Below are 72,089 nucleotides of genomic sequence, written 5' to 3'. Positions count from 1 at the left end.
TAGTACCCTAGGAAATAAGGTCAATACTTAGTTTTGGAATTTTTTTAAACTCGAATTGACTTAGTTTTTTAAGGTAGCAAAATTTTTAAATGATCATTTGCAAGAGTTTGAAATATTACAATAAGTTGGGAGTGTGTACACATATATGTATGTAGATTCTAATGTGCAAAGTTAATTCATAAGCTGCAAGTAGACATAATCTTGGTTAACTTACTTCTAGAAGTTTGTGTCCATGTTTCTTCTGCATCAAAATGAGCATCTCCTCCAATACCTTGACCTGGCTGAAAGGCATGAGCAAGGATTCCATTGGGTCCATCAAATGGAGAGTTATCACCATGATCTGAAATAAAACAATTAGTTAAGTCCTTTTCACATCTTAGGTTAGCCAGGGATGCAAAACTGAGCATGAGTTCTTTGAGCCTACCTCTCTGGGCAAAAGCAATATTGATGTCTGCTTCTCCCTGTGATACCCTGGTGAAGGTCAGAGGTGATGCAGCGCTCCAGACTTTAAAGGCTTTCTCAAACGCGGTTTCCACTTCAGCCTCTGACAACTGTGGGGTGTAGTTTATAATCCTTCAAAATGAGAAGGAGCAAAAAGGGTCAGTTACTGCTGGGAACAGCCTTCCATTGGCAGACAAGTCACTCTTTATGTGAGACTTGAATATGTAAGGTGCCACCACTGGAAAGAGGATGAGGAGGGAGTGCGAGCCTCTGGGTTAAAAGCAGACACAGGTACGGACAGAGTATGCCATATCCTTATGTCTCCGTGTCCTCACCTGCAAAATGAGGATGATAACATCATCTTTCTCTCATAGGTTTGTTGCAGGGATTAAATACACATAAAGCATTTAATTTTCTACTTGACCAATAGTGTTTCACAAATACTGAGTATTCTTGTTATTTCTATCGAGATGTATGAAAGGTCAGGCCAGATTCTCTCCAGCAATGATTAAGACTTTTTTTTTTTTTTTGGTCCTAAAGTCAGTACCTAGAGAGACAGCCTCCCATTGCCATAGCCTTCTTTAGATTGGTGGAGAAGGAAGACAAAAAAATGTCAGGCTTTGGATTAAAACAAAAACAAAAAACAACCATGGGATCACTACCCTTTCGTTCTCATACTTTTTCCCAGTTCATGCTTGACTCATTCACGGTTCATTCTCTGCAGAGGCAGGGCCATTTACCCATTTGTGCCTGGCATATCATAGGAGCTGGGTGAGTAAATTCTGAAGCTCTAGAAGTATCACCTGTAAGTCAGGTCAGTGTGTTTCCAGGGCCTTCCAGGGGTCAACATATAGTCACCACTATCGGGCACTCCACAGCGAGGCTTTTCCATCATCTCCAGAGTTTCTGCATTTGGCTTCCCCGTCACATTCAACCCAAAAAATCGCTGCATTTCCTTGAGCTTTTCTACAATCATGCTAGGGCTGTTCTTCCTTGGAGACCGATATTGGATGCTTGGTAGCTGGTAGAACTTTTCTAGGTAATTCTGGATAAAATAAGCATAAGGGTCTTTGCTGTGAAATTACCATCAGTTCTCTGGGCATTTTGCAACCGTTTCTAAATTAATACAGAGCTCAAACTCAGATTCTGACAGCCACAGATTAACTTATATTCATGGGTTGACTTTGAGGGAACAGTGCTTATTAGAAAGAATGCCCCCTCTGTGTAGTACACAGTTAACAGCCATGCACAAAAATGAATGTTCACAGAGGACCAGGACCAAGTCACACACATGCAAAAAGCTACTATAGTCAGGAAACTGCCTTCTTACCTCTATTAAAAAAAAAAAATCAGGACTAGATTTTTGGCTTCTGTTGAGGCATTAGTTGCATCAGTGCAGATTTTCCATTTTAATCCTTTTATTTTTTAACTACTGGAGAGTTTTAATGAAGAAGCGGAGGCATAGAGAAGTGAGGCACAATGTAGGTCCCAACTCACCATGTTGCCTCTCTAATGAGAACTGATCATTTCAAAAGAAGTCCAAATATGTTTGGGGGTAAAGGGAGCATCATTGATATTAATGTTTTAGTCACCAAGTTATTTCCTTTGGAAGGGGCCCAAAACCATTTTTTAAAATTTATTTATTCATTTATTTATTTTCGCATTACAATTCTTAATACACCCCAAAATCATTTGAAAGTACAGTTTCTGACGGGTGTTAACAAGCCAGTCCTGAGACTCTGTCTCATTTCATGTGGTCTGTGAATCTGACATTTTGAAGGTGACACAGGACAGAGCACATACTATGAGATTGAATAGGTTTGAACAAATCTTAGCTCTGCCATAGATTAACTGTGATGCTTGGATACATTACTTATTTGATTTAAGATTCACTTTTGTTTCTGAAATAAGAATAATAATTTCCCCCCGCCCCCACAAGGCTGTTATGAACTCAGCAGGTGCCTTGTAAAGAGTAAGCACTCAGTGGATTTTAGATATTAACTCTGGGGTCACAGATATCATTGTAAGAAATACACCCCAACCCCCCAAAAGACAATAAGAATAACGATGTTCTATAACTGTAATGCTAAGAAAATTGTGTGTGAGAAACACATACACAACATTCCCTTGTATTTATTAAACATTTGGCCTGACTTTCGTACTGCAAAGCAATGTGGAAAAAGCTATTGGTTTTTGCTTTTAAAATGCTTCCAAGAGTTTATAAGCGTTTCACAGTTGTTGCTGGGAAATCTGATTGCACCATGTGCTACTTCTAGTCCATTATAACCCCCATCTTCATGTTTTCTTGTATGTCTGACATTTTTGGATGTAAAAAAAAAATGTCCATATCAGAAGCACCAGATGTGTAGTACCTGGATTACAGATACAGTGGAAGAGAAAAAATCTTAGATAAGAAAGAAAACCATTACTTTTAAATGAATTTTCAGCTGGAGGAGGCTGCAGTATTTTCTCAAGTTTTGAAGAGCCCAGTTTGTTTTCATGGCTAGATTTTAGAGTGCTGGACCTTGCCAGCTTGGAACGCTTCAAATCACTAGAAGGAAGAGAGATGGAACCTCAAGCAAATCACTCAGACCATTTCTTTCAGGCAGTTTAGACTGAAGAGAGAGAGAAAAAAACCTGCACAATTTCCTAATAATTAGTAAATCAACCACCCACTTAATTAATAAGTAATTTACCTGAACAATTTTTGCATTTTTCTCTTCTGAGTGTTCAGAAAGTACAGGAAAGGCCTTGGTGAGCTGCATATGGAGTAAGAACAGAAATGGAAATGTCTTCAGACGAAGCATGGCCTTTTCTTCAATTCTACCTCTCCTGGCCTTCCTTTCTGCTCCTCTGGGTAGGGCCTAATGGGTACACTGAAGTTTTCAGCATCCTGTGATGCTCCCTGATCTCTTTTGGTCCCTTATAAAGCCATGTCTTTAACAATTGCTGCATCAGGAATATGAAGCAACACAGGTTTATTACACTCTGACAATTTTTGCAATGTTAAAATGTGATTTGGTACCTCAAAATGGCTGAAGCTTTCAACAGAAAAAAGACAGTATAATTTGCAGCTCTGCTTTGGGGGTTTTAGTTACTCTTGCAAAATTGTCTGGTCAAGAAGAAGGAACAAGGGACTAACTCTGAAGTTATTCGTTTACATTTTTTGCCTATGTAAGATGCTGGGGCTGTATTAGTTCATGCAGGGGAATATTATTAGATTAGTGGTAGGCATATTGGGACCAAGAAGCACAACACAATCTCTGTTTTTATCCACGCTAGCTCTCTGTGGGGAGACTGAGTGCCTGAATGCATTGTCACCAAGTAGGCTTTGTATAGAGGTCCCAGAGCAGCATTTAGAGGATGTGGCTTTGGCATCAATGTATTAGAAAATCCCCAAACTGTGAGCTGGATTTCCCATAGAAATGACAGAGGGGAAAAATACTGATGATGATGATGATGATGATGATGATGATGATAATGATGATGAAACTTGATAAATATTTACAACATCCCAGACATACACACTGTATACACATTACTTCAGTCCATGCTCACTCAGCCTGGGGAAAGACACACTGTTATTATCTCCATCCTACAGATGAAATCAAGTCCAAGAGAGTCTTAGATGACTCACTGTTTCTTGTGCCTGGGACCCAGAGTTCTCTTAGGCTCTCTCCCCAAAAGATGAACTGTCAGTCATTTATACCTCCATGTGAACTTAGGGAAGACTGTTTCCTATAAGATGAGTTTCAGAGTCAATTAATAAGATGGGGGAGGTTTAGTTTTAAATAGAAAACATGCAAGGCCACAGAGGAAATTTCTGTCTCTTTTAGTACTTGGTCACTGTTATGGTTTGGATCTAAAAATGTTCCCCACAAAATCTCAGGTGTTAGGCAATGAGCAATGTTCATAGGTGAAATAATGATTATAAGAGCTGTAACCTCATCAGTGGATTAATCCATTTGATGGATTAATAATTTGAGTGAACTACCGGATGACCATCATAGGAGGTGGGGCATAGCTGGAGGAAGTAGGTCACTGGGGACCTTGAAGTGCATCTTGTCCCTGGTGCGTGTGCTCTCTCTCTCCTCTCTGCCTGAGCTGCTTTCCTCCATCACACCCTTCTATCATGATGTTCTGTCTCATCTCAGGCCCAGAGCAGTGTAGTTGGCTAACCATGGACTGAATGTGAGCCAAAATAAGCTTCTCCTCCTCTAAGTTTTTCTTGTAAGGTTATTTTAGTCACAGTGACAAAAAGTTGACTGACACAGCTCCCTCCCACCCCCGTCCTGAAGGCAGCAGACTATTCTTATCATCTGAGGTACCCTTGAACAGCAGAATAGCAAACTGCATTTTTATAGCTCAGTTTTGCTTCTTAGGCCTGGAAAGATGAAACGTTTGCATAATCATGGTCTATTTTCTCTTTAGTTATAAAAATAAAGAATGGATTCAATTGGCTGGAGTGGGCATGTGCTTGAATCTCAAAGGGTGAGTGGGAATTTGCCCGTGGGTTATATGGCCCAGTAGGAGGGAGCGTAGATGTGCCTCACATAAACAAAATATCTTCTGTCTCATGCCTTTTTGAGCTCTGTGAACAAGATAGATGTATAGACACTCTGATCAAGTTAACAGGATAACTGTTGGGGCCACTTGTGATGAAGAATAAACAGCATTGGAGTTGAAATTAAAGTAACAGTGTTCTAACTGTAGTCTGGCCACTTCTTATACAACTATTTGGCAAATCTTCTAAATCCTTTTGAGACTTATCTTCCACATCTATAAAACTGGTACATTAACATCCCCCTCATAGGGCATCAGGAGAATTAGAGGTATTCATCTCTGGAAAAGCTCTATGTGAGCTCTCCAGTGGGGTGTCCCCTTTGTATCATGAATGTGGTTGAGTTATAGCTGTGTTAGTACATGTGTTCATTCTGTGAATGGGTTTACAATGTTGAAAGTTCCTCTTTTCTAAAAAGAAGAGTATTTCAAAGTTAAGCCACCATGTGGTGAAGTAACTTCCTTGAGTTTCCTTTACTGCCTGTACTCAGTTTAGCTAGGGAACTTAAGTATGTGGCTTATTCTTAAGTATGTGGCTTATTCTTTTTGCACTGAGTATAAATATCACGAACCGTCATGTATTGAACACCCTGTCAAGCTGGGAGTCTCTCCTGTCAAGTGAGGGAAACATGTATTAAGTGTCTACACTCTATAGGAATCTGCCTTAGATGTTTAACATCTCACTATCTCCCTTCAGCTTCATAACTGCCCAGGGAAGTAGGGAATCTTATCTCCATTGAAAGAAAGAAAGAAAGAAAGAAAGAAAGAAAGAAAGAAAGAAAGAAAGAAACTGAACTTCAGAGATATGGTTCCAACCTACATTTCCATTTACCATTCCTAGTAATCCCCTTTATTCTCCCAAAGGAAATTTCAAAATAAGGTTCTCAGCCTTGGCTCTCTATCAGAATCTGTATTAAAAACACAAATAAGGGGCTGGGGTTGTGGCTCAGAGGTAGAACGCTCATCTAGCATGTGCGAAGTGCTGGGTTCGATCCACAAAACCACATAAAAATAAATAAAATAAAGGTATTGTCTGACTACAACTTAAAAAACACACACACACACAAGTAGTCTTCTTCTAGGGACCAAATATTGAGTCTACCCACCCAAAATTCATATACTGGAGTCCTAACACTTAAGGTGATGGTATTAGGAGATGGGGCTTTGGGATCTAATTAGGTCACAAGAGTGGAACCCTGAGGAGTGGGATCAGTGCTCTTGGAAAAGGGACCCCAGAGAGCTTTCTTGCCCCTTCCATCATGTGAAGACATGTTGAGAAGTCTGATCTAGGACGTCCAGCCTCCAGAACTGTGAGAGGAGAATAAATTCCTGTGGTGTATAAGTCCATGGTATTTTGTTAGAGCAGCCAGCCCTACGACAACTCTACTCCAGCTACTGAGTCAGAGTCTCTGAGTGGGGCCTGGCATAGCTAGTTTTAGAAAGTAACCCACTTGACTCAGAATGAACTGAGAGCCTCGATTGTAAGGGAAGATAGTAAATGAAAAGAGAATTTAAAAAAATCTAGCCTTGGTGGTTTAGAAGAAGGAACACTCATCTCCTATTGGAGAGATCAGTACAGCCTTCATGAAGGAAAGAGTCCTTGAGGTGAACTTTGAAAGGCAGATTGAATTCTGTTATTAAAATTTAGGTGAATGGTAGTGAGACTGGAAGAAACAAATGGCAGAGGCAGTGAGATAAGAAACCTTGAGTCAAAGGTGGGGAATAATAAGACTCTGGGTGAATCCACGTAGAATATATTAGGAAAAGTACTGGAATGATACAGCCAGGGGGTGGGGAGGCAGGAATTAAGGGTCAAAAGGTCGGCAATGAGAAATCTTCATTAGTTTCTGGGCCAAGTCACACTCTGAGTTGATAAAGCTAACCTGTCCACAGTATCAGGGACTACTGGGGTCGGAAAGGCTGTAAGAGTGAACAGTGAGAGGGTAAGAGACGAGGTGAAAAGTCATAAAGACTTGGCCTCAAGCTGTGAGATGGACAGTGAAGAAATGAGGTTGAGGAGGACAGGAAGAAACCTAGGTCATCGTGCTTCACATCTCCAAGAGGCAGCCAATCATCCCAGAGATGCACGGGGAATCTACACTGGGAAACAGAGAGGAGTTCTCTTGAGATGACAAGTGGAGCTTGAAGGAAGTGGAGAAGACTTGCAGAAGCCCTGGCAGAGAGATCAACAGGCAGATGAGGCTGACGACAGGCCAGCCGGGCAGCTGCGAGTCCCCTGTGATATCCTGCATTAGAGGGTAGGTACTGCGAGCTGTGAGGATCTAGTCCATTCAGGGAAGATTCTGCCCAAAACCTCTGTATTTCTTCCCTCACTTCTCCTCACCTTCCAGTTGGAGGGTGTTGAGGATAAGACAGAAGGAGCAAAGCCACCCATTGATGGTTAATAATGTTCACTAACCAGTTAGAAACCCATAACAACCAATCGTGGAACGATAGGCGTTTCCATTCTAGGCTGCACTGTGTTTCTGGGATAGGAATTTGCTGAGTGGATTTGCCAAAACTCTCTTCTCAATAAGGCCAGTTCTGTGGCTGGCGTATTGTATTTTTTATTTTTCTTGAGTCAGTGTTTTTTTAAAATCTTCTCCACTTTCATTCGTCTAATCTCATGTCCAGCTATACCAAAACAGCATATTACCTCCACTTTAGATAAATTCACTTGTTTTTCTTAATTTTGCTTATCCTACCCTCCTGATAAGCATTCTGTGCTTTAATGTACAGTATTTCACTGCCTAGTAATCACAGATTTTATGACTTTTTTTTTGCAAAAAAGTGGGGGTTTTACTAATATATGAAGCTTTTTGAAAGAAACTGTGCTGGTATTACTTAAAAATCATTTATTACTAAACTGTCCTGGGTGCAAGGTTAGGTAGGATGCACAGAATACTCGAGAATATACTTTAAAATTGAATGGTTCAAATCGAAGCACATCCTTTCTTCATGACAGTTGGGCAAACATTTTTTCAGTATGGAAGATAAAAACACAGCTGTTACTGATTTTCACATTGTAGTCAAAATATTTCACTTTAGAAAATTTACTACTGTGTTGTGGAGTAAAATTTAACCTTCCCGTTGGAAGGTTCTGGGTTGCTATCACTGGTTCCGTGATCTGACCTGCCTTCCTCAGGGCTGCTCATAGAATATGAGTTCACTCTTAGTTCTGCAGCACTCTAAAAAAAAATCACACAAGTGGGCTTTCAGAAACACACAGACAATGTGCATGCACTGAGCGTTCTAGGCTCAGCTCACAGCACAGGAGGCAAATGCACATCCATGTGCCACTGGTGAGCACGTTGCTTCTTGGTTTACCTTTCAGGCAGCTTGAGGAACAAAATTATCACACACGATAATTACACAATGGAAGATTATAAACCAATTTTTTTGGACTGAAAAGTTGTGATGATTATGTGGTAGTGTCCATTATGCTGTGAAATATGGTATCCAAGAATCTCTCTCCACACCTAGACACCAGAATCTATTTTCCTTGTATATTCTCTCCACTTTCTTTTTTCCCTCACTGGCTCATTCCCTTCTGTCCATAGGCTTTTTTTTTCTATTAAAATGAAACAAAACTAACCAAGAGCCGTCTCTACCCTGCTAACCATTTGAGTGATTGTCTTTGCTCTTTTTCTCATGGTCACACTTTTTGGAAGTCTAACCTGGTGGCTCCGCTTCCTCACACCACACACCTATTCCTTATCCCCTTCTGGCCAGCTGCCACTCTGCAGGAAACTGTTGGCATCTGTGAGGACTCACCTAAGTCCAGCATTGCACCTGTAGGCCCCTGCTAGATACTGTTCTTTCTTGACTTGATTGAAAGTTCTCAACTTAGTTTTGTTTTTTAAACAAAAAAATATCCTAAAGATACCACATAAGCCCTTTGGTGACAGCAGTTTATCCCATGGCGGAAGGGCGAAGAGAAGTGACTGAGAGCAAGAGATCTATCGGTCTCAAGCCCTTATATAATCAACATTAATTCATTCATGAAAGTGGAGTCCTCATGACCTAAACTCCTTCCATTAATCCTCACCTACCAACACTATTGCATTAGGTTTTGAGTTTTCAACACATACTTTTTGGGGAGACATATTCAAATCATACACTAAAGATGTCACTTCTTTAGATTTCAAGTGGGCATAGGTTTCTATTTTGTTTAGATGTCCTCTTGATTCAGCTGAGATTTTAATTGTCTCATAGCTGGTCTTGTTTGAGATTCAAAAGAGCTCCAGTACTGATCCCTTTGGAGATACTTAAGCATGTAAGTCCTAATGCCTACTTCCGCCTCTCTTTATCCTTTTCTTTTAACCTTCTTATGGCTCCTTTCCCTTCAGTAAAATCTTTCTTAAGTCATGTTTTTGGTCTTCTGCTGTAGGATGTAAATACTATGATCATTCTTCTAGGCATTGGCTCAGTATCCTCAAGTAAAACCCCGGAGAAGACTAATTTGCCTTGGGTCAATAGTAGGTCTGAAAGTCAAGCTCAGACCTTCAATCTTACTCAGGATGTCAAGTGGGAAATCTTGGTGAAGACTCTTTCTTCATTAGATGCTGCCAGTAATAGGAAAGATTAAATTGGAGATTTTCAAAATAAGCTAATCATTGTTACTCCTATCTTGGCATACATTCAAAGTTTAACCACAGTAAAATTTAATGTAGATCTGTGCAAATAGACTTTGTCCATTTATGAAGTTTGAGAATTATGATGCAAGTTATTTTTAATGCCTATAAAATAACTTGGATAACTTTGAATTGACATATTATGCATCCTTAATTCAGATTGTTTTCACATAGTAATCTGAGAGTCCCTGAGAAAGAAAGCGGAAACATTAACTCAGTCACCACTCTGCTGTTTGCTGACATGCTGTTTAATTCTATTTTCCAACTTGTTCACACTCTATTGGGATAGCTGAATAGTTTTAAAAAATGATACTTAACTGTTCATAAGAAGGCAATGACTTTAGCATATTACTTTGTGATAATCTATACATCTAAATGTATTTACATATGTGTTTTCATGGTGGTAAATTCCTTAACTAGTAATGAACATAATGACAACTTTATCATTGCAACCCAACCTGATGTGCTCTCCATAATTTGTAAAGCACCGTTGGTACAAGGCGTTTTAAGAAAAGTCAGTTAAGGTTTGGGGAGGTTGAATCCTGCCTTTGTCTACCACTGAACCTACCATTTATAAAACCATTTTTGGTTTTGGTCATGAGTTATCACATAGAGTTTTTCATTTTTCATCATAGAGTTGTGCATTTTTATCTGATCATAAGGACCCAATGAAAAATATAATTTCCAGAAACTGAAAGAACATTAGTAAGGGAGAAAAATAACAATTTGTTTCTTAGAATATGGGCATTAATAGAAATATAGTGTTGTTTTATTCAGCTTCTTTGCCTCTGTGATCAAAAGACCTGACAAGAACAATTTTAGAGGAGGAAAAGTTTTTTAGGGCTCATGGTCTCAGAAGTCTCAGTTTATAGATGGCTGGCTCCATTGCTCTCGGCCCAAGGTGAGGCAGGACATCATGGCAGTGTGTGGTAGAGGAGAGCAGGTCAGCACATGACATTCAGGAAGGAGGGTGGGGAGGGAACACATTCAGTTCACCAGGGACAAAATATAAGCCAAATGGCATGCCCCCAATGACCCACCTCCTCCATCCATGCCCTACCGGCCTACAGTTAATCCCTATCAATGGATCAATGCACTGATTAGGTTAAGCCTCTCATAACTCAACCATTTCACCTTGGAATGTCTTGCATCATTTCACATGTGAATTTTGGGGAGGCATCTTATATCTAAACCTTAACAAGTATTTCTCCCTCTGTTCTGGGTTCCAAATGTTAGGAAGAACATGGACAAATGTGATTCACTCAGAGGAAGAATTAAAAGTGACACCACCTCTAAAAAATAAAATGAAGACCACTGAGAGATCTTGGTATGGGGAAGAAAAGAATTGAAGGTTTTGGAGCAACTCCCTTCAAATGTATGAAAAGCTGTCATAAAAAGAAAACGCAGTTGTGTTGATCCACCAGAAAAAGAAAATGCACCAGTAAATGAAAAAGACTAGTTATCAGATGCTTTTTTTCCAGCGAATGATAAGGCAGTACTCTGTGCAGTCAGAGTTGACCAAAGACACAATGGGGCCTCCTAAGTCCTCATTAAGCAATATGTAAGTACAGCAAGGTGACCAGCTGATGGAGGTACTGTAGAGTAAGGTTGGGCATCAGGCAGGTGGTTGGAATGGTTGGATTTTAATGACCTTTTCTCCCTTTGGACTGAATTTGCTGTCACTCACAGTGTGAGGATCAGGAAAACGGGGTTCTTTTGCTCTCTGTGAAGCTTGGTTTTATCATCCTTAAAAGGATATCCACATCAAATGGAGTCCTTTTGAGGGCTATCAGACATACACCTATTCAATAAGAGCTTCTGGCACAGCAGGACACAGTACTATCAACAATATTAATTTCTAATACCTCTTCTTGAAGATCCTTTCAGAGAATGGTTTGGGAATCCAGAGACAAAGAGTGGATGGAGACACCAGTTTTTATGGCAGAAACTGAAGAGAAAAGAAAGCATAGAGTAGTTGTAGAAAGAATGGAAGAATCATTGCAAAAAACCTTGCGGTCTAAACTTAAAAAAAAAAATTTAGAAATATATATTATAAAAGCCTTTGAAGCATAAAGTTAGAACTGTTTTTAATCTTTTGAACTTGAAACCTGATTGGAGGTGGTACTCTGTGTTCTGAGTCTCCAAACAGAACAGTAGCATCTAAACGCAAAAGGCAGTTTCCCCGACTTAGGTGTTGTCTACTCTAACGTCAACGACTCCATTATTCTCCACTCCCCTGTTCATAGCAGAGCCTCAGAGTTGGCTCTGAGATTTTCTCCTTTTACCCAGAGAAGAACGTCACTTTTGGGAAGTCGATTGATGTTTTTTCGGTTTGGGGTTAGGGTTAGGGAGTTCTGCATGTCTTCACAGGACCTTTTGATTTTTCATTCTGCAGTTTTTCTGGTCATGGGGTGACCCCTGCTGGTCACCAGGAGATATTACTACTTTTTTCCTTGGGTCTTCCTCCCATTCCTTTCCTCTCCATTTACAGACTTATTTTGAAAGTTATTACAAAGAACACAGATGAAGAGAAGTATAGGGTGAGGCACAGGGGAAGGGGAGTAGTGTTTCCCTACCTTTTGTGAGAACACCACATTCTGGGATCGTTCAGGTGCCCAGCTACATGAAAGTTCTCTGTTTTTTTGTTTTCATGGAGTCTTCCTAGCGGACGCATGGTTGCTAATAGGGTAGGAGCAGAACCCCAGCAAGTCTATTCAGATTATATTTTGGCCTCTGTGTGCAGCATGCCTTCCTCCAGGGCCCCAGGCAGCAACCCTCTGGAATGAGCACCATCTTACGACCTACTGTCAGGCCAGGGTGCAGCAGAGAATTCTTTGTGGCCCATTCCAAGACAGAAAGGTGGAGGAAATATTTCCATGGCCCACCCCGGGGAAAAGAAATTCTCATTTCCATGGTCTGCCTTGGGGAGGGAGTTATGAGCCAAGAACTGTGGACAAAACCTTCAAAATATATTTTATGTTACCATAGTTTCAAATATGTCTCTCTGAACAGAGAAAATGACCTTCCCCCAACCCTTGTCCCCAGAAACAACTATTCTCCCCTCCAGGACTCAATTTAGTATTCCCTATTGTATTTCTAGGCTACTTGGAAAGTCTATAGTAATATCCTGCAAAAATGGTGTGCAAATATTGAGAGAGAAATTTTACTCCAAGATTCTAATAAATTTTCTGTAGGCAGTCATTTAGCAAATAGTGGACAAACCTTTGAATAATCCTTGTCATTTCTGAGTGGGAAGCATTCCTTGTTAGAGAGCACAGGGCAATACATTAACAAAGCCACATCTAGTGTCTGCTTTCTACACTGAAAGAGCTACAGTATGCACCAACCATGGAGACATCAGAGTGTCTCCTACCTGGTGGGAATGTTGATGTTCTATAGTCTTTTTTTTTGCCAGCTCTTGTTCCTCTTTTCTGAATTTGAAGAATCTCAAGGAAAGATGATTTACCTGTTTTTGTCATGAGACTCCCCACAATCAGCAGTGGCCAGCATGAGGGCCATGATTATTCAATTTCACTAGAATGATGTGGATGGAGAAGAGCGAGGGAAATTCCCCGAAAGGGGAAGGAAGATGCTGTTCCGTGATGAAGGGAGGCTGTGGCCTGGACAAACAAAGGTAGTTGACTATGCCAGCCACATCCCTCCACCCCTCAGCGCAAGGTGAGCCTATGTAGATATATTTGGAGGGATTGCAGGATGATCCTCCACTTCCAGCTCACAAAGGGAAAATATCATTTCATCATCCTCTTGGTTGCAGCCTGGATTACTACCATCCCAATAATTACTTCAACAACAGAGGATTTATCTTAATCTCTTGAAACCAGATTGTGAATTAGTTCAAACTCATTAATGCAACAATCAAAGCAGAGGTGCTTCTTGATAAATGGAGGGACTTAGTGAGGGTAGAAGTACTCTCAGAAGGGAAGGAAGAACCCCAGGAAGTATTTTTGTCTCTTTTTAAAACTCAGTGCATTCAAGGCCAGGCAGGGGATGACCACAGATGAGGCACTGAATGGCTGTGGCTGGGCTGTATCCATTCACAGAAGGAGGGAGAAGCCTCAACACTCTCTGGGAATAGCTTTAAAGGCAATTCTCCTTTCACTGGTGATCAATGACCCCAGGATTCTCAGGGTCAGTCTTTACCTCCAAAGCTCATTGACAACAGTTAAGAAGTACATCTTGCCAGTATTTTCTTCACTCTTGCAGGGAAGTCAAAGGAGCTGTAGATGCCCCATTCATAGGACAACTGAGTTTCCCCCACCACCCAGGACTTATTGCCTACAACCCAATATCAACTATGAGGACATTCACCAGGGACTCTGTAGACATTAGGCAAGAGTTCGTCCAGATGTTCACCTCACAGGAAGTGAATGGAGAGTTTTATTTCAAAGTGAGGTGCACCCAAGGCAGCCATTCCTCCCTACTGTAATTGGATCACTTCAGCTGCACTGGAGCACAGGTGGGCACCCTGCAGGACAGCATGGGCAGGAAAGTATGCACACTGCCTATAAATCATGTCCTCTGGCTGGAATACACCTCTGAACTCTCAGCTAGACTGGCTCCAGACAAAGGATTCTGAATTTGTTCATTTAACCACCTCGGAATATATATTTATTTAAACATCATGAAACCAGGGTATATCTGCACAAATATACATATTGCTATCTCACAAAAAGGCACTTTAAAAACTTCACATATACACAAATACTCTTTATTTTCAGGATGGACATGTTGTATAAATCTGACGCTCTTAGCTTACCTAATGAATTTAAATTATTCATGTTATTTCTGTGATAGGGTCGTGATCCTTTATATTTTATGCATACAAAAATCAAACACTGAATATTTCAAGAGGCTGAATGCTTGATGTAATGTACACAATGCCAGGATTTGTTATTGGAATTGGAATGTGATTTGACATGACAAAATCCAAGAATTTTGTACTTTGATCTGCTGTCATTCATCTCTCCAGGTAGTGATGGGGAGGCAGGAGGGAGAGAACATTTCTACCAGGACTCTTAAGTCGTGACAGTCTTTCCTTCGTATTGATTAGTGATGATTAATTCTAATAAATTTTCAGGAAAAAGAGTACTTGTTGCTTTAGCAACTCAGTTGGGGTTTTTTTTCTTTATAGATTTTGTGAGGGCCAGAAGGATGCTCTTTGCCATCCTTTCTCTTAGGTGTGGGTCTTGTTTTCCTGGAAGTGGGGGGAAGATTTTCCATGTCGATTCTAGGAACAGTGTACATCATGGAATGTCTGTTTGTTTGCTTGGCTGTCTCTCCTCTATACATTTAGCTTCATGAAGGTGTTTCAATGACCTATTACTACTAATGTATTCTTGCAAAACTTAGTGTTTCAAAATAATAAAGATTATCTGCCATGATTTTATGGCCACTGGGACCTCAGCTGGACAGTTTGGCTGGTCTTTGGCATCTCTCCTGTCACTGGGGCTGGACAGACAAAATGTTCCAGCTTTGTCACAGATCTGGTGTCTTGGTGGAGAAGATGGGAAGGCTGGGCTCCCCAGGGATACCGGGACTTCATTTTCTCTCTCATTCTCCCTCTCTCCCTCCAGCAAGCCCCAGAGCTTTCTCCACTTCAGTGGGGAGCCAGATTTTTCTTTTAACAATTTGATAACAATTTGGTCCACAGAGCTAGACAACATTTATTTATCCATTCATACATGTATGTTGTCCACAGATATTTGCTTAATCACTTTGGTGTTCCGATTACTTAAGGTAGAAAGAGGAGAAGTGGGCCAGTAAATGATTCATGGTTTCTTTAGTTTGTTTTATGAGAGATTTGCACAAAGTGCTACAGTTACATAGAAGACAGAGACATCCATGGAGGACCTTGGCAAGAGACGACAGTTCTTCTGGCCCTGTGTTTCCCAGACTTTGTTAACTTCATGCTTGTTCCCTGCTGTTTGTCAGATCCACAGACCCCCTTTAATCTTTATACGTCTGTCTCTGACTACACTTACTTTAAAGAGGTCGTCTCATTGGAAACAATGTGCAAATGTGAATGTTGTTTTCAGATCACATGAATTTGAATATATAGGTTTTAAAATGGAGAATGGAATGAATCCATACAGTCATCTTCTGAGTCACCACTGGCTTGTGTTTTGCCAATCCTGGTGACTAGTTCTCTCTGCTGCACAAATCTCTTTCCTCGAGAGCATAACATTGTTACATCGAAGATACAGAGCGGTCATGCTGGATTCTTCCACTCTTTCCTTTTTGGTAGGTGTCTCTCCAACTTCCTACGGTTTGATTAAGCAGAATTTCACAGGTTTGATAAAGTCTCTGTCTTCCATCCAGTGACCTCAACATTACTTTGTATGCAATAGGGATTCTTGTGTGGACTTTCAACACACATTAGATAAGATCACCTTCTCCTCTGTTAATTTAATGTTTATACACAACTAGCCTATCTACGTGGGCTACGACATGAATTAAAGCAGAAAAAGTGTAGTAAATAATTTGTCAGGTAAAACCAAATCACTTTCTGAGGATTGCTGAGACAAGGGAAGTTATAGAAGGAGGTATTTTCAGGACAGGTGGAATACAGGCTGTTTTCCACCAATGTGAGGCAGGACTCCCCTCCCCCCAGCACTAGGAAGAACCCCACTGGGTATGAAGTGCACTTCAGCACTTCTGCTGCTTCCTGTGAAGGATCACCAAGTCATTCAGTAGCCATAGTGAAGGTAAAGGTGACTTTTGCTGAATCAGGAAACCACCACCATTGGGATTGAGCAAGATTTTGCAGATGAAGTCCTCTTAATAAAGACTCATGCAATTAGCAACCTAGAAGTTAATGACAATTAAAAAAAAATTACACTTTGCTCAGACCAAACAAACAGAACTTTGTTATGTCCTCCATAAAGATCAAATTAAAGAAGATTTGCTCTGATTAAAGTCGAGTGGAAATGATCATCTCTAGTCCTGCTTTCTCTCCCTATAGTACCTGATATGTAGGGAACTGGAAGGGCTAGAGAAACACAGATTGAAAATCTCCAGTCTAGTACAAAGCTGCATCTTTCAACTGAATAAAGGGCATAAATGATTCATTACTTGCTTAGGTCGTGCAGCTAGTGGCAAGTAGAACTGTAATTAAAACCATTGTTTTCTGCCCCCCCCCCCAGTCTAAGATTGCTGTACTCAGGATTCCATTGCATTTTGATTAAACTGTGATGGAATTATATTGTGGTATCTATCAAATAGCCTATTGACAAGTTCTTGTTTCAAAGAAACCTGGCAAATGAATTTTGAATTTAATTTTGCTTTATTGCCAAGCATTGAAGATTGTAATCTTGAAATTCTTTTGGGGATGTATCTATGGCAGGACTCACAATGTGATACGTATAACATTGTTTTCGGAGTTGAAGTATGTCACTCTTGAGGGAAAAAAAGAGAGCAATAAATCAAAAAAAAAAAAGAAAGAAAGAAAGAAAAAGAAAGCCAGAAATGGAATCTTGCCCATAATATGTGGAATTACTATCTTTTTTAATTATTATTTTAATTACTGTATATTTTTATTTTTAAATTTTAATTGAATTACTTTTTGGGGGTGGTGGGTACTGGGGATTGAACCCAGTGGGGCTTTACCTCTGAGCTGCATCCCTAGTCCTTTTTATTTTACTTTGAGAGAGAAGTCTTGCTAAATTGTTCAGGCTTATTGTCAAAAGCTTGGTCCTTGTCCCTGATGCCAATCCAATAATGAGGACATGGTTTTCAGAAAAAGGAAAAAGAAGGTTTATTGCTTTGTTAGCAAAGGAGAAACACAGGGGACTCCCATCCCAGAGGCTGTAATTCTGACCATCAGTGTGAGCAGGGGGCTTTTAAAGAGGTGATTCAATTCACTTGTTGATTTGAGAGACAGGCATTTCTGAGATCTTCAATTAATATGTTTTTCAAATAGCTCAAAACACTTCTTGAATCTGATTTGCTCTTCAAGTGCAGATTAATTTTTTGTGGGAGCTCTCACTTTCCTTACATCCCACTGAGAGGAAAATAGCCTTCCAACTTTCTGTTCCTTCCTCTTTCCTCTGCCCTAGACTCTGGGATAATTGCTGGTCTAAAAAAGCTCAGTATAGGGGCTGGGGATGTGGCTCAAGCGGTAGCGCACTCGCCTGGCATGCGCAGGGCGCTGGGTTCAATCTTCAGCACCACATAAAAATAAAGATGTTGTGTCCACCAAAAAAACTAAAAAATAAATATTAAAAATTCTCTCTCTCTCTCTTAAAAAAAAAAAAAGCTCAGTATATTAGTGCATCCATGGACAGTTGGTTCACTAAACCTTGGGCTGGGGATATGGCTCAATCGGTAGCCCTCTCACCTGGCATGTGCCGGGCGCTGGGTTCGATCCTCAACGCCACATAAAAATAAAATAAAAATATTGTGTCCACCTAAAACTAAAATAAATAAATAAATATTTAAAAAATAGTCAACTAAACCTCAGTCCATTCTTGTTCTTGCCATTTTTCGCTGGTGGCAGTGTGGAAAGCCTCACAAGTTCTCCCAAACCACACTTTCAATACTAAATAAACCATGGAATATTCTCTTAAGCTTTTATGCTCAGAGCTTCTCCTATGCTTTTATGCTCAGAAATTCCACTTCAAGTTTTCAACTTGTTCTGGTAGTGAGTTTATATCCTAATTATTTTCAGAAGGTCTGGCCAATGGTCTTTGATTAGAAGCTTTGATAATTTGACTTTTTTTTTTTAAAGACACTCCATCTCGTGTTGCATTAAATTCATTTTCTGTTGCTATAACAAAATACCCAAGATAGGGAAACTTTAAAGAAGAGAGGTTTATTCAGCTCACAGTTTTGGAGGATGAAAGTCCAAATATCATAGTGCCAGCTCTGATGAGAGCCCCTCCACCCTCTGCTTCATTGCCTCATGGTGGATGTCCTCATGGGGACTGTGTGCAAGTAGGAAAGATCACTTAGTGAGACAGGAAGCTCAAGAGAGGTGGAGGGCCAGTTTTGTTCTTTTTATAACTTCCTCTCATGAGAACCATTGAGGTCGCACAAGAACTTCCTGAACCCTTATAGGGGCAGCATTCCCAATGACCTCCCACAAGGATCCATCTCTTAAAGTTCCCCTCATCTCAACACTGCTACTCTGAGGACCAAATCTCCAACACATAAACCCTTGAGGGACAAACCAGAACACACATCTTTTTGTCAAACTTATTTCTTGGTAAACCATTCTCACATGACAATTAACAGTTGGTGAATACCCACTGTGCACCAGATGTGTTTTCGGTGACTTTGCCGTATTTTGTGTGTTTAATCCTTATGGTACTCAGCAGGTGGGTAATGAAGGTGGACTCCATTCCCAAAATAATAGGAAGGTTGTTCAGGGAGGTTAAGTAACTAATCAAGATCACAGTGCAGGTAAGACATGGAGGTAGTTGTTGAGTCCTGATCTGTGTGACCTCAGAGTTCTGCTAGTCTTCATTATGTCCTGTTCTCTCTAGGCCTTCTCACATTCTATGTCTTGGTGAGTGACACTCATAAGACATAAGAATTGGCAAGATTACCCACCACATTCCTGTGTGACCAGGGGAAAAATTTACCATGGCCTCAAAGGTCTGATGTCACATTTGCATCCTAAATTCTTACCAGGTCTTTTCTTTGTGGTATGGTTTTAGACTTTGCTCATGAAGTCCTCAATGAGAAGGGGGTTACTTAAGAAATGAAATCATAATTGATGTACAATGACACAGGGGAGGGACCCAGGAGGGAAAAATGAAAATACATGGCATTTGTAACTATATTTGCTTTAGTTGAAATTTTGGGGAAATTACTTACTTGTACAGTATGTATCATAAAGACTGGAATGTGGAAGGCATACCATAAATGGTAATCTTTCTCCTGGCCTCTCCTTGTATGATGTGTAGCATCCCAGACTTCATTAGACTAAGAATACATAAGCACAGTATAGGTTTGGCCTCCTAGTCTCAGTGCTCCCACCCCCATCTTCTTGGCCAGGGAAAATTCAGTCTTTTTCTTAATATCAGACATATTCTAATAGTAATTAATATTATTATATATTTTTTTAAATATTAGATATATTAACTATGGTTTGGGCAGGGAAGCATTAAAAATATCCTGTATTCTGCCTTGTCTGTCTGATATGAAAAAAAATCATATATTAGCTTTCATTAGTGGAGCCCTTTTCATCTATTTTATGTAATCTGCTAAGACTCCCTGTCATTATTTTCTCAAGGAAAGAATTATTATTTCCACTTTACAGCTTCCCGCCCTCCTGGAGGAAAAAAGTCTGTGGTGGCCATTAAGACATTAATGAGAAATATTAATATCCATCTGGGAAGAGTTTCAGGCAGATGCAAACTTCCCATTCCTCACCCTTGGTATCTAATCACTTTTGTCTGCCTTCAACAAAAATCCTACCAAGTTTCATTAGCAAGAAAACTGCCTGAGATTTAGCCAGAATCCCTTTTCTCTTGGTGTCTCCTCTTAGTAATTATCCATGTACCCACCTGCTCTCTGCTCCTTGGGTATCAAGCTCGACTTGCCCATGCTTTTTGGAGTTGAACCCAGGTCTATTCTGACAACTCTTTTCCCTTCTATTGCAATAGTTCCTGAATAAAATCTGTTTTCACTTCAACCATGGCCCAGCTCTGGTTGTATTTAGTGAAGGAGTGCTGCCCTACAGGGGTGCTTGGGCCCTCGGAATGGGCTCCCACTGAAGCCCAATAATCCCACCGGAAAGCACTGAGGATGGAACTCCTTGCTTCTAGGATGCTGGGATTCACCACTGTTGATGCCAACAGGGCTACTACTAGACACAGCCCACTCTAGACAGACCCAAAAGACTCACTTCCATTGAGTCACCCTCAGTTTCTGTACAGAGTGTAAATCCCCCGAGTCTCCTCCCTTCCTCTGTTGTCTCACCCTGTCAGGGGATTTCTTTAACAAATTCATCTGAGAATGGAGATGTTTGTGTTCCTCCACCCCCACATTTATAACCATTTCCTCCTCAGGGTGCCTGCAGGACAACAAAGAGGCCTGTGGCTAACGTTAGCTGGAATTGACACTGTGATCGAAGATTTTTCTGTTGATATTTTCACTTGCTCTGGTACTTTACTTCACTGATTAGCAACTTTTTTTTTCTTTACTGCATCATTAAACAATCTCTTTTCAATGGAACTTGCCTCTCTATCTTTCCTTTCTGACCCCTAACCTCCTCATTCCTTGAAGAAACTTTCTGGGATCATAGCTCTATCCTTTTTTTCTTTCTCTTTCTCTCTCTCTGGTGAGAGTTTATACTACTCCCTCAGTTTTTCTGCCTGGCACTTAGGAGATAAGCCATAACTGTTGGCTGGATGAAGGAACAAATGAAAAATTGGACACTTCAGGTTCAGTTGTTTGCAAAAATACTTTATCTGTATAATTAAAGTTCATTTATTAAAGTTCACCTTTTCAAGGTGAATAATTTATTTGTCAGTGAGATGAGTGGATGTTTTGAGTGACACATCTATAGGGATTGATATGACCTGCTACGATCATTTTGCCTTAGCTTTGACTGTGTTCTTTATTCATCTGTATGCCAATAATATTTCTTCTTTTGTGTAATTTATGAAACAATAAGATGGGCAGATTAATGGGGCACTGATAACAGACAAGGAACACAGTGTTTGTATAACCAACATTCTTTCTCAAGAGCAGCTCTTTCTAAACAGGTCAAACCAGAGAGTCTTATAGTGTGTTCAAGTGGGACCAGTCAGGACAAATCTTCCTAGCCTTCAGCTCTTGTGCACCTGGGTCTGAGATGCAACCTTCTCAGGAAGCCCCTATGAGATGCAGGGATGCAATCCTCAGACTATGACTGGCTTATTTGTATGTTTCTAAAGTAAATTTATCTCTTGCCTTGAGATCCCTTTTCTGTGAATCAGGTTCAGATTATGTTTTGTCTTGCTGAATTTGTGTCTACTTTTAACAAAGAGAAATTTTTACATGATGCAAAATGTGTACGCTTCTTTTATGCATTTTATTCTTATTTTTCTAGATTACTCGAATCTCTGCCTCTAATCTTTTGGAATAACAACCAATATGCTCTGTTGTTTTTGTTTAATCAATGATGCACTGGATGAAATGAGCAATATTAAACATGAGCAGGGCTTGACATCTTTTACATACATGAGCTCACTTTGTCTTTTCAGCAATCCTAGAGAGCAATTGGGGCAGAAATTATCAGTTCCCTTTGACACATGAAGACTCTGTCATTGCTCATACTACTTAAATGATTAGTCTGAGATCATACAGCCAGCAAATAGTGAAAGGTCTGGAGCTCAGGTCTTTGAATTATAAAACAGGTGCAGAATACAAATCTGTGAATGTGCAGACATCTTGGCTGAGTTGTTGAGGAAAGATAGAGAAAGACTGATAGATCTTTCTTAAATATTGATTCACAGATCTTCAAGCCTAATAAGATGCTATATTCTTTAATTTTATTGATATAGATTTAGAAGTAGCTTTGAAATGTACTATGAGTACTGAGAATTGATTGCTTTTACTTTTGTTCCACTCCAATTGGAAGCTCAAATTTCATTTTCAGCATGTTCATTCACCATAAAGTTAGATTTTGGGTCCAGAATTTGCTCAAAGAATTTGCTGGCTGACATTGTCTATGCTTTAGGGACGGGCACATGGTCTTACAAGTCCACAGGATCAAATTCAGACTATTTGCAAACTGAAATGTTGTTGGGGATGCAAATCAAGTCAAGATGGCCTGGCACTTTGCTAGGAGGAGTGGTTTGTGAAGCAACGCCAGCGAGCCAATAAGATGATGAGGATTCCTTATTGGCTGACTGCTGTATCTAGATGATGATAATTGAGTCAAGCTGTGTGTAATTAGTTAAGTATATATACCTCTGCTGTCCGGCAGAGAACCGGCTCCTGCTACCTTGGGTGCCCGCTACTTTTGAGTTCTTGCTCAGTTCCCCCCGTTGAGTTCACTCGCAATAAAGTAGTTCCCGCTTGAACCTTCAAGTTGTTTGTCACCTCCCTGTTATTTGTGCCCAGCCAGACTGTGGCAAAATGTCTCAACTATCAGGATGTATTGTTACCCTAAAGAAGATACTCAGGCACCTGCCTAGAGATTTCAGGAGTTTCCTAATAACTCAGTTCATACTGCATTCATTTCTATCATCCCCAATGAGGAGTTATTTGCATATGTATGTTATTGTTTGTTTGGTTGGTTGTAGATAATTCCTTAAACTTATTGAAATTGAGCAGATAGCAATTTAGCTCAAATCAGTTCAAATTGAAAACTACTTATGGGGAAAAGAGAGAGATTATCTGGTTGCTATGGAGAAGACAGTCAGCTTTACCAGACCAGCATACAATCCAATCGGTCCATTTTCTGTTGTTATAACAAAATACCCAAGACTGGGTAATTGATATAAAAAAGAGGCTTATTTGGTCTCATGCTTCTGAACGTCCAAAAGCATGGCATTGATACCTTCCTGGCTTCATGCAGCTTGTTTTAAGTCTTTGATGCTGGAAGCAACCTCTGTAATTCTTCCCAGGAATATGAGATTGCTTCTGTTTTACTATTTTGGTATTGAGGAGACACTCTTAGGGCTTCCATTCAGTCGTTCATACAAGAATAACGCTTACTTGCTGAAGGAGTGAGTGAGATTTATGTAAACTTTTTGACTCTTTGACAGAAAAATAAAAATAAATCATTAACCAATGTGTTCTTGCCCATATATTTCACAGTATAAATTCTAAAATTATAACTTCATCATTTCATTGGGTAATTTATATATTGCTTTATTCAATTTTGACTGTGCAAGTTTGACTGAACATTTTGACTGTTCAAAGAACTTGAGACACCTTTGCATGAAGTCATTAGTGATCTACCTGTTGAGGCCCTTCCAATTGAATATAGCCTTTCCTACATAGAACATTTAGTTTGTACAAAGCACTGCAGTGAGCAGAATCTATCATATAAAAATATATTTTATTTAAAAGAAAATACAAGACAGGGATAAAAACCAAGGCAGAGATGTACGTAAACATAAAGTATGTATAATGACAAGAAAACAAAGTTTGAGACACATTGAAAGAATGAGAGATCTTACTGTACTTGTTTATTTACCTCTTTGTTTATTTACTGAAGGATAGGGGAGGAAGGGGTGCCATCTTGTAAGGCATTTCACAATTTGAGCATGGAAGTTCATGGATGTCAAGATGAAGTGGGAATTATCTTGGAAGGCACTGAAGAATCACTGAAGAGATTTATTTTTCATAATAACTGCTACTGTTTATTGGTTCAGTTCCTTTTCTTGGAAAATAGAAATAATAATAATATCTTCAAAAATGGTTTTCAAGAGAGTTAAATAAAAAAAGTGTGCAATGTTGATCTACTTCAATGCTTGTCCTATTGCCCAGTGAGTGTTGATTCTTCTTAGACTTGAAACAAAGCTTTTTAAAATTGCTTTAAACCAGGTGCAGTGGCACAGGCCTGTAATCCCAGCACCTCAGGGAGGGGGATGAGACTGAGGCAGGAAGATCGTGAGTTCAAAGCTAGCCTCAGCAAAAGCGAGGTGCTAAGCAACTCAGTGAGACCCTGCCTCTGAATAAAATATAAAATAGGGCTGGGGATGTGGCTCAGTGGCTGAGTGCCCCTGAGTTCAATCTCCAGTACCCTCCCCCTTCAAATCACTTTATTAAAACTTCTCACATGAAAGATGGGAAAATCAAGATCCAGATGTGCTAAGCTGTTTTATTTCTTAGGGAAAAATTATTTATTTCTTGGAAAAAATGATTCAAGGGACAGGGAAGTGGATATCAACTTCTTAAAGTAAATTTCCTGAGGAAATTGCTTCTCTGTGATGAGATAAAATGACTTTAAAAAGAAACATTTTTAGCTGAATCTGCATGGTAAACCACACATTGAATCATCCCCTGTGTAAATTTGAAAGCCTTGTCCAAGGGACAGTCATGTGATCAAGTATTCAAGCATCATTGTCATCGTCATGAGCTAAATGTGATTCTAAGTATAACTGCTGAGATGGTGTATTCTCAAGATAAATTATGCTATAAAGTCATATAACATGCACACATGCTTGGATCAGTTGATGATAATACTGGGAAAGCTATACTGATAAAATCACACATGTGTCACCATCTAGATATCCACTTGTCTGCCACTTACCACGTCCATGGTCTAGAGAAGACTGTCTCCAAAGAGCTGTGTCTCCTATTGACCTTGTAAGGATCAAGTTCATATGAATCCTTAAATACCTCTAGGACAAATAAAAAATGGCCTCAAATTTCTGGCATTTTTCTCCCTTCCTTTGAAAAATTAGGTCTATGCCCTTTCCTCTTAAATACGGGTGTATTCTGTGAGTATTTTGACCACTAGAACAAGCAAAAGTAAGTGGCAGATTGGCAGCCTTCATGTAAGTCTCAGAACACTTACTTTTGGAGCGCTGCGTCTCCATATAAGGATGCCTGACTTTGCTGAGACCACACAGGGTGAGTAAGCCCAAGCCAGCAGATGAAGAGGCTGTGCTGAGGGGTGAGGCTGTTTCCATTCCAGCAGGTGTCAGACACACGAGGGAAGAAGCCTGTGATGACTCCATCTCTACTAATTTTCTAACTGCAGCCCCCGAATGCGAGTGCGCCTGAGCCAGAACTGCACAGCTGTAAACAGTCAACCCACACAACCAAGGGTGACTGTTGTTGTAACTTACTAAATTTCGGAGCGCGCGCGCGTGTGTGTGTGTGTGTGTGTGTGTGTGTTGTCATTGCTGTTATATAGCAATAAATAACCAGACAATCTCCCTTACTTAAATTTCTGGAAGACCAGGTCACCCTTCCCTGTGGAGCTTAATGAGATAATGTTCGTCTGTTGAGTTGCTGAGGAAAGGCAGTGTATATGTAGTAGAGGGTACTTTGTGGTGCTTGTTAGCTGACCGAGTACGTTCCTGATTTTCAATTGATATCCTTCCTGCTTCCAAATCAAATGTGATGCTGTGATCAAATGATTAGTGAATGAATTTAGGTGGCAAATAAATCATTACACACTTAAAAATCAGAAACTTTTTAACTTATGGAGACATTTAACTCAGTCGTTTCATTTACTGAATAAAATTTCATGTGGTGACTTAATAAGCTGAATTCTTCATCATTTTCTCTTAAAAACATACCAAGAATGCTCACCCTTTTCTTGACCTCTAAGCATCTCCTCCAAAGTTCCTGAACACAGCAAGTTTTCTAGTGCTTTTCTGCCATTGTTCGTGGAGTTATTTGGATGCCCTCTCTCCTCAGACCTATGGCCTGACAACTCCTCTTGTTCTTCACTCCAAGATCAGACATACTTCCTCCCTAGGCTTAGGGATAAATTTATTCATTTATTCCACAATCATTTATTAAGCACCCACTTTGTATTAATTATTGTATCCTTGACAAAGAATGATATACAACTCAAAGAAGTTGCAGTTTAATGAAGGATACATTTAAGGCAATAATTACAATGTAGTGTGGTAAGTATTTCAGAAGCTCTTGGGCAGGATATCCAACAGAGCCAGGAGAATAGAGAGGGCATCTCAAAGAAGGTAGCTCCTGACCAGAGTCTTGAAGCCTGAGGAGGTAACTAGCAAGGACTGAAGAAAAGGAGTGGACAATAGCTTTTGTGGGATTTTTTTCCTGTTTTATGTTTTTAACCAGAGGCCATTTATTGGAAAGTCAAGTCAGACTAAAGGTTTATTTCGAGTAGTAAAAAGATTTGCAATGATAAAAGTCCATTGAAGGAGGGATAGTGAGGGAAGGTTAGTTTTTCCCAACTCCTCTCCCAACTTTCCCACCCCTGTTCCAGTTGCTAGGGTCCCATTGTCTCTACCAGAATAATATCCCGATTGTTATCAGGTGCTGTGAGGATTCCACAATTCAGCCAGGTGTATGATTGATTCCTTAGATCTGGCTTTCAGCAACCTGAGTGCCAGCTATATGCAGAAAGAACTTCTGGCCATAGAGTTCTCTAACTTCCCCCATCTCAGTAATGCCTGTCTTATGTATTAAAAGGTGGGAAAAAATGGAGACTAAGTACTTAGAGCTCTTGTAGCAGTCTGACACAGGGACATATGTCTTCTGACTCCAATAATTTGAAAATGAGGCTTTCTTAATATCTTTGTCTTTCATTTTCTAACTAATTTCTCTTTACTATATTCTATAAAAGTATTGGTCTGTGATTTATTGGACATTCAAGAAAGTTAGAGCTTCACTGCAGATGGTTCGAAAAGCACTGATGAACACAAGTTCCCAAACCCTCTAATACCCTTGTTTCCTCATATGCACCACCTCCCTGCCTCTTGCCTCCTAAGGTCTTGCTCTTGGCTTCTCCCTTCTCCATTACTCCTATTGGAAGCCCCCCACCCCCATCTCTTGGTCTTGGGGATGAAGGGTTGCCCACAATTCTCTGTGCTTCCCCACCACGGCCACAACACTCAGTAAATCACGCAGGCTGCTCACTTCTCCATCTCCTTCTGGAGAACATACATTCTGCAAGAGTGGGGCAGTGTCTGGTAAGTTCTGTGTTCCTAGCATGGAGCCTGCTATACAGCAGATCCTCAGTGGACGTCTGTTAAATGAATTACTTAATCAATAAATGTTGGAGTGAAGGAGGCAAAACTGCCATCCGAGCCCCAGAAACCGCTTCATACCAACAGCCATTTCTGCACTTAGCAGCTGGACTTTGCTTCTTGGGTGACCAGTTGAAATTCTTTCTGCTCCTGGTAGTTGAAGCATCAAGGTCCCCCTGCCAAGTCTTCTGTTTCACCCAGAGTTTAAGAAGAAACTGCTCTACAAGCCAGTCTCCCCTCCCTGATCTCCAGGCTACTTCGCAGCTGGAACTTCCTAGTGTAACTTCCTCCCGCAGTCCTGCCTGTCATCCAGGTCCTTTCCCTCTTCACTGACCTTGCCCCTCCCTCGTCCTTCACCAACTCACAGACTTCCCCTTCTTCTGTTCTCACCTGGATCATCTTCCTACAGTTCGAATGTGGCTCACATATTCTTGCCTACAGTTGTTCTTACCACTGAGTCTCCTTTTTCCTCCCCTCTGTCTCTTTTTCTCTGCCTCTGACTTTGTCTCTCTTTCTGTGGTGTGTGTGCATGTATTTTGTTCTGATTCTGTCATCTCTCTGTCTCTTAATAAGCATGTTGAACATGTTACCTAATATTGGTCAACTGTAGGAAAGGGAAATTTGTAGCATACACACCTCAAACTTGTTATTGTGCATAATTTTATTAATAAATGCAAGTGCTGCTTGGTGCCTGAATAAATAGGTGAGTAAAATACAAAAAAAAAAAAAAAAAAAAAAAAAAAAGAAAGAAAGAAAGAAAGAAAGAAAGAAAAAAGTACCCCAAATCAAATGAGGACATTGATGGTCAGTTTTCCCCATTTCAAAATGTTGTCTTAAAGCTCACCTTAGACACAGTAATGTCTCTCTTTGTTAAGGGTATCTTTGCCAGACTGTTAGCTCAACAAAGGGATGAAGTATTTATGCTTCCAGACCTTCTTAACAGAACTGAATTTGTCCCTGAATTACATGGATAATTGTTGTGTGGCTAAGGCTCCATATAAGGAGATCGTTCGTTTTATTAGATATCCGTTGTTAAGCAGAAAAATACGGCAAATTTAGCAGATTAAAAGAGCACACATATATTATTTCAATAGCTGCAGGTTTGAGTGTGGATATTAGCTGTATCCTTGGATAGGTCCTCTGCATACGATAACCTAGTTAACCTCTAGGTTTCATTCTTATTTGGAGGTTTTACTACAGAAAAATCTACATCCACGTTTATTCAGGTTGTATTTATTTACTTTCTTTTCTGTTTTGCTATCACCGTCTGTGGCTATTTATTGGCAATCCCAGCCTATTCTCAGCATTCGTCTATCCAAAGCTTGAACCATTTGTTCCTTTCCTGAACATGCAAACATATTCCCAAATTTCTGAACCAAAATTGACCAGAGGTAGGAACCACTGAAATATCTACCTTCCCTCTTTCTGAAAATTCTCATTAGTTTATCATTAATACAGGTCTTGTCCTGACGTAGGAATCCATGAAATAATAAGAAATATACTTTGTTCTCCACCCCCAGTTCCTAAAACAGAGCCCTTAACCCTTGGAATTTTCTGAGTGATATATGTGCATGAGAATCTTCTGTGTTTGGCCTCTGCCCAGATTCCTGAGACAGGGCTCCTAATACCAGTGTAAACGTGGGTGGAAATGAGTCTTAATAGTTGGTTTCTGACCCTAGCTCCTGATACAGAACTCCCAATCCTGTGGAATTGTCTGGTTGATAAGAGCAAGAGCATCTTTTACTCTAATAAGGTGACTCTTTGCAGGGTCCTAGATAGGAGTGGTCACTGCAGAGACCAACCCATGATTAGAAGCCCCACCTCTAAATCTTAGGGATGGGAGAGGAACTGGAAATCATGTCTAGGGTGCTTAAGTGAGAAAGTCTCCATAAAAAATTTTAAAATATGGGATTTTGAGAGCTTCTTGGTTGGTGAACAAAAACACATTGAGGTAGTGGGAGGCCGCAAGCCAAGAAGGTGTGGAAACTCTGTGCCCTTCCACCTACCTCGACCCGTGAATGGGCCTTTTCATTTTCATCCTTTGTAACAATAAACTGGTAAACATAAGTAAATGTTTCCCTGAGTATCATGAGCTTTTCTGGCAAATTAACAATCATGAGGAGTGGGTTGCAGGACCCTGATTTATAGATGGTCTGTCAGATATTGGGTGGCCCCAATATGCATCTGGTGTCTGAAATGAGGGGAGCAATCGAATGGGACTGGACTCTTAACCTGCGGGGTCTGTACTAACTCCCAGTAGTTAGTGTCAGAATTGAATTATAGGACACCTAGTTGGTGTTGGTTGAGTTGGAGAATTGATTGGTATGGGGAAAACCCCATATTTCTGGTGTCAGTAGTATTGTGGGTATAGAGGAGAAAACAGTCCGGTTTTTCCATACAGGTTACAAGTCTATTTAAAAGTCATTAGCTGAATCCCAAAGTATGCGGAGGTGGCAGATTGGGTTATTTATTTTCTGCTTTAGTTCCTGTTCAGAGATTCCTGTTTTGCTACTAAGTCAGCAATGAGCTGTCACTCATAAATAGATTTCTACTCCAACCATCCAAGGTGTTACCTGTTGGGACCCTGCCTCCCACCTGCACTCTGCTTGCCTCCCTGCCTGGATTTTCCAGCCTGCTCACCTCAGATTGTTCTCGGTGCTCCTCCCACTTCCTGGGATTGCCACTGACTCATTTGCAAACCTCACCTGCTTGACTCAATTGTGACTGGACTCTGCTTTTATCCCTTTTGAATGTATGTTTTGCTCACTGGACTGTCACTTCTTGTTGGTGCCTGAATCTGGAACAGTTTCTTCAACTCCAGTTCTGTCTCAGTCCCTGTTCTGAACAGATACTGATTCAACATCATCAGCTCTAAGAAAGTGGTTATGCCAGAATTGATTCCATAACTTGTTAAATCTGAGTCAGAAGTTAATTTTATATGGGCTTCATGGGCAAGGTGGAAAATGATCCAGGCTTTGAGGCATGGTTGAGTTTTCGTAGATAAAGAAAAAGAAGAAAGTAGGTAAGAATAGAGGCAATGTGAGCGCACACAGGTAGGTAGACAACCACAAGAATTGAGTAACACTTCTCACGTATTTCTTCTTGTCTACCCTGCTCCTCTCATGCTGTACCCATCCCTTACTTTTCCCTTTCTAGACATGACACAGGCTACAACAGCTGAGGGAATGGAGCCCACAAGGGGGAAAAACAAGGGTCAAAGATGACTGAGATTTTAAGAGGAAAACTCAATAAGAAAGTGGTGCTGCTGTCTGTACCAGGAACACTGAAGAAGAAACAAGCCTGGGGAGGTCACACATGTTGAAGGGATGGTAGAACCATAAGAATCAGATTTCTCCAGCTTCAGGTATCTAAAAGAGTCCACTTAATATTGTTTAGTTTACTGTCTCCAAACATGTGAAATGTGCTATCAATCCAGTACTTTCCTGGTAACTCTGGAGGTGAATTCTGAGTCAGTGTCAGGATTCTGAGTCAGACTACATTTCGTCTTAGTGCTAACTGTTCTCAGAGGTTTTCACATATCAAGGACTGAGAATCAGAAATACCATGGTGAGATAACTCAGCAATCTCAGAGAACCACAGTACGGTCAAACTTTTATGCCCTTGAAAGCAAAGACATTAACAAGAGAATCACGGAGGCAAAGTTATCTTAGGCTGATTTATGTTCTGTTACCTGAGTCTGAAGAAGAATAAAATCTTTGAATCCAGAGAGTTCTGGAGGAGAATCTTGGTGCTACTGTTCAATGGTTGCTGATCTTGGGGAAATCATCCTTCTGAGGCTAAGAGTCTGTAATATAAAGAGATTACTATTTACCATGGTTATTATGAGGATTAAATGAATTGCACATGTAAAGCACTTTATGGTGCCTATAAACTAAAGTTTCTTTTTATCTTTAATCCCACCCCAACCAAATAAGAGCATTCATGAGAACCATTAATCAAACCCGGAAACACAGAAGAAAGCACTTTCTGAGGGCTTTGCCAACATTTTCCCACAACTAATTTTTGCATACACTTTCTCCTTCCTCAAAGCACAGTTGTTCTTGGTGGAAAGCACTGATGCTGCCTCAGAGTCAACTCATCCACTGACTAGTGACCACATAATTGGTATGAGATTAAGCATGTCTCCACCTCCAAGGGTCTAACCAGTCTTGTTTCTATAGTAAGTGTGGCTCCATGACCAAAGATAGCCCAGCCAGGGAATGAAATAGGACAGAAGAGGCCGGACACCTGAGGAATCTTCAGGAAGCAGATTTATTGACTGCAGAGTTCAGAGGTGGCAATGAGTACAGAAACTCTTTGAACCTTATATCCAGTGTGTGTGTGTGTGTGTGTGCGCGCGCGCACGGAGGCGGGTGGGGGGGCCGCTGGCTAGGAGGTTCATGTGACAAGTGCATTTCATTTCATCCTCTAGACAGAGGTTTCACTTTTTTTTTTCCTGCAAACCTGGCCTTTGCAAAAAGAGGAAACTATCAACCACAATGCCCTTCTGCATGCAGAAGTTTTTGCTGATATAAAGCTTTCTGAAGAAGAGGAACTTATGTATTACAAATATAATGGGGGTTTCTGATTAATTATGATAAGGGTCTTCTGGGGGGGGTGTGGTCCTCTGGCCTGTTTCAGAGAGAGTGGAGAAGTCTTCTTTGGTGCATAGAGATAATGTGTGGCAGACACATAGTCCTGATGTTGCTAGGCCACTAGGAGGACATCTAGGTATCACTCAGAAGGCAGAGTCAAAAGAACAGGTGAAGAGACTGATCAAACCACAACTAAAAGCTACTCTGAGGCTTTCTTGCTAGTTGGTGAGCCACTGAGTTCTGTTCATTAAATCAATCTGTACGAAAACCATCCTAAGGCATACTTTGGTCAGATTTCTGCCCCCATTGTTCCATCCATGCTACTATTGTTGGGCTCCTCCGTGACTTCTGCATCACCAAATCATTGAATTTCTCTTCCAGTTCTTGTTTCTTTATCTAGCCCATAACGGTAGAGTTTTTCAGTAGATATACTCACATCTGTGAAATGACATATGTAAAAGGATACTTGTAATGTTTTTGTAAAAAAAAAATGAAAACAAATCCAAAATTCATACAAATAAGGTAATCTTAAATTATGGATTCATATAGTGGGTTACTATATAGCTATTTAATGGAATGAGGCCATCCCTCTCTTACTGATACAGAACAGTCTCTGAGAGACATCAAGTGAGAAAAAGTGAAGAGTGGGATAAGAATATGGTTCAGGATGCTATCCTTTGGGTAAAAAAAAAAAACCACAAAATTTAAAGGACATAGTTAGTTAATGTTATAAATGCATAGAGAAGATGAAAGGATTCATAAGAAATTAGTAGCATTGCTCACATCTGCACCAGAAAACTGGGTGGCTGAGATGAGAGAAACAGAAAAAGAAAAATCATTTATTTTATTAAATAAATGTTTCTTTCCTTTTGGATTTTTGGGTCATTTTTATGTATTTCCAATTCAAAAAAACTAGTGTCAAATATTTAAAATAAAGAAATTACACTTTCTTTTTTCCCCAAGAAAAAGTCTCTTGTGATATCAGAGGAAAGGAAAAGGGTGCGGTGGGGGTTGACAGGATGAGGGAAGGGACACAAAAGGAGAAGGACATCAGAATGAGGTTGAATGAATTATTCTGTGTGCGTGTGTGAATGTGCCATGAATTCCACCTGTATATATTCCTGTAAATACATGAGTGGAAGACCAGGGGAGGAGAAGGTGCATGGGGAGGAGGAGAGGGGCAAGGAAGGAGGAGGTACTAGAGACTGAAATGGAATAATGTATATTTCATGCATGATTACATCAAAACAAACCCACTATCATGTATGGTTATAATGCACTAATGAAAAAAAGCATAGAAAAAGAAAGAAAGAAAATGTCCTTGTGATTATGATTAGTGCTATCTAGGAACTTTCTGATTCTCCTCCCAGGTGAGTGAAAGGATATCATTTCCCCATCCTTGGCATTAGGTTAGGCAATGTAATTTTCTTTGGCCAGTGAAATGTGAACAGAATAATGTCTGTTATCTCCACATAGAGCTTTAGGAGTTGGTGTGAGAAGTATCAGTAACTCCCTGTGCTACAGTGAAGGGCAGAGCTCAAGGTCTTTTACTAGCCTGGATCTTGAAGTGAGGATTACTTAAATACCCAAATAGAACACCATGATGCACTTTCAGTGGAAAGACACTGACAATTGGGGATTGCCACAGCACAGCCTGACCTCAACTTAGTGACACTTGATTTTATAACAATCAGTCCTGAACCATATTCTTTTATCTCTGCAGTATCCCATATAACTTTATCTATTCCCAGGACTTGTGTGAAGCCACCAAACTGCCAGTTATATTTACTTTTTTTGAGCTTCAGATTCCCTTATCTATTGCCTTTTAATGCCTTTACTTGGTTATCTTACAGAAATTATAAATCTAACAATGACATGATTCCTCCTGACTCTTAACTTTCTCCCATAAAATTATTTCTCTTCAGGTCTTCCCCTAACTCTGTTGAAACCACTGCCATCCAAGAAGTTGTTCAAGCCAGAAGTTTAAGGAGTATTCTTAGCAACTTATTTTTCCTTATAACTCTTTATCTAATCCACCATTAAATCTGAATAATGATAAAATATAACTCAAATCCAGTAATGTCTCTAAATCTTCCCTGGGATCCATCATCTGTAATAGGCTTTTAGCCTGGGTTCTAGTTTTCATCACTGCTTTCTTCCAATTCCCTCCAGCTAATCACTCAGAATAAAGATGGATTGTGCCACTTTGCATTAAAAATAAAATATATCTTTAATATGTCTGAAAGACTCCTGCTGATTTGATTCTGCTTACCTAACATCATCTTCCTTTCCAATATATCTCCCTTCCAAGACTCTGATCAGGTACTTATCTTCATTCAGTTTCTTGAATCTGCCAAGATTTTTTTCACCACTAGACCTCAACACTAATTTTTCATTTTCTTTTCTTAGAATGGTCTGTCTCCTTCTACTCATCCACCTTGCTAATTGAATTTTGATGCTTTTTTTTTTCATTACTGCTCCAGAGAAACCTTTTCTAACCCAAAAAACTTTAGCAGGTAACTCCTCCTTCAACATTATTCTCCCTTTACATTTTGTCATTTTAAAAATAATACTTATGTCATTTGTTGTTATATGTAATCTACATTCATTTATTTGATTTCCTTCTCCCACTAGCTAAAAAATCAATCAGGTTGGGTTAAATGTGGTTTCCTTACTATTCTATACCTTGATGTGTGGTATTTAGGTAAATCAACGAAAGACTGAACTAGTTTCTATGTTGTAATTGGTGTAGTTTACGGCATATGACTTAGTGGTAACAAATCTGTCAGATGATTGGCATGTACACCCAAACTCTTATCATACAGGGTTTTCCAGACACATAATGGCAACAAGAGAATATTTTAATGAGAAGGTGAAGATGTTAAGAGAATTTTGGTCTCTAGGACAGCAGAGAATTTTGCTGAAGAAATATTTGAAATGAAACAGAGGTCACTGAGCTCCAAACAAAGTATAATGTGCACTAGATGATATACCAGAGTCCCAGGCTCCAGCATTCTTAAATGTCACTTCCTGAGGTTGCCAAGAACCATTGCCATAGGACCACTATTGACCTGCTTCCTTTTTTTAGATGTTTACGGCACATTTAAAACATCTGAGTTGGTGCAGAGAACAGGAACTTTTCTTTGTGATGTGCATGGAACCCACCCATGGAATGTAGGATCCTAACACACCTATTGGCAGAACATCTGTCAAATCTCAGTCCACAATATAGGTTTTGAGCATGAATTACTCCAGAAAGCAAGGAACAGAACAAAATTAAAATCTTTATTAAATAATAAATAAAATAACCACAAGATACACCCTCTCACTTATTGCACATGAGCATTTCTCACTTCTGTGCAATGTAATTCAAGAGCAAGTGAAGAAATTCAGACAATGCTCCACGACCACAAAGATGTCTGCGAGGTTCGTCTTTGGCCACCGCACATACAGGAATAATCAATCTTTCTAACTCACAATAAATTAGATGAGCAATTATTAAATTAATTCAAAAATTTCACATTGCTTCTCCTGATCTTTCTTAACAACGTAGCCGGCTGTTACTCTTCAGTATATGTGTCACCGTCTTGGCATTCGGGTCAAACTCGAACTGTAATGATCCACTAAAGAAATAGAAAAACCCTGAAAACATAGATGAAGAAAATAATGAGACGTTCTTTAAATTAATCAGTTTCACAACCTGTATAACTTAAAATAAGAGTGAGCGATAATGGATGACATTTATTAAGAAGTTCTCTGTTCCCGGCATTATGTTGCATGCTTTACATGTTTTATCTCATCCATCCTTGTTAAAAAAAACAAAAAACAAACAAACAACAACAACAACAAAAATGTAAGGTGTTATTACTGAGGACGAAACTGAAAATTAGGAAGGCTTTGTATTTTTCCAAAGGTAATATCTCTAATGAAAGATTGAAGGATGATTCCCTCTCCTCTGTCTGACTCCAAAGCCAGTGCTCTAAACATTACATTATATTGTCTTTAAATGGGATTTTATGGTTTTTCAAAACTTTTATCTGCTCCTCTTTCTTCCCAACCTCTCCTCCCTCCGCTAGGTCAGAAATCACAGAATGGGAGGCAATTGAATCCAAGAGAATCTGACTAATGGTAAAATGTGCCAGAGGTTCATTTTCCACTTTGTATACATTATGGTGAAGTTGTTTAAATAACAAGGTCATCAGCCTCTTGAGCATTATGGCTGATAGATCAGTGTCAAGCCCTGACAGCTCCCTCCAAAATCTGAGCAAGCAAGTAAAAGTTTTGCTTCAGAGTAAGCAAGCACAAGTTTTGCTTTGCCCTCTACCCTTTATCGGGAGTCAAATTTTGTCTCTTTTGAGTAGATGGGAAGACAATTATTTATTTACCAAAAAAAACAATGTAAACAATTGCAGATTGCAACAGAAGTCCAGTAGAGGCCTCTTAAGGTAGGATAGGATTGAAGGGACAGCAGAATGAAATAGGGGAGAAAAATAATCAGTCATCAGTAAATCTGGCTCACATTTGGTGGTATATTAATACCAACATAGGGATCTTAAAGATACTGGTTTCAGCATAAGGATGTATCCTTTGATTTTGTATGGAGGCATGAAACAGAGACTAGAGGTTATTCAAGAAAAAACAAAATATAAAACCAATCTGTACAAGTTGAAAAGTTAAAAATTTTAGGAATAGAAAGAGAGCAAAAAGAGTAGAAGACTGAATGATTTAAAAACTGCTTTGATTTTTCATTTTTTTGTGATGTTTTAGCAACTTTATGTAGGTACTATTTACATAACATAAAATCTACCAATTTTAAGTGTACTGTTTAATAAGTGTTATATAAAGATTTGTACACAAATGTTCACAGTAGCATTTTCTATAATTGGGCAAAGAGTCAAAACAGTCCAAAATATACTTTAAAACTTCATTTTGATGCCATAAAATGCCCCAAAGTACCCCACTGGCAATAACATGAGAATCCTCTTACCAGATTCCTGTAGTACAGCATCAACCTTTGTCTTCACTCCTGGAAAGTCATCAGCTATTCTTCTAGGGAAGCCTTTCTCCATGGACTGGCTCTTTTCATCAAATCTGCACCAAAGAAAAGAAATTCGGCTGATTGTTGTATAGAAGTCCCGTTACACAACAGTATGAAATGATGTCAATGTTCTAGAGTAGAATTATAGACACTTCTCCACTTGTACAAAGAGGGGTTAAACATTTTGAAGGCTATCATAATGTCATTTCTGGGCTTATAAACTCATCATATGAAAGAATATTTTCTCCAGAAACAGGGTCATGGTGCTACAGAGGTTTTATGTATGTATGTATGTATGTATGTATGTATGTATCTAAAGTTGATTTTCTAAGCTTGGACACATAGAACCCAAGTATCTACCTGCCACAAATTTATGAGGACTACATGTACATAAGATGCAAAGTGAATTAAATCATTTGGTTAAAAACAAACTTCTGGTCATCTATCACACAGGGACCTTGGAGACCTTGGCTTTGTAGCTTGCAATACCTGGGTTTCACAAGGTAGTCACATGGTGACTGGTAATAGGGTGAGAAGTAAATGTGCCTTTGGACCTCAGTGGGCCCCTCCTGATGTCTTTTGGTGTCTGAATATGTAGACAGTGATTGCCATTTTCAAAGCTCTTTGCATCTGGAAAGTTGCAAAGACTAAACTTATCTTCCTCATAATCACAAAAATTGAAATTAGAGAAAGAGAGTGGGGTGCATGAGTATCCTTAAATAAAGAAAATAATTTCCCTCCAAAGTTCTTTCTATTGCACCTTACCTCCAATATTTGTCTTCTACAAAGAAGTATGTTTTCTTTATTTCCTTATCATAAACAGCTGCATCTATTTTCCTTATGGTTGGAGGAAATCCAAGAATGTGGATGACTTTTGGGTAACCTGCTTGTACCTCACTTCCTCTGACTGCCCAAAACTTATTTCCTGTTGAAAAACATTGCTGCATTAAGAGAAGGTCCTGGTTTTAAAGCCAGCTACTAACCCAAGGTCTAGATGCTGGCATGTTGAATAAAAATTTCCTGAATGAGTGAATGAATGAACAAATAAATTAGTAAAGAACTCTGATTCAGTACTCAATTGCTGATGAATTTTTAATCAACATTTCTAACCTAGACCTCCCTCCCAAATGTCATATCAGTAGATCAGTTGCTTTTTGGACACTTCCTCTTAGGTAGTTCAAAATTGTCAAGTCTAATTTGTGTTTCTTCTGAATATTCTAGAAATCCACTCAAATTCAAGTGAATTGGGCCAATGGATTCCAATTAATCCCTCCACATTTATTTTATTATCCTAGCCCAGCCTGAATTCCTTCCTCACAACAAATAAGTTATGAGCCAAGGGGGAAAAATGGAAATTAAAAAACTTAAAAGGGAACAAAGTGCCTTTTGATACCACATATCAAAATTTGTGGGATGAAGAAAAAAAGAGGATATTTATAGGCATAAATGCTTATATTAGAAAAGAAAATACGTTGCAGTCAAAAAGATAAGTCAAACTTAAGAAGTTATAAAAACAATAGTGGAATAAATTCAAAGAAAAAATAAAGGCATAATAAGGATAAAAAATTAAACACATAGAAAATAAAAATGCATTAGAGGATCTACAAAGAACTTAATTCCCTGAGAAGACCAGTAGAATTATTGTGTCCTATGAGATTGATGAAGAAAAGTAGAAGTCAAAAAGAGTCGATATGAGAAACAAACAAACAAAAAAAAGATAACTTCAGCAATAATTTATTGCAACAAAATAATGTTCTGAAAACTTTATATCAATTGATTTGAAAACAAGTTGGCAATTTCCTACAAAAACATGTTAATAAAACTAACTCAAAAAGTAATAGAAGCTCAAATAAAATGTAATACAGGTGAATTGCACCATAAATCTAGTCTAAATCTAACAAAGCAGCCACTGAGCCTAGATAGTTCCACTGACCTATCCCTGCCCTCATATTACAGTATCTAACCTACTTAACCTTGTATCCCAGAGCTATTCTCATCTTATTATCCTTTAGGAGCATCCTGGCTATTCTTGGCCTTTGCTCTTTCATAAAAATCATGGAATCAAGTTTTCAAATTCCATGAAAGATATTTTGACATTTGAATTGATAATGTTATTTATCTGTAGATAAATTGGCATTTTGAACTCACTGATTTTTTTTCTGTCCATGGATATGAGATATCATCTATTTATTCAGGAAGCTTCATTGAATGTTTTAAAATAAAGCTTATGATGTTCTTTGTACACATCTTTAAAAATCATTGACACTAGGTCTTGCAGTAATAGATCATCTAAAATGTAATAAAATGGAGTGAACAAGTTAAAAATTCTTGTACAATACTTGCCTTTAAAAATAAAAACAATGTCCTTGCTACTATCTTCATATGCAGCATCCAAGTCTGATGGAAGAGAGGGCCAAAATGCAGAAATCAAATGCAATTCAGGTTGAAAGCTCCAGGGGGATTTGCGCCATAAATATCTGCAATACATAAAAATGATTTACAATTGTATTTCTTCATTAAATAACAAATATGTAGAAATAGACATATAAGTAAAAGAAACATAGTCTTCTTTACTTCCAATCAGTGCTAATTAATCCTTCTGCAGAAGCCTAGATTGGATCTTACTACATGGGATTCTAGGATAATGAAATCTACTGCAAGTCTATTAACCAGTGCCAATATGATAATTTAGCTTGATTTCATTATAAATGTCTGTAGAATGTCGTGTATATTATTTACCCATTAATAATATTTTTTCAAAAATTATTATATACCTCTTTATACTTGTAATTTTATTTTTATTCATTTAAAAATTTTTGGTACTGGGGATTGAACTCAGGGGCACTTAACCACTGAGCCATGACCCTAGCTCTTTCTTTTTTAAAAATTTTTATTTTGAGACAGGGTTTCACTAAGTTGCTTAGGGCCTTGCTAAATTGCTGAGTCTGGCTTTGAACTTGCGATTCTCCTGTCTCAGCCTCCCAGGTTGCTGGTATTAGAGGTGTGCACCACCACACTTGGCCCTCTTTATGCTTATATATGAATAGAACATCTTAGTAAAGAAATGAAGAAAATTGGTAGCAGTGGTTGCACATAGGAAGGAACTAGAGAACTATAAGTTAGAGATGGTGGGATTTTTCTTATACCCCTGTGTCTTTGGGTACTATTTAAATATTATGTGTAAGCCCATATTGCTTTTTCCAAAATTGGTTAATTGAAATAGTAGAATTTTAAAGATACAGATACTGCTCTGCTTTTAAAGGTACACCAGTACTTTTTGAAGAAGTCCTATAACTTGTGATATTTTAAAAGTGAACCAACAGATAAAACCCCCTGTCTTCATGGAGTATACATTCCAGTGACCAAGAATCATCCCTTGTAAGTCTGTAAAGAAATGACCTGGACAATTCTTTGGAGATGTTAAAAATTCAATAAGAGCCAGATTTGAATGTTTTCAAACGTATAGGAAATTTTTCATTTAAAAATCTCAACCAGGTTTCTGTTTGTTTTCCTTTTTAGGCATTGTATAGCAAAAGGATAGAGAGAAAGATTCAATTTTCCAGCCTGACCTGTCTTTAAAGAATAGGATTTCTCCCCTGAGGGTGCTGACTGCGTCAAAGGACAAAGCAGGATCGCACAAGGCTGGTGTCCCAGGTTCTGGTGGGCTAGACTGGGTGGATACCATGGAGTTCTGAAAGGTTTCAGGGGCAGGTCCTGAAGGAAAGAGTTGGGGAAGCAAACGTGAGGGGAAAGGTGATGCATCTGTGGACTTAGATGCTTTGCCAACATTCTCAAGGTGCTGTGAGCTGAATCACCAATACTCAGGTGGCATCGTCGCAAAGCTTGGATGCCTGTTTTGTCCAGCATCACTCACCATAGAGGGACTGAATACCATCCACATCATCCTGAGAAAGGCGGAAGTGGTCCAGGTTCCGGTTGGGTTTGTAGACTGCATACATCAAGGCTTCAGGGTTGGCCGAATGAAAGAGACCCAGGGAGTGGCCAAGTTCATGAGCAGCAACCAGGAATAAATTGGTCCCTATTGGTAAAACCATAAATCTTCAGAGTCTAACATTGATTTATTCCATAAATATGCATTCAGAACACATGCCAGCTATACAGTTCATTCTTGTCTGTCCCTTGTTTATGGACAGGTTTGTTGATTGGTATGTTCCATACTTCAAAGAGATGCATGTGTGTTTCAAGGTTAACAAGTCAATATATGGGAGAGTTTTTCACTATATCCTGCCTTAGTTCCTTTTTGGGGCAGGAAAACTAGGTCACTTTTCCTATACTAATAGTGATAAACATTATTTCCAAAAGATATTTCTTTTAAGACACCAAGATTGATTTTCGTTGTCTAAAAATAAAGTTAGTCATTTTTCAGATTTAGTAACATGTACCAGTTTCAGCCTTAGTTTAAATTAATCACAGAGAATTTAATTTACATATTCCTCAAAGTATAAAACTAAGATATTTCCTACGGGGATTTAGCTTGATTTGTTCTTCTCCCTCTTCATCATAGTCAAATAATTTTTGATTGTCAAAAATCTTCCCAGTAATAGGTGCCATTGGATGTGCAAACTTTTTAATTTAAAATAGAAACTTGACAACAAATCCCATTAGTATGTACAATTATAATGCCCCACTAAAATATGGAAGAAAAAAAATAAAATATCTGTATCAAAAATTATCAGAACTGAAAAACAATAGACACATTCACAATTGTGTTTGGACATTTCTCTCAGCAAATAAATAGAACAAATAGAAAATCAGAATACATTGGACATGGAAAACACTAAAATAAATAACAGAAACATGCCCAATACCAGTTTTCTGTAGCACAAACATAGCTGGATTCTACTTTTCTTTAGATTATAAAAAGAGTTTAATTAATAGTACAAATGACTTCACCAAAGGCCTGAACAGTTATGCAGAAATGAATAATCATTCAAACTAGATCTTTTCATGTGGCACAAAGTTCAGATCTATCTACTCAGCAGAGATGCTCCTTGCATTTGCTTTGAAGATCTCACCCAATCTCAGAAATCGTAATAGCTTCAACCATCTATTTCCAAATTTCGGAAGCCAAGTTAATTTTTGCCATCATAATTAGATTTAGTAAAGTCTTTCAGAACCAACTTGGGGGAAAAAAGAAAAAAAAGCTCCCAAGCTAGCAGCAGGATGTACTATGTAAACAGATAAACTAGAGATTTACTCACTCCTAGCACTTTCTCCAGATCTTTACTTTTAAAAGGAGGCAAATGAGAAGAAAGAAAGGAAAAAAAAAAAAAAAAAACAACTCAAGGGCACATTTTAGAGTCAGGGCAGACTCAATGGAATTCATTCCTCAGTAATCCTTCATAATTTAAGTGATGAAAAACAATTAAAAATGCCAGTCCTAAAACAGCCACAAGATCTCGAGTTGTGGAAATAGATCAAATGGTGCTTATTGCATTGTATATGGTGAGGGCAAAGAAGGAAATGCACACATTTTATAAAATTCTTCAGCTGGGTGCAGTGGTGCACCCCTGTAATCCCAGCGGCTCTGGAGTCTGAGACAGGAGGTTTGCAAGTTCAAAGCCAGCCTCAGCAATGGCGAGGTGCTAAGCAACTCAGTGAGACCCTGTCTCTAAATAAAATTCAATTTTATTAGGCTGGGGATGTGGCTTAGTTGTAAAGTGCCCCTGAGTTCAATCCCCAGTACTCCACCCTCCCCACAAAATTTCTTCAAAAATGATTAAATGAAGATAGGTACTTCTAGTTACCACTCAGTTAATAAGAAATCTCAGTTATCAGTCTATTCCACTCACTGCTCACTCTGTACAAATTATTCTTAAGTAGCTCAACATTTTTTATGAAATTACCCTCAGGGACTTAATGACCCACCTGATGCATCCTCCGTCCACTTTTCATCATCGTCAAAGTGAACATCTCCATAAAGTCCAGACCCAGGTGGATAGGCATGAGCCAAACTTTGTCCTGGTCCATCAAAAGGTTCAAAGTCTCCATGTGCTGGTGGAAAAACAATTAATGTAAATATGAGTATTCAGATTTTTAAAAAAATTCATTTTAGTAAGATAATACCAATGCAATGATCTGAATGTTAGTGTCTCCTCAAAATCCATATGTTGAAACAATTTCTGGTATGAAAGTATTAAAAATGGGCCCTTTAGGAAGTAATTTGGTCTTGAGAGTTTAATGAATGGGATTAGTGTCCCCTATAAAAGAGGCTGGAGGAAGTCTCTTGGCCCCTTCTACCAAGTGGGAACACAGAATAGACCCTCATCAGACACACCATCTGCTGGCAATTTGATCTTGGCTTTCTCAGCCTCCAGAACGCTAAACAATGAATTTCTGTTGTTTATAAATAACCCAACCAAATGTATTGTTTTTTTAGCCTGAACTGATCATAACACGAAATGAATTGGTATTTTATTTCATTACCTCCAACTGCAAATGAGATCATTATGTCAGCCTCTCCTTCATGCATCCTGGAGAATGTGAGTGGAGTCACCTCCTCCCAGACTTTCAGAGCTTTCTCAATGGCAGAATCAACAGCATCTCTTGGCAAATCCGGTGTGTAATTCACGATTCTGGATGAGAAAATGTGAAGAAAGTAATGTAATGTTTTCTCCTGTGATACAGCCAATCAAATTTCAATAACATGTGAGGACCTCTTTGGACCCATTACCTGTAAGTAAGGTGGTTTTTCCCCCACTTTGGCATGCCAGGAAATGTACTGAAGTGACCAACGTCAGGGACTCCACATCTGGGCTTGTTGATCACTTCCAATGTGTTAGAGTCCAGCTTTCCTGTCACTTCCAGTCCAAGGAACTTCTGCATTTCTTGGATTTTGTTAACAACAGGACTACTGTCCTTTCTTCTAAAAACATGTTTTTCATCTTTTGCAAGGTTGTAGTATTTTTCTAGGTATTGCTAGTGGAACAATAAATACAGTTCTTAAGTCATTCATGTCACTTTTTAGCCATTTACTTAAATTTCAAAAACATTTTAATTATTTCCCTGTTTATTGAAACAAAAGTAAGTATCACATTTGATTTGATATTTCATTGAGATGTCTTATTTTATTATTTCATTGTAATTTAATTTCCTAGCCAAGTGAGGAAATTGATATACTTGTGTAAATACTTTGAGTAAAATATCTAATTTTTTTCCACTTGACATTGCTAATGTAGACCTGGCTCAAGACTGAAGTGAGAGACATTCTTTCGTCCACACACAGCAAATAATAATTAAAGTACTATTACCTGATATTATTTAAAGACCAAAATTAGCATGTTCTCCCTCCTCAATTATTTTAACATAGCCCCAAAGTTGCTACCACTATTCTGTTCCTGAGTAATTATTCCCACTTCCTGTGCCTTTCTTTCCCTCTCTGTTAAAATGAAACCATTCTTCACCTGCAGCGCTGACATTTGCTAATGCTAATTTTTTTTTCCCAACACAATAACTTCCAATCAAGTCATGCTGCTTTTGAAAGATCAAGCAGGCATATGTGTTTCTCTACGTGGGCTGGCCAGTAGCTGCAGTGGATACCACCTTTAATTACCTGGACAAGATCCATGTTTGGGTCCTCTTCCTTCATTGCCCCATTCAGAGGATAAGCTGAACAGACTGGCAGACACAACAGCACAAGGAAGGCTAGATGCTTCATCCTGACTGCCTTCACCTGAAGAAAGCTCCTACTGGCTTCTATCTCTACCTTTCAGTGGCTACCGTTTTATAGGGAAACAATGTTTAGATCACCAATAGCATGATTCATATTTGTGGTTTTTTAATCTGAATGACACCAAAAATATTCACAAAAATTCAATGTGAGTATGATATAGCCTACATCAGTAATTTCCCTCCACTGAATAAACTTGAAAACATGACTAATTTCCAGGAAGTGGTTTCTGTGTTTGTAAAGAAGAAAAAGAACTGGGTGGATAATTCATAATTGTTTATTTTCTGGGAGATTGGTGACGAGCCTGATAAAATCTCAAATATTTAGATATTTTAAAATCAGTGCAATTTCCTTAAAAAGGCTATATTTTAATCTCAAATATAAGCAGGCAAGGAATAAATAGATTGATGGGACAAAATTCCAAATACAACTGTGGCCCAAATGTGGGGCTTACTATCTAGGGAAATCTAATGACAGATATCTCATTTCCAAAATCCTTGTTTTTAATGAGTATTACAGATTTTCAGAAGTATATGCTGGACCTGGAGTAGGAGGACTGTGAGAAGGAGCTGAGCATGAACAGGAGAACCTGTAGGGGAAGGAGGACACAAAGGAGAGAACTTTTGGTGTTCACTCATTCTCCATTCCAGAATGAATGATATGGACACAGTAATTGCTTTGTGAGACTTAATAAGTTGAGATATATTAAATTGCACATTTGACTAAAATGTTCCTTCTAGCTTCCTTCTCATCTTAGCTTTTCAAATTATTTTTATCCTTTTTTCCTTCTCCAAAGGTACAAAGGAAGAGATGGATTGAAATTTGTTATAGAGAATGATTTCAAATCCTTCCTTTCTTTCACTCACCTTTACTCATGAATAGAATTTCCTTTTTTCTCTTTTCTTTTTTCCTCGCACAAATACAGTGCTTTCCATGCAGTAACACAAACTCTGCAATAAATGGTCAAATTAACCTATTAATATAAAAGACCCTGAAAATTTTGTTGTATAGAATTACATGTTTTCTCTCAGTCAAGATAAATTAGTTCTACCATCTCTGAAGTATGAAAATCCAAAGTAAAGGGACATTAAATTAATTAATGTGTAGGAAATGATCTTTTTAGTACCATCTACCACCTCCACCCTACCTGAGACAGACTGGACAGGTTGGATGTCCAAATACAGGAGACTACAAGAAAGACCTCCTGACCAGAGTTGGGGAGAAGCTTGGATATGCGCTGAGCCAGATGAGTCAACTTGTGGCTTAGTGTAGCCAGTTTGCTCCACAATGAGGTAGAGTAGAATGGAATCAGCTCAAAAATCAGAGGGAAAGGATTGACAACCAGACCCAGACAAAGACAGATGGGTTGGAGCAAATATACCATTTCTTCAGGCAATTACTTTGCACCTGAAAAATGAGATGTAGATAACTTCATTTGAAGGGTGGTTATGTATACTTGATGCTGGGGAGCAAATGTCCTTTCATTTCATTCCAAGTTCTTTCAGAGGCAAAGCTCATTGGTTGGACAAAGCCAGGATGGTGCACTTAGGCAGTGATTAGACAAGCTCTGAGATGCCTCATATTCAATGGAGTCATAACTTTATTAGTGTTGGCACATCCTATTAAGAGATCTTATGTAGTAGTGAGAGCTATAATTATGATTATGATTGTCAAAACATCAAACCACATACCTCACAGTAGTGATGTTGGTGTGTAAACTTATCCTGCATTAAGCCATAATATCTGGAAAAAAATAGTGACTTTGGCAGGGGAGTCCTATTTGTCTTTAAGTAATTTATTACTTATTAAGTTTATTGGAGTATACATACTGTCAGACAAGCAGGCCTTAATTAATCTTTAAGGAAAGGTGAAACTCCTAGGATAGAGTTTCTATTAGGTACCAGTTTCTAAATGTAGTATGTTATTTCTACTCTTTAGAACCACCCAACAAGGTTGAAATTAGGATCAGAAAACTTGAATGATAAATTCAAGGTCATCTAACTAATGAGTGGAAAGCGATTTCTCAGAACTGTCATCATAGAACTCGGCCACTACAATTTGTAGGTTTATCAAAGATCTCTTGGCTGGGACTTTGGTTCTTTCTCAACATCTTTCTCTTGGATTTGACCTTCTGATATTTTTCTCTTGCTCTTGACACTTATGCCTGAACTTGCCTTCAATTTCTTCATTAGTTGCTGTTCTGTTCATCTGAATGTCTTGCTAATCCAGCTACTTCTTTTTTTTCTAGTTTGCTTTAGTATATTGAACATCTTTCTAAAATTAACTATGAGAAAGCCATTCTAATTCAACGGAAGAGATGCTGAAAGATTCAAGATTAACATCCATTATCAGCAATGTTAAATTGAGGGAAAGATCAGTGAATTGTGCTCATAGAATTCTGCCCCCATGGGAGACGGAAGGGTCAAGCCGAAAGCCATCAATGGGAAAGATGAAGAAAGATGGGCTCTCAGCGCAGGGGTTTCTGGCTAGAAGCTGTTCCTTGATCACTGTGTCAATTTTTTCTCCCAGCCCCCTCAGGCTGATTCTTTAGGCTAAGATGGTGGAGATGGTGTTTGCTGTAGAAACAAAGTGGCGGGCTGAACCCAGAGGTAGTGCTGAAAAGCTTCCCGAGTCACGCTTGGCTCAGGCTTCTCCAGGGAAGATGGACAGAGGAACTGGTCCAGGTGGCAGGACGCGCTGGGATAGCAAAGAGAGAGAGAGAGTCTGCAATGCTCATACAAGGGACAGCAGTCCAAACCCTATCTTGCATAAGCAGATGGAGTCACATGGGGGATGTCTTGCCCTAACCTGTCTCTCATGTGGGACTGACCTAGCCCTATTAAGCTCTTGGTGGGCAGCCTGGGAGAGCGGGGATCAGGGTAGCCCGGTGTTGGACAGGATACCATGGGAGACAGACCCCATGTGGTTTCTGGCTCATCTCCATCTCTCAAAGCTTTTGGACATGCACACAGCTAGACGAAGTCTCACGGGCAGAGAACTTTGGAAAGCTTCTTCTAGTGAGCCTGGGCAGGGGTGGCAGGGTGGGGGTGGGGACTGCCTTGAGAAAGCAGCTGAGGAATGGAGGGATTGGGATTTTCCAGAGACTTCAGAGATGATGCCTGGTCTGATAGCCTAATGAGGTAGTCCATCCTGACCTCTCTGGGCAGGGTTGGTCAGGGAAGACAGAAAAACAGGCCTTCCCAAGACCCACGGGGATGAAAAGTGGCCAAGAAAAGCCAGATTTGGGCTCCCAGAACTCACTGAGAAAAATAGAGAGAGGGCCATAAAGGATTCTAGGTGCAGGCTGAGCTGAGGGCGCCTTCTATCCATGATTCTGTTCTTAAAATTGACTTAGAGGTAGAGACAGCCCTTCCTGATCTTCCAAAGCCCGGGAGATAAAGGGACCAGCTGAAGGATGGGCTTTGGGGCATCCAAGGGCACAAATGTATGACGGCCACCCCTATGGAACTCAGCAGGGACCACAAAGTTCCAGCCTCAGTTTGTTCTCAGAGCAACAAGCACAGCATGGGGTTTGGGGGGGGCTTCAGTCTTGGAGAAATGGGCGGGGTTGCAGGTCTGTCTTCTTGGCCTGGGAATATTTGGGATTCCCCAGCTGGACCATCCAGATCACCCTTCTGGAATTGCCAGCTCTCTCCTCTCTCCTCAGCGGACAGGAGAGTGGGTGGGAGGGCAGCTTCACCCAGTGGGAGCCACCACCCCTCTCCACCGGACCCCCAGCCCCTCTCCTGGGCAGGACCCCCGGGGCCACACAGGCGTGTCTAGATCTCCATGTCCACGGGGCGAATGTTGCCCGTTTTGTGCTCTCTGACCCACAGCTCTCTGTCTTTGGCCGGGTCCACTTTCCGAAGCAGTTGGTCCACAGGCTCGACTGTGCTTTGGTTGAACACGTCTGTCTCATGCCGCAGCTGTGTGTACTGACACAGATCTTGCCGGATCATCTCCACCCTCTCCACCTCCAGCCGCTCCAGCTCCAAGTGGTGGTCACCATCTCTTCAAACCACTTGGACTGGGCCTGGTTGTAGAGGTCCACACAGCGCATGAGGTCGTCACCAGCCTGTGTGGACTTTCTCCGTGCCTTCTTGATGTCCTCCTCTGTCTTGTTGCTCAGCTTGATCTCCAGCTGCTGGGTCTTCATCTCCAGGTCTCTCTGCCGCTCTGTGAGGGCTTTCCAGGCCTTCTCCACCGACGCTTAGTGGCTGGCGAGCTGCTTGCGGAGGTCAGCGATATGGTGGTCACACTTTTTCATGTCTTTCTTGAAGTTTTCATGAAAGTTCATTAAGGGCTTCTCTACCTCGCTGTGAAGCTTGGCGGAGAACTTGAGATGAACTTCTGCTTCATCTGCCAGACTCTTCTTCACCTGGGCCCAGGCTTCTCCCAAGGAGCCTTCCTCCTGTGCAGCCAAGGAGTTCTGAGAGAGCTTAGCCAAGTTCTTTGCATATTCTTCTTCAATCTTTATCCTCTCTCGGACGAATTCAGACATTTCTTCCTGCGTTTGTTTGCCCTTCAGTTGCTTTGGGAGCAGCAGTTGGAACCCAGCCACCGTGCCATTGCCTTGGGGATCCTTCTTATCAGCCCAGAAGTAGTCACAGTAGCTCCACTCAGTTGGCTTTAGCAGTTGCTGTTCAGGCATGGTGTCTGGGTGAGGGAATGTCACGCAATTTATCATCTTCTCTGTGGTGTCAACTTTATTTTCAAGATTATGTATTTTGTCTTCATTGCCTGAGGTTCTATCTTCCAAATGGTCTTGTCTGTTGGTGATACTTTCCATTGAACTTTTAAGTTGGTTTAGTGATTCCTTCACTTCAAGGATTTCTTCTTTATTTCTTTTCAGGACCTCTAGTATATCTTTACAGAAGTGATCTTTCATCTCCTGAAGCGAATCTGTTATTTTACTGCTTAACTCCTGTGCCTGCTCTCTTATATAATTCTTTAAGTCATGGAACAGTTTTACTAAATACATCCTGAACTCCTTCTCTGACATTTCTTCCATGGATTCTTTTATGGGAGCAGCTTGGTTTGTTTGGAGCACTTTATTCCCTTGTTTTTTCATTTTGTTTGTGTGTCTTCCCATCTAGCCGTGTGGATCTGAGGTAGGATAGTTTCTACTCTGTAGATTTGAAGTGTCCCTGAAGGTTTCCAGAAACTTGCAGATCCAGGCTCCGGTTTCTGCAGGCTCTGCCACACTGCAGGACCCAGAAGGCTCACCGACCAAGGACGATGGATGAACTCCGGGAGAGAGTGGCAGCTACTTCTTTTGATCCATGTCTCCCTGCTCTTACACCTGCAGTTCTTCTTGGCTTGTGCTGCACTGAGATGGTCCAGAAGGTACATGTGTTGACATTTTACCACAATCCACAACTAAGGCTAAGAAATACGTAACAGCTCCTCAATATCAGGTGGTCCAATTCTTGGGAATCCTGGTGAGCTATCCATTTTCAGTGTCCATTGACCTCTTATTTTAAGACTGCACATAATAACACAATTAACATGATTCTGGGTTAATGCAGCATGACGATATCTTCATATTTTGCAACTTCCTTCTTTCATTGGAAATATTGGTTTTATTACAAGTTGGGGTTATTATGCTAAGTCAGATCCAGAAAAAGTGAGTTCATCTCTTTCCCCAAATTTAAATACCAATTTAATTTACTCATAATGGGTATGTAGTGTACTGTTGAATTTGTTTTAGTTTCTTCCTGATAATTTAACCAAGTATTTTATGTTACCAATACTTACTATAGAAAAACTATCAACTGAAGGAGGAAAGTGTGAAAAAAAGGGGTAATAGAGACCTCAGAGTGGCTTCAGTGTGTGTTGTAAGGATTAGAATGTATAATTATATATTATAGCCTTAAATTACTGCTATTATTAATAATAGCTAATACATAGAAGAATGTTGTCTGCACATTGTTGGTATATTTCCAATTTGGATTAGAGTTTATTGTTGGGGTGATCACCAGTGCAGTGGGCTTCTTTGTTGGGAAGAAGTTTGTTGAGGAATTGTTGGCATTTGGAGAATGTAAGAAGGATGAGGCAACTATGATTTACTGAATATTTTTGTCATGGCTGATACTATACTAGATGATTTAGCCTCTTGCACCCTAATGACAACTCTAGAAGTTAATATTATTTCCCTTTTTTTGCATAAAAAAATAACTCTCAGAAATCCCAGATCACTTACTTAAGATCACAGAGTGGCAGACCAGATCTTTGAGTTTTGCACTATAATCCACAGGACTGTATGCTGCCTCTTCAAGAATGTGGTATAGGTCAAGAATAAAGCAAATTCTTCTTCTCCTTATAGAAGTGTTTGAGGCTAAAGTGCCTTAAATGCTTCCAGCTAGAAAAATTCAAATTCAAATTCAAATAAAATGTAAACAAGCAAAAATCCATACTTTTCAATGCATTTCTGAGCTCATAGACAATAAAGGGAATCTCTAAACACTCCTTCTAAATCATCTATATCAAGTTTCTGAGGTTGTGTTGGTTTGCTCTAGTAAAGAAATCATAACTGACACAGTAGCTGCAATGGTAGTTACCAACTAGGTAGTTTTACAGAAGTGTACAAGCATCTGACATGATTTATTTGGCTTAAGCAGGAGCTTGAAAGATTAATTGAATGAGATGATGATGACACCGCCCTCCCTTTTGGCTTTTTAGTCTTTGATAATATCACTAATCTGTGTAGTCCTCCCTGTGTGTGTGTATGTGTGTTTTCTTCCTCCTCCTCCTCCTCCTCCTCCTCCTCCTCCTCCTCCTCCTCCACCTCCTCCTCCTCCTCCTCCTCTTCTTCTTCTTCGTCTTCGTCTTTCTGGTTCTGACCTACTATCTTGGCCAGAAAATTTGTGGGGAGCAGTTTTCAATGGCTTTCAGTTGGTTCCTACAGTAACAGTCTTACTCTACAAGTCAGGGAACCAGTAAAAATTTGTCCAAAGAAACAACCATGGGATGTCTGTGGACTGTAAGATGACCTTGACCATAACCTAATTCATCACTTACCTTCATAGCCTCTTTTCTAAACTGGAAGATTGTCATGGCATTTTGGGTACTTTGACTCCAGTGTCAGTTCAGATACAATATCCAGCTGTCCTTACCAAGTGTGAGTCCTCCTATTTCCCTAGTACACAATTATCTTGGTAGATGATCCCAGATACATATCTCTTTGTCTGTGGTTACTGAGATACATGTGCTCATGTATGTGTAGGATGCTGGCTTCCCTTAAAGATATCTCTCCCCCTGACAACTCTTTGTCTGTCTATCTCTCTTCTGCATGTACTTGCCCCTGGAAACACATGACCGATGGACCATACAGAGCATGGTTCTCTGATAGATACTCCCCTGCTTTTTGGAATCATTTTCAATCTCATGCCTCTGATGGTTAAGTGTTGCTGCCTTCCCTGTCACCATTCTGAGTCCCAGCATCTCTAATGATGCCAAGAGCCCAATTCCACAGTTATAGCTGACACCCTCAACCCCACCCACAGAGAATAACCACCACCGTGTATCTCTGAGACACCCAGGTGTCTCTCTCTAGTGCATTCTTTATAGCTTCAGTGAAAGAGGTACCCTTTGGGCCATCCTAGGAAACAGAACCTAGGGGTGAGTGCTTCAAACTCATGTAATAAATCCATTCTGAAGTTTCCATTTTCCTGAACTTTCTGACTCCTTCCTCAATACCTTGCAACAGAAGTATTGGTATCTCTATCTGTTTCGTATGCTAGGGGACATCATTGTGTCTAAGATTTAAAAATCCATGTCAGCAGAATATTGGACAAGCTTCTGATTTCCTTCCCAAAATATTGAATCTCCAATATCAAATAAATATTCCTGTGTCAATAAATTCTCCCCTGTCCAGCCTTAAGTCCCCCCACCTTGTTCCAACACCTTTAAAATAAAAAAAAACTTCCCTACACATTCCCTGGGTTTCTTTATGGTACTTAATGTTGTCCAGCTCCTGTAATTCCTTTGATTTATAAACTATTTTCTGACAGTAGCTAAAGATTTGAACTACCCTGAGACCTTATCTTAGTTATTTTACTGAGATCAAGAAGGGATGAGGAAGGTAATTTGGGAGCAGGAGAAGCATTATCTTGTGAAATATCATCCCAGATAAGATCTTTAATTCCCTATGCAAGGGCAGATTGCTCTCTTCTGGGAAGAAAGAGGTACTACTTCTGCCTGTGTGGAATTTTCTGAGAAACTGAAGTGTTTAAGGTTTCCAGATTTGTTCATTCATCACTCCAACTAGGATGTGAAAACTTTGCCCCCAGGTCAGGAACTGTTTGTCATCACAATTTATGATAGATGAGGATTTCTTTTAATGTTACCAGTAATGACTGTTGGTATTTGCTGTGTCTTATTGGATATTCAGCTTCCCTGAACATGCTACTTTCTTTTACAAATTCCCAGAATAGTAATCCAGCCCACTCCTCACTTCTTGTAATTATCATCCCTCTCATATTATTGAAGTGCAATTACCAGATAACTCTATACCTCACCATTCACCTTTATGGTAAGAATCTTAGTAACTGTGTGTCCCCTAGCTACTGGGGTATTACAACCCCATTTCCAGAATAAACTTAATCTGGCATTCCCAGAGAGCAGAGCCCAGGACAAAGAATAAGTATGTATTGGGATCTATGATCTAGAGGCTGACTGAAGAACAGGAAGAGCAAGCAGGGAACCTGAGGGAGATAATACAAACGTGAACTGTCAACCAGTTAGAGATACAAGAATGTGTTGATCATATGGCATTGTTTGAGAGCCCTCTTTTTTTACATTGGTACAATTATATTTTATCTTAAACCTTTTATAAGGTTTAAAATAAAAGGTTATATGAGGGACAGAGCTCACAAAATGTTGCCTGAATTATTAAAACCACAAAGTGGAGAACTTTTTTTTTTAATAACATATACCAAAATATCTTTTAGTTGTTGAAGAAAGCAAAAAAGGGCTTAAGATTTACAGGATAAAAGTTGTATTTAAAAGCATGCTGAAGAATAAATTAAAACAAAGAAGAAGCAAAGAGTTTAAATCCTATTATAAACGAATATCATCTCTATGGGATTCTATGACTAACTTTAACAATATTCAATTGACAAAAACCCTACTAAGAAAAGAGCCTCAACACTTCCTTAGGCTTGGTTGTGACCAAATTTATCCTGTTTATGAGATATGTATGAAAAACAACCTAAAGACGTTCAGAGTGTCTAAAATATGAAACTGTTTCTCTAATTTGCACTTATTGGTCTTAAATCCAGTTGAGTAGGGATTAGCTATGACTTGAACCTTGTCATCATGGTGGAGTCATTTGAAGGCAAAGGGGCCTTTGCTATAGTTCATTCATGTGCCCATGAAAGTATAATATTCTGCAAGTTTCTCCTCAATGTCAAATAGGTGCTGAGAATTAAAGAGCAGATGAAACTTCCTAACCATTTCCAAGAATTCACATGATTAAAGATAATCATTTTAGAGTTTATATATGTTCAGTTTTCTTAGAGCCATAGATTTTATTCTAGAAAGGAGAAAGTACATGGCATTAATTAACCAAGCATGTTGTAAATTCTAGAATGCCAAATTAAGTTCTTTTTCTTCTGTATTACACCAATTTTACCTACAGACTATAGATTATATCTATGACAAGATTGTTAGTGTTTTGCAACATGTCAAAAGTAGATCAACATTTTTTTTCCTGAGTGTCCCACTAATTTTTATCTAGAGCTATTATTCTTGGCCTTTTTACAAAAATTTCTTTTCAAATAATTTATTTATTATAACAACTGGGAATAGTGAGAGGACTTGACTACTTTAGCCAAGTGAAGAAACAAACTTCTTCTTAAACCTGTTCTCCTGTCTGAATTTTTATATATTAAAAATAACCTTTCTCATTCATTCCTGTGGGGGTCCTTGAAGAATTTGGCACTTGTTAGCCATCACAAATCCTAGATCAAATCTCCTTTATTCTTCAATGTTCTGCAAGCTTCTGGACTTGCAACTCCTGCCTGGGTAATTCTGTCTTGTTCTTAATGAGAGAGACCTGCAGCACAAGGTAAAAGTAGCTGAAAGGCATCCTGGATGTAGATGGCACCATTGATGCTCTAGAAAGACTGCTGTGATTAATGGGTTCAGGACCTCTGCCTTTTCTTTGATCTCAGCAGTTGTTAGACAGGTGGTGAACTCTTTAGACAGAAAGGACAACTCTTTGCACAATACAACTGTCATCTGGGAAAGAGTTTGGCTTTTTTCTATGTCTGTCACTTCCTGCTTCCAGCCATGCAGAACCAATGCTGCTGTTTTGTGAAACAGGTCATTGAGCAGGCAGTCAATTCTGCTAGGCAGCAGATTGCAAAGGCATGGACATCCTCTACTGAATTTTTATTGACTTCCTCAGTATTTTCTGCCTCTGATTGTTTTCTTCCTCTTCTTCCTTCTCTGCTAATGGTCCCGTCAGAAATGCCCCAATCCAGAGAAAACTTCTGAAGTTTCAAGATCACTAGAAGGTTTGACCTCTGGTCTTTTCTGAGTGGACACTACAGGTTCCAATTTACTCTCTGCTGTGGCACTTTGTTCAACAGACTCAGAATTCTTGGCTGGCTCACAGTTTCCATTTTCAAGAATGGGGTCTGCTTCACTTATCTCTTGACCCTCAACATCACCTTTATCCAATATGATTAGAACATCACCACAGCCACCACTGCCGAAGCACTGCTCCTACTCTAGAGATTCCTCCTGAAACAGGTCTTAAGACCTGTTAAGGTACCACAGGAGACCCTCATGCAACATCAGCAGAAAAGCCAGGAAAGCTTTGGAACAGGAAGCAGGAAGCGTACTGCACAGGCCTACCCCAAACAGCTAAGGTTAGAAGCTGGTTTAGGACCTGTGCAGAACCAGGGTCCACTGCTGCCGCTGTGAAAAAGGACAGGTGAGTCTGAGGAAGAACCCGAAGTGTCTGAAAATCTCTGTGATTCAGCAACTGCACTTTTAGGCAGATAATTGACAGAAATGCCTGCATATGTGCAATATTACTTATAAACTCCCCTAATGCTAATAACCTGAGGCCCACCAACAATGACGAAGTGCAGAAACATAATGTTAATCACAGTAAGGCAGAGTAAGGAAATTCATGTCACATCCTGTTTAGTTGAAAAATAGGCAAATTTAACCTAAGGTGTTAGGAGTCAGCATGGTGGTCATCCTTAGGACTAGATAATGTGCAGTAGGTGCTGTTGGAGCCCTCCTCAGATCTCTAATATCAGGGCATCCATCCTCCTGGCTATTGCAAGAATTGGTTATTTACAACTTACAGTTAATTCCTTTGTCAAATGGAAACATCTTGCTGGAATAACTATGCTCCCTTTCCCAACCAGAACTTGACTGATGACTGGTTGACACAGGAATACAAAAGCCTGGCCCTTCTGCCTCAGGATGGGACTAACTTTCTTATTCTGATTTTGTTTCATAGTCTTCTCATGAAATTAGATCCCCACTGAGACCACAGTCTAGTTTTTCTCCTGCTGTCAAATGTTTCCCTCATTCCTCTTCTCCAGAGGGCACTCTCCCCCTATGACCTCATCAAAGAATCTCTGTTCCAGGCTCTGCTTCTAATGAATCAACCTCATGGAGAGTGGAGCACTGATGGGGCCATCAAGGGGGCTGCTGTGGTATTGATGATGTCCTGTGTCCTGACCTGGCTGAGAGTTTGTTAACTTTATGATAAGACACCAAGATGAACATTTATGATTTTTGCTTTTTTTTTCTGCATTTATGTTATAGTTCAATATTTAAAAGTTTTATTTGAGAGAGACAAACAGACAGACTGACTGACTGACTTATTTTGGCCAAAGGAGAAGTTATACTATCAAAATCTTTAGTTTGGAACTGCTTAGAATCATACGTTCCTCATAACATTTTCAAGACTCTCTATGTACTTGCAAAGCCTACAAAGTCCTTGAACTATTCACAAAACTCATGAGCCTTGGAAGCTACTGAAAGGACTCCTACCTCCATTAACTTCTTCCCAAATTAGTCATGATAAACTAGATAATGTTTTATCTAGACAAACTAGATTATGCAGCATTAACAAAATCTAAAATTTTAGTGGCTTAGCATAGTAAGTTTTTTCTTCCTCAAGTGAAGTCTACTAAAGTGGGGGGTAACTGGTGGGAATGGTAACCCAGCAATTCTGGCTTCTTCCATCTTGTGGCAAGTCTCTCGTGACATGCTTCCACCATCACCACAGCAGGGGAGTAGACTGCCCCAGTCCGGCTGCAGCAAAATAACCGGGGGGTGACGAGGAACTTGTGTACATTGATACAGCAGGAGTGGGAGCCGTTTATTGTAGGACCGGAGGGGTATATATACATTCCACACAGCTTATCTTAATTAACATAAACTAGATACAGCAGTCAACCAATAAGGAATCTCCACACTTATTGGCTTGCTGGCGTTACTTTACAAACTATTCCCTCTGGCAAAATGCCAGGCGCCATCTTGACTTGTTTACAGACCCTAACAGTAGACCGCTGGAAATCTTGGTACCATCACTCAAGAGTTCTGTCCAGAAGTGATTTTGCCACTTCATACAACCCTTGGTCATAACTTGTTAGTTGCCCCACTGCCCACCATCCTCAGCCCCACAACACCTCATAACTGTAAGGGGTAGGACTGGGAAAATATAATCTTCACACATGCTCAGAAAAGAAAGTGACTTCTACTCAGAAAGCTTATAAGTGACTTCTACTCAGAAAGCTTATCATGCCTTTACCTATTTTATCTAAAACCAACTTTGGGGTCATTAAATGGAACTTGGAGAATGATTTTTTCCCCCCTATATGTGAAATAAATTCCACAAGAATATAGAAATTTGAAATTTGGGGATATATTAATTTCCCACATGAATATTTTGTATATCATTTACTTTCCACTTCACATTTGAAATTTAATCTCTGTACATGTGGCTTTATAATCAGGAAATAACAGTAGGATCAAATTTTGTTTTAGGATCAAATTTGTATTGTAAAAGTAATAGAATGTTTATAAAAAAAATAGAGACAAGGATGGCCTTATTGCAAATACCACTTTATTTTGTGTAAGAAGAGTTGTCCCTGTGTGTCAAGATGATACTAATGATGGCTCAGGTGTTGCTTTTCCTCCAGTAACAGTTTACATCTTGTGACTTTTTTTTTTTTAAAAGAAGATAAGAGCACTGAGGCTGATCTCCAGGACCAATGTCACACTCTTATACTGTGGAAATGATCTTCTTTGTAACACTGGAATATGTGAATTCTTAAGCCATGAACTTGATCGGCTTTTTCCACCATTTTTAGTATTAAATTATATTAGTAAATAAAAACATAATACTAAATTGTAAAAAATATGTAAAATAAAGTATAAATAAGGTTATACTTAGTAGCTGCATATTAGTGATTCTAGAAGTTAAATAAAATACTGAAAAATACATGGCTCTTCAGGAAAACACCTTTCTTTGGCTCACAAAGTACATTTTTTTCATTAACTTTGTAATAGTTTGTCAATTTTTTCTGCAGTTGAACCAGCTGTTGGCTTTCTGGATAGTCAAAATTCGCTTTGTTTTAGAATCAAATTTGTATTGTCTTGTTCCATGGAAGAAATAGAAAAATCCTAGAAATAAAAGAAAAGAGATTTATCATATTATACAAGTAGTTTCCAGATTTGACTTTAATCTACCAAAAACAGCACCAATTATTTTTTGGCCTTTGCTGTTCTAAATAACAGTACTGATGCTATCACTATGGCAACAAAATGAAGTATAGACTGTTAGATTCACTTACCATCTTTCTTGAAAACAGCATCAACTTTATTGCCAATTCCAGGAAAGTCGTGAGATATCATTTTAGGATAACCTGCATCCATGGATCGTTTATACTCATCATATCTAATCAAAAAAGGAATTGGGGTGTCAAAACCTTTTGCTAAACATGTAAATTCAAAAACACTACAGGAAATTTAGCAGAAGTTAACAAGAAATTTAACAAGAACTTTTAATTCTAGAGATTGTAAAATGGGGACCTAGATGGGGAGAGGTAGAATGTTGGGTGGTCTAGAAGATTTATAAGATTCCTCTGAAATTCAACATCTTATATTCATTATCTAGTAAGTTCTATGTCCTATTAAGGTAAGATGCTATGAAAGGTAAGTTCCTTTTGGCCAAAGCTCTATCAAGATAATTGCTCTTATTTTCAAATCTTTTCAAAATTCAGCATCACCTGTTATTTGTATTCTCAGCACAGCAATTGAATGATGGGTATTGTTCAATTAATTAAATGGATGCTGGTTTGGATACAGCCAATCAAAGAAGAGGCAGGTGTCCAAAACAATTTGAGACTTATTTTGAGAAGGGTTCATGTAGAATTTTCTGCCTAGAAAGAATTGGTTCCCCAATAGTTCTTGTGCTCTATCTTTACCTCCAGCACTTGTTAGCAACAAAGAAGTAGGTTTTTCCAGTGTCTTCCTCTGAAACAGCAGCATCAATATGCTTCACAGTTCGAGGGAAGCCAAAGGAACTGTAGATGTCCTTGGGGTATCCACGTAGCACATCTTGCCCCTGAACAGCCCAGTACTTATTTCCTGCCAATCAAAAACCAGAGATGAAAATAATTGTCCAGGGCTCCAGTAGACTGTAAACTATGTTTCCACTGAGTTAATAGTTTTGCAAGATACAGCAGTGTCCTAGCTGCAGATTAGAATAGTTTAGGGAGACTTTTAAAATACTGATGCTGGGATCCTTTCCTGAACCACTAAATCAGTATTTTTTTTTTTAAGTTTCCCAGGTGGGTCTAACCTGAAGCAAGCTTTGAGAATGACCTGTTTATGGGATGGAGGCTTTTTTCCAATGCCAGATGTTCAATGGCTAATTTGTCATACTACCTCAGTGATACAAAGTTCAAGTGGAAGTTCACGACAATGCTATACTAAGGGCAGAGCACAGCAATGACTCACAATCTCAAATGACTTGCAATCCTGTATTGAATTCATTGTATCTGACTAGACTACAATTATGAGTATGTGAATTCATGCTGTACATGTTTATACTCAATAAAACCCATATCACATAAAACTAGTCTTATGTCCTAGAACCATAATAGCTCTTGTTCACTATGGTTATTTATTCTTCACAGAAAGTCAGTTTGATACTTTGCACATGTAAATTCCTAATTAATTTCATAAAATGAAAACTAGAAATTCTGTTTCAAAGTGTTTTGCCCATCTGAACTACTTTAAAATCATTGCCTTGAGTGTATCACTGCATCAAGTGTCTTAACATGTGTCTATATGATGCTAATGATATATGATATATGATGCTAAACACCTATACAAAAATTTGCAAAAGAACATGTGTTTGGCCTAGTGTCTTCAAAGTCAGGAGCATGGGACTCTATTTCATTCTAATAGAATCAAACAAATTTGTCTAATTCACTTCACAATAATTCAGGCCTTCTCATATTTTAATATGCAAATGAATTGCCTGGGGAACTTATTAAAATTCAATTTGGTCAAAGAAGGTCTGGATAGGACTTGGGGTTCTATGATTGTAATTGATAGTCCAGTGAAGCCAATGCCACTATCTGAAGACCACATCTGGACAGCAGGGTGTCCGTTCCACCATCTGGCTGCCCAATGGTGGTGTTCTCTTAAGTTGGGGTTCAAATTAAAACAGGATTCAGGAACTTGCACAAACAAAATCTTTGTTTTATCTCTCTAGAATGGGATCATCTTTCTCGCTTTTATTCCTGAGCACTTTTATTTCCTAGGAATATGAAGGGAGTTTAAAATACATGAATAGTTTTCTCAGAAAACATGTTCTAAGTCCAGATTCATAAACAGTCCTGAACTCTTTTATCTCCAGTCATTTGCAATTTATTTAAAATGACTCGGAAATTCCTGATGCAATTTTTAATTGAACTATTGGATTCCCATTAGTGAGACTATTGAATTTTCAGAACTTCATGTTGAGAATATAGCTAGTATCTTTATATCTCAACCCAAAAGTAGATGAGAAATAATTCATCAAAGCAGTGAAAAATAATCAGGAGCATTACCTTTGAAAAACCTGACTTCATCCCTATCAGCAAGTTCATAGGCCGCTTCAAGTCCATTTGGCAGATGTGGCCAGAAAACAGAAATGAAATTGAGCTCAACTGGGTAGAAGGAATTTGCACGCATGTAGAATCTGTTTTGAAAACAAAAGAAAGCAAGGTTTCTCTCTAGTTTCTAATTATCTCTGGCTGACTTCCAGCTCCTTTTAGTTGCTGGCACTTGTGGTACACTTGTAAATGTTTAACATCTGGCTTTCCAAAGGAGAGGCCAGGCATGGAAGGTTCTAGCAGTTGCTTATTTCCTTGGTGAAAATATTCCCACCATGGCAAATTTCAAGAGTCAGAACAGAGCACCATTGTATAGTATTTCTACCATAAAAATGCAATCAGCATGAATAACCTCAAATACAAGAATTAACAGTAAAATCTGGTTAAAATAACCATGGAGGGATGTTTTTATTATTTTATTTTTTATATAATTTAATTTTGAATAATGGCTGTGGTTCACAACAAAGGTGCAAAATTTAAGTCAACTTTGGTGAGCCATTAGGAGCCAGCTGCAGTACATTGCTACTTGGAACACAACACTGATACCCTGTATTTAGTAAATATAGTCATCCCTGGGCATCTGCATTGTGTTGGTGCCAGGACCCCTTGTGGATACCAAAATCTGCAGATGCTCAAATCCATTGTATAAAGTGGTGTCATTTCTTCATATATCCCGTGAACATTCTCTCACATGCTTTAAATCATCTCTAGGTTACTTATAATACCTAATACAATATAAATAGTTGTTTAGGAATAACGACAATATATAATATGTATGGATTCAGTAGAGGAGCAATTAAAAAAATATATTGGTTAGATCAATGGACTTGAGATTGAATCTGTAGAGGTGGAACTTCCAGATTTGGAGAACCAATTGTACTTACAACACACTAAGGCCTTCTACCTATATCGTGACTATCACAAAAACCCGACAAGAGTATGACTCACATCTCAGGGATGAGAAATTGAGTTAGTGGGAGTAGGGGAGGCTTCTAAGGCCACACAGCTGGTAAAAGGCAAAGTCTAAATTTAAACCCAGTTCTGGCAGGGACTCCCTTGTCCTTTGATTGGTGGTACACAAAGTTGATTCTGCAGTTTGTAGGGACTGGAATATGTAACCTTATTAGCTATACTTAAACACTGTCAAGAAGCCCATGAGCCTCATTAATGTGATAGTGTTGCAGAAAGGACTGACTACTCCTACTGAAGTCCTACCTTACTTACAATCAGACTGGCATAATGAAATGTGACCCTGGATAAGGGGTCAGAAGACCAATAATTACTCTGTCACTAGTTAGCTCTGTGCCCCAAAAAGGTTTCTCTTTTCTTCTCTCTGCCTTAATTTACTGATCTGTAAAGTGGGCTGATAGTTACTGATTTTCTACTTCATTGGTATTTTCTAAGAATCAAATGACTTAACACATGGGCAAAAACAAAGTTGCAATGTTACATTGTACAAATGCAAGCAATTGCTGCTCTGTAGTTATAGATGTAAACAAAGATAAGATAAATAATACACAGAGCATATTGGTCACACATAGTGGTGAATGCAGAACACAAAGAAGTGGCATCTTACCTGTCTTTAAAGAACATCAGTTCTCCCCGAATTGTAGTTATGGCATCAAAGGTTAGCTTACTATCACACACTTCTGGGGTTTGTGGGCCTGTTGCCTGGGTGGGATTTGGGGAAGATCCTAAAGAAAATAAAAGGCCTGGAGTTAGTTTTGCCTAGTGTTAGAACTATTAAACTATGAAACCAATGGCTCTTTCCTTTGAAGTAGGTATGAAACCAATAGGCCCCTGTCTATGACACTCTTATTTTTACTCACCGTATATGGCTTGAATGCCATTGATGTCATCCTGAGCAAGTTGAACATCACCACTGAAGATGTAGTTGGGGTACATTAAAGCTCCAATATCAGTAGAATGAGCGAGTCCAAGAGAATGGCCTAATTCATGAGCCGCAACACGATACAAGTTGTAATCTAAAGAGTCAATGAACCCATTTAAATTATTTGAAATGTATTCAGCTTTGAGGCATTTGATTAAGAAATAATCTACAGATCTACAAAGACCAATGCTCATATTTTCTTGTTGATGAAATACACATCTAATAACTTTTTCTGAAGGTGAGAAGTACACATTATTAATAAAGGGATATGTTCAAGCCTAAGTTCTGTTGTTATAACAGATAAAATTAAGATAAACCCTCTGGCTGAGAGTCTAGCACAGATGAGCCAATCTTGTTAATGATTAGCTGGCAGATATTATTTCACAGAGAAGCAATATAGTTCTATTAATATTTAATATTTTTTATTATTTTCGAAACTGATAAAATGCTGAAAATTCTAGGAAACACAGAAAGCCTTTCCTTCTGTTAATTTCCCCATGTGCAAATTTTGTTGTCTTTCAAATAGAGAAGATTCAGTGGAGATGTCCACAAACAAAACATTAAGCTTTAATCTTTTCTTTTTTTAAAAAAAATTTAATTGTAGATGGACACAATACCTTTATTTTTTAAATTTATTTATGTAGTGCTGAGGATCAAACCCATTGCTCCACATATGTGAGGCAAGAGCTCTACCACTGAGCCAAAACCCCAGCTCCAATATTTTCTTAATGGAAATTTTAGAGAGGCCTATTTGTCACCAATTAGATGCTGTATTGGCAGAAATAACCTCTCACTTTTCTAAACTTACTATTAACTTTCTGAACAAAAATAGAAAAATACCAGCTTCTATTAATGTATTCTGTTAGTTAAATTAACCAATATTATGATGACTTGTGAAGGGGCGGGGAATAGAGAAAAACAAAACTAGTGGACTTACCTCTGAAGTTTTTGGTCCACCTTTCATCTTCATCAAAATGAGCATCTCCTCCAATACCTGGGCCTGGTTGGAAGGCGTGAGCGAGGTTTCCTCCAGGTCCATCAAAGGGAGAGTTGTCACGATGGTCTGTAAAACAGAAATCAATCCAGGGCCCTCTAGGCTCTCATTCCAGCTAAGTTAAGAGAGCAAACATTAGCTTGTTAAGAGACCAATAGCCTTCCATCAGGTGTGATGAGGTTTCCCTCCCTCAGCCCATAAAGTCAACAGTCCTCTTCAACAAGGAGTTCCAGCTACAAGACTAGAGACATTTAGGGGCAAAATGAAGTTAAGCTGAGGATGTTTTCATGCTACACGAACAGTTTACCTCCTCTGACAAAGGAAATCATTATGTCTGCTTGGCCCTCAAAGATTTTGGTGAATGTCAGTGGTGAGACATTACTCCAAAGTTGAAAGGCTTTCTCAATGGCGTGGTCCACATCTTCTCTTGACAAATCTGGTGTGTAATTTTCAATCCTTTGAATGAAATAAAATAGAGACCCATTGGATCTTATTTGTTACCATTTGAATGGGAAATAGTTCCTTCATCCTGGTACCCAGTCTGGTTACCTGTAGGTCAGATGTGTTTTCTCCCAACGAGGGTTCCCCGGAGTGAGGACAAACCGAGCCACATCAGGCACCCCACATCTGGGCTGCTTCATCACCTTCAGGGTTTCAGCATCTGGCTTTCCAGTCACTTTCAGTCCAAAGAATTCCTGCATTTCCTTCAGCTTTTCAACCACTGAACTACTGCTTCTCTGCTTTTCAATTTGTCTCTCATTCTTCAAATTGTAGTAGTTTTCCAGGTATTTCTGATAAAAGACATAATTGTTGAAACACTGAATAGGAAACATTTCTCATTAAAAAAACAAAAACAAGCAAACAAACAAACAACAAAAAAACCGAGAGCAATGAAGTTTTAGCCAAAATAGGGAAAATTTTAAAAAGCTGTTGTTTAGAGTTCATGATTATTGTTATTCTTATCATTGGTGGAAAAATGCAATTTCAGAGTAGAAATCTCCCCATCATGTTACTGAAAAGTTCAAACGTCCCTGTAGACCAAGATTTGCATCCTGTTTCTGCAGTTCTTTCTCACTTCCAACTGGAAAAGGAGAGTCGACACTTGGCTAGATACAATTTGGGGAGGATCCCGTTTCTAACACAAATCATTTGTCTTTGTAGGAAATGCTCCCTTAAATTAACTCCATTCTACTACGGTAGAAAAATACAAACAAGAGACTTGCATTTCTAGTGTGTGTAACGCAGCACTTACCTGGACGATCTCCACATCCTGCTGTTGTGTTTCTACAGATGCTGGGAAACCATGAGACCCCACGTCCCAGAGCAGTAGCAGCAGCAGAGAAAAGCAGAGCATCCTGGCCTTTGTCTTCCTCCTCAAGGCAAGACAATGGAGGGCTCCTACCTGCCTGTTGCTCCAATATCTCAGCTCAGACTTTCCCTCTTTATATACAGACTAGCACTCCCAGAAAGCTTGAGGCCATATGACTCACATTTCATAACATCCTCTTGATTAGCAATGAATAGCCTGAGCAATCATCAGAAATGGTGACTCCAAGCAGATTATTTGGATTAGCTTGATGTTGTAATCCCATGATTAATATCAAATGGGACATGTGTGAAGGGGACATTTTTTTTTTTTTACCATGTGAAGAGTTGTTTTCTCTAGTTCATGTCCATCTTAATTGAGAAAGGACCCGTTATACACACAGGCACAGAGTAGCATGGCCATTAAAAAAAAAAAAAAGTGTTTTGCCTTTTTTTTCCTGCTGTTCATAAAGGGCTGCAGGTGTGGGCTCACACCCGCCCTGGGGCATAGGGTGAAATTTCTGACACTGTGCCTTAAGTCACCCTGCACTAACTGAAGTTAAGCTCCTCACTCATTTGACACGGGCTCTCCTGTCTGCTTTTGTTAAGCTCCCTAGTTTGCTTGCTACAGCACTGGGGTCTCCCTTAATCTTTATTCAGGCCTAAGATTTGAGACCCTTGCCCTAGAAGAACTCTCATCCACAAGTGGGATATGAGATAACTCCCTGCCCGAACATCATGTAGACCCTGCCCATCAGCATTATGGGACAAACAGGATCCTCTCTAAAACCGGTCAGAAAATACCAGGTGAGGCAGGGGCTGTCAAGATGCCAAGTGCAAAGCAAGGGTCTTATTTTTGTCTTTTTTTCCTCTTGACTTGAGCACATCTTTTTTCCTTTGGCGTACATAGCATTTATTTATTCTTTCATGGATGCATTCATTCATGTATTTATACATCCAGCCATTCAAAAGATCTTATCAACATGTCCTGCATAGTAAAATAAATGCATAGTTGTGTACTGAAATATTCACACTCCAGTGTTAGTGGTCCATATCAAATTGTCTTGAGTACCCCTCATGGTATTCATACCATCCTTAGTGAGGAAAGCTGGTCGGTTGTTGTAGCTTCCTCTACCCTTGCTGCATCCTTCTCCTTTGAAAGTGTTTAAATGAGACATCGAGTTAACATTTGCCTCTATTTCCCCACTGAGGCACCTCGAGGTGTCTCCCTCTTTGACTGCTGTGTCAGGCTTGCTTTTTCAAGACTTTCCTCACCTTGTGGATTTCTGTTTTGCTTGCCACATCAAACCCAATATCTTATTTATAAATGATGCGTCAATATATCTCAGATTGATTTGAAATCACTCTAATCATTTCCTCTCTGATCATTTAGCCACCAACTTCCTCATCTAAGTGGAATAATACGTAAGCTGGAGAGGGTCATAGGAATGGGAAGAAATTCTCAGAAAAACGAAGTCTCCTTCTGGTGGACATCACATGGAGGGTAGGGAGGACTCCAAAGGACATCAGTGATGAGGTGGCTCAAGCCACTTCCGGTGAGGGAGGTAGCCAGAGGGGCTCTGTGAATTAGAAGCTGGACACAGACTGTGTTTTAAAAGTCAAGGGGCATCTGACACACCCTGATAGCTGGAGAACCTGGTTGGTGTGGAGAGGTCCCCCCTGGGGGCTGGGAAACAAGGGATACTGAATTAACTGAATTAACTCAAGAAAGCAGACTGCAACTACAGGGGACTGGGCAAGAAATAGCGTAACAATCACCCTGGAAGAGTCTCATAAAATGTCTAATCTGGCAAGAGCTACATATTCTGCTTTAGAGGTTTTCAAACAGTTGTAAACCAGAATATCCTTTACTTGAACAACTTGTAAACCAGATAAAAGCAGAACCTCTCTGGAAACTGGAAGCTGAGCTTGAGGGTCCCACATAGGTCAGGCCCACTTGGTCCCTCCTTCTCTAGAAGAGCCCACCACTTTCTCCTGGTCCAACTCCTGAGCCATTACCCCCAATACTAGAAATGTTTCCTTACATGTCAGGGTTGCTGACGTGGATTGGAAACTGGTTGCTTAAAACCACTTTTTTTGTTGTTGTTTTGTTTTGTTAAATTTCTTCCTAAAATAACCAAGGATTTTAAAATTAAGTCATGGTTAAGCAGTTACGTATTCATAGCACAACCAACAATATACACACGGAACTTCTGAGCTGGTGCTAGTGCGTGATTACTTTAGAGTAAAAAAAGAAAACAAAAATCAAGAACAGAAAAACAGGGATTCTGTTTTCCAACCCAATCCTAGCAATGCCTGGATTTAGCATAGTTTCCAAGATTAAAACATAGTAAAACTGTCCTTCTCTGGGAGTATCTTCTTCCCCTGAAATTTCATTTTGGATATAATTTTGTGAAAATTACTCCTCTATCCTCCATCTGCTGGGAGAATCATAGGCTTAAGAGGGCTCTCGTGAGTATGACTACGTCAACGTGACTCTCCTAGCATGCAACTTATTCTGTGATATTCTTGTTTGCTTCACCCTGGCTGCTCTGTGGAAGACCTCAAGTATGTTTGTGTTTTCCATATTAAGTTCAATTTTGTAGTTTCAATCTTCTTTCTTATTTTTTGTGCTTGAAAAAAAGAATAAGCTATTCAGTTTTAGATATATCCATTCGAGTCGGATTTTTTGATTTATTTTTTTGTCTTACAAATCTTGAAATGGTCTTCAGTTAGAAATTTAAATATTTAATGCTGCTCTGTTTTGAGAGTGACATGTGGCAAAATTTTTCCCATTCTATATTCTCCCCATATATGGCCATCTGGTAGCCTTATGGCTAAACCCTGCAGATACTTGGTATACATTGTCACTTCAGTCTTCATGGTTGCCTTCCAGGTAGAAAGACTGACCCAACGGCTCTAAGTCCTGGGTCACAGCAGGTGAGTGATGGAGACAAAGGTCTCTGTGACTCCAGCAGGTATCTCCCCACCCTCCCCTTTCAGGTGCATGCGCAGGCAAACACACACACACACACACACACACATACACTGGGTATAGAAATTTTATTTCCTAATAGAGAGAAAGTATCTTGAGACACTAGGACTTTTATATCAACCACCTTGTGTCTATAATAATGTCACCACGCCACTATCCTGTGCCGCTGGTCCAAAATAATCTTTCTCACTTCCCCTTCAAGTTACTACTCACTCTCCCTTGTCAATCTTCTTCAAATTGCAGCTTATACTTACTACATCAACTTAGTCTTTGTTTACAAATGATTGTTGAATGAATTAATTATGAATCAATCAATGGATCAATAGGTATTTAAATTACACTTGAATAAAAGGAGTATTTCTTATTAGGTTCAGTTGTCTGCAAAAGTCTATGCTTGTGGTTAGGATTTTAGGATATTTTCATTCTTTTAGTCTCCTAAAACTAAAATTATTTAGATCATCATAGAAATAATATGGATGATTCACTGACTAGGTGTTAGCTGAAACCTTGGATGTTATCTGCAAAAAGAAGATAATACTGCCTCGCCCAGTGACTTATGATGTAACTGAAGTGACAGTCAAGTGGAGTCACAGCATATTGTAGTTATTGCCTTCTAATCTCTAAGACTGTCCCCATGATCAGGTACTACATGGCAATGAAAGGTCAACAGAGGGACTCACAGACATGTAGCTCATTTTCTTACTCCATAGTTAGTATTTTCTTGAGTAAGAGAAATTTGTCCCTATGTTATTATAATACAAAATATTATGTATGTATTAAAAATTCTATATACTACTATTGATTGCAAAGGTAAAATTATCAGATATACATAGAAACAATATAAAACTAGAAAGCATTCTGGTGTGAGGCAAAATCTGATTTTTGTGGGTGAATTTTTAGACACATAGATTTAGCATGTCAACCTCTGTAGTACTCTGTTGTTGTTGTTGTTGTTTTCCCACATATATAGGGAAAACAATAATATTAAGATCTGCATGAATTTGGGGAGTAGTTAAATTCCCAAATAAAACAAAATCATGCTTGTTACATTATAGCTGTTCAATGAATACTAATTTCTATCAGCATGGAAAGATACTCAGGCCACTTAATTTAACCCTCTTTCATTGGAGATGAGCAAATTTAATCCCTAAATTTTCATTTGTTTTTATTTCACTGGAAGCAAAATATCGGAACTATGTATGGTTCAAGTATCTTTTTAAAATTTTTATTTGTTTTTCTTAGTTACACATGACAATAGAATGTATTTTGGCAAATTATGCATACATAGAGTATAATGTTTTATTTAGGATCTCACTTTTGTAGTTGTACATGATGTGGCATAACCCTGGTTGTGTATTGAAATACAAGGCTAGGAAAGTTATGTCCAGTTAATTCTACTCTCTTTCCTATTCCCTTTCCCTTCATTTCCCTTTGTCTAATCTAATGGATTTCTACTATTCTCCTCCCCAACTCCCTTGTTTTGGGTTAGCATCCACAAATCAGAGAGAACATTCAACCTTTGCTTTTTTAGGATTGCCTTATTTCACTTAGCATGATATTCTCCAGTTCCATCTATTTACCAGCAAATGCCATCATTTCATTCTTCTTTATAGCTAAGTAATATTCCATTGTGTATATACACCACATTTTCTTTATCCTTTCATCCACGGAAGGACATCTAGGTTGTTTCCATAGCTTGGCTATTGTAAATTGAGCTGCTATAAAACATTGATGTGACTGCGTTACTATAGTATGCTGATTTTAAGTCGTTTGGGTATAGACCAAGTACTGGGATAGCTGGGTCAAATGGTAATTCCATCCAAGTTTTCTGAGGAATCTCCATACTGTTTTCCAGAGTGGTTGCACCAATTTGAGTCCCACAAACAATGTATGAGAGTATCTTTCTCCCTACATACTCACCAATATTTTTGTTATTCTTGAGAATTGCCATTCTGACTGGAGTGAGAGGGAATCTCAGTGTAGTTTTGATTTGCAGTTCTCTAATTGCTAGAGATGTTGAACATTTTTTCATATATTTTTGAACACTCACATTTCTTCTTTTGTGAAATGTTTGTTCAGTTCCTTTGCCCATTTATTGACTGGGTTATTTATTTTTCTGGTGTTAAGTTTTTTAAGTTCTTTGTATATCCTAGAAATTAATGCCTTATCTAAGGTACTGGTGGTGAAGATTTTTTCCCATTCTGTAGGGTCTCTGTTCATGTTCTTGATTGTTTCTTTTGCTATGAAGAAGTTTTTCAGTTTGATACCATCCTATTTATTGATTCTTGATTTTACTTCTTGTACTTTAGGAGTCTTATTGAGGAAGTTGGTGCCTAAGCTGACATGTCAGAGAGTTGGCCCTACTTTTTCTTCTAGTAAGTGCAGGGTCTCTGGTCTAATGCCTATGTCCTTGATCCACTTGGAGTTGAGTTTTGTGCAGGGTGAGATATAGAGGTTCAATTTCTTTCTATTACATATGGATTTACAGTTTTCCCAGCACCATTTGTTGAAGAGGCTACGTTTTCCCCAATATATGTTTATAGCAGCTTTGATTAGGATGAGATAACTGTCCTTATGTGGATGTGTCTTCTATTCTGTTCTATTGGTCCTTTTGTCTATTTTGGTGCAATACCACACTGTTTTTGTTACTATAGCTCTATAGTATAAATTAAGGTCTGGTATTGTGATGCCTCCTACTTCACTTTTCATGCTAAGGATTGCTTTGGCTATTCTAGGTCTCTTATTTTTCCAAATGAATTTCATGACTGCATTTTCTATTTCTTGAAGAACATCATTAGGATATTTATGGTAATTGCATAAATCTATGTAGCACTTTTGGTGTTATGGCCATTTTTATAATACTAATTCTGCCTATCCAGGAACATGGAAGATCTTTCCATTTTCTGAGGTCATCTTCAATTTTTTCTTTAGAGTTCTATAGTTTTCATTATAGAGTTCTTTCACTTCTTTGTTAGTTTTTTTCCCATTTTTTTTACATTTAGGCTACTGTAAAGGAGATAGTTTTCCTGATTTCTCTTTCAACTGATATATCCTTGGTGTATAGAAATGCAATTGATTTATTGGTATTGATTTTAAACTCTGCTACTTTGCTGAATTTGTTTATGAGTTCTAGAAACTTTCTAGTAGAATTTTTTGGGCCTTCTAAACGTATAATTGTGTCATTTGCAAATATAGGGATGGTTTGAGCTCTATTTTCCTGTTTGTATTTCTTTCATTTCTTTCTTTGTCTGATTGCTCTGGCTAGGGTTTCAAGGACTATGTTGAGTAGGGGTGCTGCAAGAGGACATCTTGTCTTGTTCCAGTTTTTAAAGGGAATGCTTTCAGTTTTTCTTCATTTAGAATGATGTTGGCCTTGGGTTTAGAGTATATAACTGTAATGGTTAATTTGAATTGTCAACTTGATCAGATTAAGAGATACCCAAGATTAAGAGGTTTATGGGTGTGTCAATGAGGGTGTGTCTAGGAATGATTGGCATGTGGGATAGCCAACTGAAATGGAGACCCTCCCTAAGCATAGGCAGCATTGTCCAATAGGATGATGGCTTGAATGGCTTGAATGGAATAAAAGTTGGAAGAACAAGGAAGCAGCCGCAGATACAAGCTTGATTCTTCTTGAACAGATTTTTGATTGCCACTGCAATTGTCTGAGCATATTGAACTATCACTTCTTTACTCTTCCAAAGCAGACTCTGCCAGTGATTCTCTGGAAGCCTTTGGTCTTTACTAGGGTAGCGCTGTTGATCCCTCTTGTTCTGGGGCTCTTGGACTGTGCAGCTACTGGTTCCTCTAGTTCTCCAGTCCTCTCACAGCCATTGTGAACTATCCAGCTTCTGGTCACATAAACCAACTTAATAAGTTTCCTTTTTATAACTATACTTCCTGTTGATTCTGTTCCTTAGAAAACCTTGACTAATACAATAGCTTTTACAATGTTGAGGTACGTTCCTACGATTCCTAGTTTTTCCTAGTATTTTGAGCATGAATAGATGCTGAATTTTGTCAAACGCTTTTTTGTGTCTATTTAAATAATCATGTGATTCTTTTCTTTAAGTCTTTAAGTCTATTGATGTGGTGAATTATGTTTATTGATTTCTGTATGTGGTTCAAGCATCTTGATGAGAATGTTTTGATACATTGAATA

General features: G+C 39.1%; 3 protein-coding genes and 1 pseudogene across 3 annotated transcripts in view; all 4 read right to left on the bottom strand.

Moving 5' to 3' along the window:
• The window catches only part of Mmp8 (matrix metallopeptidase 8), an 11,788-nt gene extending 8,417 nt beyond the window's left edge, over positions 1-3,371 (bottom strand). The window contains exons 1-4 of the mRNA XM_015489944.2: positions 3,138-3,371; positions 1,245-1,486; positions 425-573; positions 215-340 (exon numbers count right to left, since the gene is read on the bottom strand). Of these exons, the coding sequence (XP_015345430.1) occupies positions 215-340; positions 425-573; positions 1,245-1,486; positions 3,138-3,248 (628 nt within the window). The 5' untranslated portion in view covers positions 3,249-3,371. The remainder of the gene's footprint in view (positions 1-214; positions 341-424; positions 574-1,244; positions 1,487-3,137) is intronic.
• A 31,838-nt stretch (positions 3,372-35,209) lies between these two features.
• On the bottom strand, positions 35,210-44,588 carry Mmp10 (matrix metallopeptidase 10). Its single transcript, XM_015489689.2, has 10 exons — positions 44,484-44,588; positions 43,605-43,849; positions 43,358-43,506; positions 42,800-42,925; positions 40,785-40,949; positions 40,480-40,624; positions 39,254-39,387; positions 37,676-37,835; positions 36,860-36,963; positions 35,210-35,514 (listed from the first exon to the last, which is right to left on the bottom strand). The coding sequence occupies exons 1-10, from the start codon at positions 44,586-44,588 to the stop codon at positions 35,414-35,416; spliced, it is 1,434 nt and encodes a 477-aa protein (XP_015345175.1). The 3' UTR covers positions 35,210-35,413.
• A 3,783-nt stretch (positions 44,589-48,371) lies between these two features.
• On the bottom strand, positions 48,372-49,538 carry LOC107145903 (annotated as a pseudogene).
• An 8,143-nt stretch (positions 49,539-57,681) lies between these two features.
• Positions 57,682-65,074, bottom strand: Mmp1 (matrix metallopeptidase 1). Its single transcript, XM_015489943.2, has 10 exons — positions 64,880-65,074; positions 64,177-64,418; positions 63,935-64,083; positions 63,571-63,696; positions 62,572-62,727; positions 62,319-62,436; positions 60,698-60,828; positions 59,063-59,225; positions 58,430-58,533; positions 57,682-58,259 (listed from the first exon to the last, which is right to left on the bottom strand). The coding sequence occupies exons 1-10, from the start codon at positions 64,979-64,981 to the stop codon at positions 58,150-58,152; spliced, it is 1,401 nt and encodes a 466-aa protein (XP_015345429.2). The 5' UTR covers positions 64,982-65,074; the 3' UTR covers positions 57,682-58,149.
• Positions 65,075-72,089: the final 7,015 nt, after the last annotated feature.

The sequence above is a fragment of the Marmota marmota genome, unplaced genomic scaffold (assembly GCF_001458135.2).
Source record: "Marmota marmota marmota unplaced genomic scaffold, marMar, whole genome shotgun sequence".
Taxonomy (NCBI): domain Eukaryota; kingdom Metazoa; phylum Chordata; class Mammalia; order Rodentia; family Sciuridae; genus Marmota; species Marmota marmota.
The sequence above is the reverse complement of the archived record's forward strand: the minus strand, read 5'-3'. Positions and strand labels throughout refer to the sequence as shown.

Bases quoted from the DNA above. Each gene is read 5' to 3' on its own strand.
- Mmp10 (XM_015489689.2), bottom strand. From the start codon at position 44,588: ATGAAGCATCTAGCCTTCCTTGTGCTGTTGTGTCTGCCAGTCTGTTCA. The intron at 42,926-43,357 runs GTAATGAAATAA...TTTTTCCACCAG, and splicing joins GATCTCATTTGCAGTTGGAG to CACATGGAGACTTTGAACCT. The intron at 40,625-40,784 runs GTGAGTGATGCT...TCTTTCCTTCAG, and splicing joins TGGTATTCAGTCCCTCTATG to GACCTGCCCCTGAAACCTTT.
- Mmp1 (XM_015489943.2), bottom strand. From the start codon at position 64,981: ATGCTCTGCTTTTCTCTGCTGCTGCTACTGCTCTGGGACGTGGGGTCT. The intron at 64,419-64,879 runs GTAAGTGCTGCG...GTCTTTTATCAG, and splicing joins AGGATGTGGAGATCGTCCAG to AAATACCTGGAAAACTACTA. The intron at 60,829-62,318 runs GTAAGATGCCAC...TTTTCAAAACAG, and splicing joins CTGATGTTCTTTAAAGACAG to ATTCTACATGCGTGCAAATT.